Source organism: Leopardus geoffroyi, chromosome D1 (genome assembly GCF_018350155.1).
Source record: "Leopardus geoffroyi isolate Oge1 chromosome D1, O.geoffroyi_Oge1_pat1.0, whole genome shotgun sequence".
In the NCBI taxonomy this organism is placed as follows: Eukaryota; Metazoa; Chordata; class Mammalia; order Carnivora; family Felidae; genus Leopardus; species Leopardus geoffroyi.
Window position 1 is genome coordinate 24,248,188 of NC_059329.1, and position 72,089 is coordinate 24,320,276.

A 72,089-nucleotide genomic window follows, 5' to 3' on the forward strand; every position below is an offset into this window, starting at 1 on the left:
TAATAAAGCAGAACGAGACGCCCGTTCCTGGAATCATCTCTTGAGAATTAAACTCCCCAGTCAAATGCAAGTTCGTTCCCATCAGATGTGACGGCTTAGAGGAAACATCCATTGTCCAGGGGACCAGTGCGCAAATGTGTGTGCAGCATGCTTTCATTTGCGCGGGAGCAAAAAGTCCCCGGCGCCTTGTGTGGTCACATGATCAGCGGGGCGCAGCGGCACACAGATCGGAGACTAAGTCCAGGAATAATCACACGTCTCTGCAGTGTCAAAAGGCGTTTGAAAAGGGCTCGTTTGCGCATAGCACTGAGCTGCACACGGAGCCTCAAGGACTGTACCATATGCTTACCATCTCAGAGTTTACAAAGTTTTCAACATGGCTACACTCCCAGTGAGAAAATGGAGGGGAGCTCCAGAGTAAAACAAAAGCAGCACTCCCCCCACCCCCACTTTGTCTCTGCTCCTATTAGATACTATGAAGTAATGAACGCCAATCCACACTCTTGTCCGCTTACAGCTTTCACTCCATACCCACCATGGATCCCATTCCAGATGCAAAGTCTCACTGGAGGGGCTTCCTGGTTCTTTGTATTCGTCTGCATTTCTTTCCTCGACTTGTAACCTAAACTCTATAGAACCCTTGAGAGAAATCTTTCAGAAACAGTACTTCCCATCAAGCCAGCCTCCTACTTATAAGCTATCAAATACTCGTTCTTCAGTTATTTGCAAAGTCCAGACATGTCAACCTAGCATGCCAGCTTGAAAAATCATCTAAGGGTATACTTTATCACCAATATTTCATTTCATGCTATTGTTACACACAAAGTTTTCCAGCAGGGCTAGATTTTTTATTGTCTCCCAAACATACCAGGTTGTGTTCTCTTAATACACACACACACACACACATATATATATATATATATATATATTACTATTCTATCATATTTTGTATATTAGAGCTCAGTATATTTTCATCAGCCTAGCCTTTCTTCTCCCATCTTTTCTGCCCATCCAAATTCCATGCTGCTTTAGTATCTCAAACCTGAGTAGGAAGCACTATCTCACGGAATAGCCTAGTAAGTATGTAGATCTTTCCAAGCATGACAATGTTGAGTCTTTGGGAAGCAATGTCTTGTGTTTCGCAGGATAGTTTAAATTATACACACATACTAATGCAGATTGGTGTTTTTCATTATCGTCTAAAAGGAAAAGAAGAATTGTAATAATCAAGGCTTTATTCTGCAGGAGAGATAGATGAATGAAAGTAAGGCTGACACAGGAGGTGATCTTAAGATCCTTCAGGTAGATATCCAAGGGCATACGGAAATAGAATGTTTCCCAAAACGCATCAAGCGTGTTGACTTACTTTTCTGCTGGCTGACATGAGACCAAATGATATATGTAATCAGAGCAAAACTGATAGGTGTCCTTAATGATTCTGATGTTCTGGATATGAGATTTTATTTTATTTTATTTTATTTATTTTTTAATGTTTATTTTTGAGACAGAGAGGCACAGAGCATGAATGGGGGAGGGTCAGAGAGAAGGAGACACAGAACCTGAAACAGGCTCCAGGCTCTGAGCTGTCAGCACAGAGCCCGACCCAGGTCTCAAACCCACGGACTGCGAGATCACGACCTGAGCCGAAGTCAGACGCTTAACCGACTGAGCCACCCAGACACCCCTGGATATGAGATTTTAACAAAGAAAATAGTGGGAATATCAAGTGTTGCTTTTTCAGCTCCTTTTCCAATTCAAAGTTCGAAGTTTGGCAGGGAAAGTAAGATGTGAGTAGGAAACAGCTGGCTGTGGAGATGGTGTCAATGCAGGATTTGTTTTCCTGGACCATAGCTTTCCAGAACAAAGAGTTCCTGGCAGGAGATGGTGCTCATCTCACAGGGAACGTGGGAGAAGAGTGGCTGACCCGACCAAAGTGCTTGAAAATGAAATTTGTAGAAGAAAGTGAAAAATGTCCAAATAAAACTGCAGAGCCGGATGCTCTTGAGAATAACAATGACACAGAAAGAACCATCACGATGCAGGTTCTACTCTGTTATGTTTGAGAGAAAATGAGAGGGCAGAAGATCAAGAGGCTCTGGCCCCAGATGTCTATATTCCAGTACAGGTCAGCCCCTGTCTTCTTCCCCCAGGTTTGCTCTTTGCCAGCCCTTTGCAACTGTACTTGTTGGCGTGCTTTGGCTGCAGACCCAGACTGTTTAGACTTCGGATTCGATTCTGATGGGGGTGAAATGCAAGTCATATGCCTAAAACGTCTCAGTCTTGAAGCCAAAGGCATGCTGCGCCTGGTGGCCCACCTCCATTGCCAGGCTTCTAAATGTCTCTGCTCCAGGCTTTCTGTGCTATCAAGGAGACAGATCTGAAGGGCCCAGTGGTGAGCTTGGGACCTGTGGATAGATCTCAGCTCAACCTGTGCTGACCTGCTCTGTTGAACTGAGTTTCTGCCTTGGTTGCCTTCTTTAAAATATCCTTGGTTGAATCACTTAATATTTTACCCTTCCTTTTTAGGGGTCAAACTGGCATGGAATCCCATGCATACCATTGACTAGTCTCTGTGTCGATCTCCTTATTTATAAAATGTGGATTGTTGAATACTGTAAGTCTTAAGAAGTTACCACCTGTAACAGCTTAGTTCAGTGCTTCATTGATCCTTCACTACTCCTATTCATTTTATTATGATTTTCATCATTATTATTATCAACCCAAGGTTCTTCCTGGTTTTTCTTTTTTCCCCAAAATTGGTCAGATGCTGGAAATCCAAACACTTATTTATGTATGGATCTCTCATTGCTTCTCAAAGCCCCACCCATTGGCATATTCATTTGCCACTTGGAATTTGTTCATTAGGTGCTGTTTTGCATCCTGGACATTTAATACCATTGTCCATCAGATCCGTTCCTGCTTTAACATTGTGCAGAAAACTGCGGTCCATGCTTTTCAGCTAGGTAAGAGCCACACAGCATTTCCTTACACCCACATAAATGGGTCTCTACTTACCCCCAGCATTTTACTCTACTCTGCTGGCCTCATCAGGTCAGCTCACAAGCATGGGAAAAAACAAAATCAATGGGGATTTTTTTTTCACAAGACAAAAGATACCATTTCATAGTCAACCCTGAGGTTTTAACTGGGTGACATTAATGACTGGAATGTGGTAAGAAGGAAGAAATGCTTATTTGAGAAGGGTGGGGGGAAAGATCATGCTAAGTGTATCAGAGATCTATATCCAAGTACTTGAGGATTTGTCACAGAGACTTAGCCATGTATTTGTTTTGTGTGATTTTAGCCAGCAGATCTAGGACCAATGAATAGAAATTGTAGGGCGTCTAGTATCAACTAATAAAAGATGAGCTCTCAAAGTTGGTGAAGGGTAGTATGAGACGGCTTGAAATCTTGATCTTTCTTCAGGATACAACAACAACAATAACAACTACCTTAAATAGTTATCATGATCATAATTAATTCATTCCCCTTTGAGTTTAGGGTCAGTTTAACAGTGTGATCTCCATGTTATGTCTTCTATGCCCACACCTGGGCCTTTCAGCCTCCAAAAATAAAGTTATTTCTAAAGGCAAAAGTGTTCCTAATGCACATGAACGCTATAGGCATAGAAATAAAAATATACTCTGAAAGAGAACTTCAACACATGGGGAAAAGTCAGCAGAATATCCTACATCCATAACAGAAACCAGTTCTTCTTTGAAGCCTCCAAAAAGTATGCTTACCCCTCTCACTACTTTGGTTGCTGAATTCTTTTATTCTACCTAACCTCAGGACATGGCTGAGATTGGTCTAGTTAAAGGAATAGTTAGCAGATGTTTGGATACCTAAAGCCAGATCTGCTCACTTGGTGAGACAGCTGCTGGGGGCGGAAGGTCGGTTCGGCACACAGAGCACTGTGTCCTAATATGAGGCTGGAGCAGAGCTTTCTTCCAGCCCAGGTCACAGGTGACAAGCTCAGCACAGATCTAAGTTGCCAGACCAAAGACTGGTTAAGAATGTGCCTGAGAGCAATGATAAGGAAATCCTGGAATGGACGGTATTCAGAAATCAGGGTGGGCAAGAATCTGTTATCAGCCACCACTCTCCGCTACCTCTCCAGCCCTCAGCCTCTGGTTTAGGGGAGGAAATCAGTCACCTGAAAAGGATATTGAAAGAAATCAAGACCTACAAGGACAATGGAATTAGTGAGGCTATGATAACACAAAATCGGGTAAGGTGCCAAAAAAGCAAAAAGGCAATAGCCTTTATTGCCAGACACCAGGTATGGGGTAAGGGGTTGGGGGAAGGTTTAGGTATGAAAAACCAGGTAGAATCCCAGTTACCAGGATCCAGAGCTGACCACAGACATCCATATATTTCCCTGAATCTCCGTGTTTCCCTGTCTCAGTTCCCAGTCCTGATCATGGGACTAGTGAGACAGGCAATACCTCCATTCTACATTAACTTGGGCGGGGGGGGGCGGGGGGGAGGGGGGCGGCAGTTAGGCACTATTTTGTCATAGTTGAGAGCACAGACTCTGCAAGCCAAATTGCCCATTTCAAATTCCAGCTCTGCAAGTGAGTGGTCTCAGAAAGCTACTTAACCTCTCTGTAGTCCATTTTCCTCATTTGTGAAATAGTAATAGTAATAATACCTATGCTATACGCTTGCTTCAGGAGTAGATGAGTTAATGTAGGTAAAGCTATAAGAATAGTGTCCAATATGTAATTGGTTATGATTGCTATCTAACAAATGCAACAAAAAAGGGAAGAAGCTTCTGCTGAGAGTAGTTATGGTACAAACACTTACGTCCCAAATGGGGACATGATAAAGATAGTGGTCATCGTTGGCAAACACTTTGCCATTAACAACTAATTCTCTGAACTTCATCACCTCTCAGGATCTTCTTCATTTCCTCTAGGTGTCTGTCCGCTGCCCCCTGTTTGCAATTTCACTTAATCAAGGAAAGCTTGACTATGGTATCTTAAGAGGTCTCAGTCATGTAACATTCTACTCTGAAGGAGGCCACATACATGAGACCCACTGATGAATGGGTGGAAGAGGGTGGGGCTTGGGGGATAACCCAACCTCTTGATTGTGCAAATGGGATACAATCCCTTCCAATCATCTTTGATGTTCTAATCCTTTAACACAGAATAGAAATAGAAATATATGTGTCCTGTTTAGGGTTTTATGATCCTTGTACTAGGACATACAGAGAAACAAAACCAATAGAAGGTCTGTATCCACATCCATATCCATAGCCATAGCCATAGCCATAGCCATAGCATATCCATAGCCATATCTATATGTATATCTATACTCTATCAAAAAGAGATTTCTAGGTATCTATCTATCTTCCTATAGATATATATCTAGAAAGAGGTTTATTATAAGGTGTTGGCTCACAAAATTTTGGAGGCTAAGAATTCCCTCCATCTGCCATCTGCAAGCTAGAGATCCAGAAAGGCCAGTGGTGTAGCTTAAAGGCCTGGGAGATGGAGAGCTAGTGGTGTAGATTCCAGTTCAAGGCTGAAGATCTGAGAACAAGGAACACCGAGGGCAAAAGAAGATCAATGATCTAGCTCAACAGTCAGGCAGAGGGTGATTCAGTCCTCCTCAATCTTTTTCTTCTATTAAGTCCCTCAGTGGAATGTATGATGCCCACCCACAATGGGAGGGCCAGCTGCTTTACTTAGTCCCTCAATTTCAATGCTGATCTCTTCTAGGAACAGCCTCACAGACACACCCCAAAATAAAGTTTAACCAGCCATGTGGGCATCCTTGGTCCAGTCCAGCTGACCCATAAAAAAACCATCACAATCCTCAATGGTCATGACAGAGCCAATGTCGTTTAGCAGGAAGACCATGGGCCCAGCTTAAACCCTGAACCAATCTTAACTGGGTATCCTTGGGTGAGTTACCTCATCTTTCTGAATCTCCATTTTTTTAAATCTCCTAAGTGAACTGAACATTATCCATTTTCTGGAGTTGTGGCTGTTAGATTATATCAGGTATACGGGGCTAATAGTCAAGTGCAGACAATCTTCCGTCTCTTTCTTCTATTTAACTATTACAGAAATGGATATAGGAGCACAGGCAGTTTTTCCAAGTGCTTCTGTCTTCAAGCATCCCTATTCCAGGTGTTAGCAAAACATCCTGAAGAGAGGCAGATTTGATTAAGTAGAGACAGTTGATGTCTAGGATGCAGTGACTGAATGCTCCATATTTCCTCTGGGTCTTTGGGCATTTTCTGTAACGGAATGGAATATAATCAGAGAAGGGCCACTTCAGTGATCAAGGAGGTAGAAAGATTGACAATGAGAAGACACTTGTTATACACGAAGGGTACAGAAATAGGTTTATGGGAACTGTGGGAACTGTTGGCAAGGCTTTACTGTAGAAGAATGAGGGGCCCCCTCTGGAGCCAGGAAGAGGCAATTTGGTAGTCAAAAATATTTAGTGTGTGGTAGGAGGTGAGCTTGTGCAATTCAGTCCCACAAAAGGTAGTACAGGCTAAAAATGTCAAAAGTTCAACGAGGGTGAGACAGACTCACTGGTTCACTACAGAGGGAAATGAGGCCAAGAGGGTTCATGTTTAGTCACATGTTCCTGCTAGACAGAACACTGTTAATGGGTCTCATGGCTGATTTGGATCCCGTCTTTAAGGGCTTTTGTTATTGGTGTAGAAAGGGGCAAGTGTCTCCATGAATTTCCATGCCACGCCCAACGAAGTAGACAGTATAGAGGCCCTGAGGGAGGCCTAACAACAGGAATTCTGGAATTTGATCACACAAATTCACATCAAGGCTCCAACTCTCACTATAAATGCGATCATGACAAGTTTTTAACGTCTCTACTTCAGTTTGCCCACGCGTAGAACAAGCATGATAGTGGTACTTACCTCTTAGATTTGTTGTAAAGATTAAATAAGCTGTCTCATGGAAAGCCTTTAGCACAGTGTTCACTATGTAGTAAGCATCCCATCAATGTTGACAGTTGTTACAGTGGTCGTTATCACTGAGATTGAATCAAATACTAGAGGTCAAGGCAAAGTCAGGGAAAGAGGGATCCAAGCTCTCCCAAACAGTTTTTAGCAACCCACCCTACCTATTTTGTTGGGATCACTGGAAGTCCTGTGTAGCATGTGGAAAACCCAGACTGAAAGCACCTTGCTAAAGGAGGTTCTATGAGCAATACTGTTTATGTGGTTTGTCCTGTTTGGGCACCAAAATCTGTATTCTAAGGGTCAGGTAAGGTCAACCCATTTTGGGGTGTCACCTTTAAAACTACCTAGAGCTTTATGAACACACACAAAAAGATTTTGTGAGATTGTATGGGCCATCCCTAGGGCCCGAGGACAAGATACATTTTACTGCACATTTGATTTAGGCATGAACTTGTACCATAAAGTGTAAGTTTCACAGAGGGGATTGATAAATTTCCAATTCCTCTCATTGGTTCCACCCTCAGCTCAGACTAAGAGAATAGCCTCTATCTGGTGTATTTGTGTTCTGTTTCTTCCAGGCTATTCTACCTAGTCTTGCACTGGTTACTTTCTAAGGCCGTCATCTTGATAACCATCAAGGAGTAGTTCTTAGTTTATAGCAGAGTTTACGAGCCTCGGCGCTGTCGACATTTTGGGTCTGCGGCATTTTTGTTGTGGGGAACTGTCTTGCGCACTGCAAGATGTTTTGCGGCCTCTCTGATCTCCACTCACTAGATGCTGCCAGCTTGTGTCCCCCACTCCCAAATGTCTCCAGACTTTTCCAAATATCTTCCCCTACTTCACTGTGGGGGCAGGGTGCAAAATCATCTCTGAAGGAGAATCACTGGTCTCAAAGTATTATCCAAGGATCTCTTGAAGAAAAGAAAACGACGGATGAAATTAAGAGAAAAAAAATAATGACAGCACAAGATGAGTGCTGTGTGGGCCAATGTGTAACAAGCAGCCTTTGCAAAGATTCGGTATTATGGCGTCGGCATCGGTATAGTGGTTGCAGAGCATGAGATGTGCTCATGAGAAGAGCCATTACAGCCTGGCATTACAGTCTGTATGCCAGTTTTCTCCTTTGTAAACTAGGGATAAGAATACTCCACAGAGGGGCACCTGGGTGGCTCAGTCTGTGAGCGGTCCCACTTCGGTTCAGGTCACGATCTCATGGTTCACGGGATTGAGCCCTACGTCACACTCTGTGCTGACAGCATGGAGCCCACTCAGTACTCTCTCTCTCTCCCTTTCTCTCTGCCCCTCCCCTGCTCTCTCTCTCTCTGTCTCTCAAAATAAATAAGTAAACATTAAAAAAAGAATACCCCACAGAAAGGATGTGTGTACACGTATATACAGTGTGCACGTGTGTGTCGTACTTAGAACACAGCCCATAAAATGTGTTATGTAAATGTTCACTCTTATTACCTTATTTTGCCACAGAAACCTTATGGCATAGGCATTACTATTATTCCCATCCTATTGATGAGGATACAGAAGTTCAGAGGGCATAAGTAATACGTGGCTTGCTCCTAGAACTACGCGACACAATTGAAATGATAACCCAGGTCTGTCTAACTTCAAGTTCCTAATGGCCCTACCCTAATGGCCCCTGTTCCCCAACACTTAATTATTTATGTCAATATACCCTGCCTTCTTTCTCTGTTTATGTATAAAACAGGGTTTATTTAAAATATTATTTTGGTTTAGCCCTTTGAAGGTATAACTGACACATACGAATTTTATGTATTCATGATGTACAAATTCATGTTTTGATATCCGTATTCATTGTGAAGTGATTACCACAATCAAGCTAATTAACATATCCCTCACCTCCCATACTTACTGTCTTTCCTTCCTTCCTTGCTTCCTTGCTTCCTTCCTTCCTTCCTTCCTTCCTCCCATCCATCCATCCTTTTTCTTCTGCGAGAACACTTAACATTCATCTTCTCAGGAAATCGCCAATATCCAATCCAGTGTTGTTCAGTGTAGACACCGTGCTGTATATTAGCTCCCCAGGGCCCATTCATTTTGTGTAACTGAAAGCCTGGATCCTCTGACGAACATTCCTACAGATCTCTCTAATACATGCTCTGGGTTGTCTCTCATTCTTCTACTCGCCAAGGTTCCATTTTGCATTCCTTTGGGTGGGTACCCATACTCATCTCCTAGTTTTGAGGAATTAAGTAAAACAACATACTTACAGCACTAAGCACAGTGACCTGAATGTAGTCAAAACGCAGTAAGGTTGGCTGTTACTGTTGAAGTCACCCTCCCATGGGAGGAAGTTCCAAAGCAGATGACTCTTCCTGCATAATATTATTAATCTCTACTCTTGGCTGTAGCTGCTCCTTCCACGACCAATAAGCATGTTGACTACAGCCAGATTCCAGGAAGCTGCCCAGTCGCCTGTACTTGTGTCTCTGTATTTAGCTATGCTAAATGCAAATCCCAGAAAGAAATGTGACTGTTACTGCTGTGGGGCATTGTGACAGACCCTGCTCATTGGTTGACACTGCATCCCTACCCTCCTTGCCCCCTACCCCCAGCCCCCCCCCAACCTCCTCCAGTATAGAGACAGGGAAAATTAAATATAAATTTTCCACTGACTCCTTTGCAGTTTGCGGTGCCGTAGTCCTTTACCATAGTTCTGACCTGGAAGTTGCAAGTCAAAGTTTTCTGGGATTTCTGGGAAGACTTTAAGTTCTCCTGCTTAAAGAACGGGCACAGCTACCAGCTGTGGGTTTGTATTGGTTCAATGCCTCTGCCGTATGCGAAGATGCGTCAACTGTCTTGCTCCATGAAGGACAGACTCGAGACAGAGTCTGTTCACGATGACGACGTGGCCATGGACCAGATCAAGGAAATCAGGGACAGCTGCCCTGACCCGTACTGCTACTGAACCAATGCCAACCAAGCCCTCATCCAGATTATTGTGTGATAACATTAAAGCCCTATTTCCTAAGAACTCAGAGCCTCTGTTATTTGTAGCCAAACGCATCCATAATAGATACAGACACGCATTACGCATTCTCATGGGGCGGGAAGGCAGTGGTTTGGAAGGATACATATTGGGGGTGAATTCCTTCCCTATGAATGAAGAGGCAGAGGATGTGCAGAAGGAATTCAACAGTTTTTCTCGTGTTCCTGGCAGACATACAGTGATTTTATCATTGTGACCTTCCTGGTGTTAGGTATTATTTTCTCCCTTTTACAGATGAGAAAAGCAAGGCACAGTGAGGTTGTATAACTTGCTCAGAATCACACAACTAATAAGTGATAGAGTCAGAATCAGCCCCGAGAACTAAATCACGATGGCACTTGTGCACACAGCGTGCTTTTCCTGGCACATCAGAACGAATGCCTTAAATCTACCAGATGTGCAAGAATTAGACCGAGGAATGTCTGCACCTAATGACCCAAAATGACTGCCTTTATCACGAGTGGGGCGTCATCTCATCTCAGGCACACAGTTTTGCTCCCCACTTTCCTCCAATAAATTCTATGAAATCTGAGGATCTGTATCAGTCTGAAGAGAAGGAAATCTTCCCAGGCTCATGTGGCTGTCCTCAGAACCATTTTGCCAGTCTCCCTCCCTGCTAAGTTCTGGCTGGAACCCATGCTTTTCCTGGTCCCTGCAGTAGATATGCTCTTTTCTGATGAACAGAATTTACAAACCTAGAAGCTACGTATCCAGATTCCCGAACAGTCTCAAGGAAATGATTTTGACAGCTGAGTGATGTCAACCAACTGAGAAATGCAAAATAGAACACGAAGGAAAAACCCAAGGGATGCTGTGCCTGAAGGATCACAGCAGTTTTATTACACCCCAGCAAGCGTCTCAGGAGGACAGGCATGGGGCTGGCATGAAGACAAGCCTCGTCGCTTTTCCTGGATGGTCATCACAGTCCTCTTTTGGGCAGCAGGTGCTCAGAAGAAAAGAGGATATCAGCACCCTGGGTTTCTACACTGGGGGAGGGGCGACCATTCTCTTGGAGCTCTACAGAATTGTAATGGGTGCACATTGCCTTCACTTGATAGAGGATGGAATTGGAGGTGGGGGCACAGATGGGGGGTGGGGGGCTTCTCTTGGCAAGCCAAATCCAAGCAGAGACTGCCAGAATCTAATTAGAGGCTGACAGCTTTCTAATGTCATCTCAAGCCCGGGGTCAGCTCCGTAATTATACTTGCCATAATGCCGGAATGTACCCTTTAGAAAGGTAGCTGGTCCCCAGCTCTGCTTCTCATCTTTTTTTTAGTCCTTGGATTCAGCCTGAGCCCTCTCTCAGCCCTCATATCTGTGGGACAGCCGCACTCTTCTCTACCCCCATCTGGTACCGCCATATTTCCAATGGATTGGTCTTGGTGGGATCCCAGCTTGGCTTTGGGGATCACTTCTCGCCGAGTAGCCCCGGGACCAGTCTCCAATGAGTGGGTGGGGGAAACACAAACCACAGAGTGGAGCCGAATGCGAAAGCTGCCATATCATAAAGTATTCTGAAATAATTTTGACTTCTCCAAGCCCAGTAGTCACCTCTATGATATTCTGGGTTTTTGTCCTGGTATGGAGGCAGATAACTTAAAATCGGAAGGGTCATAGAAACCGTCTCTCCTGTAATCTGAGAAACAAAGCTCACAATAAGACATCCAGTTGTAGCTGGAACATCTCCAATGATCAGAGATTTTAAAGAAGGGCTTACGGAATGCCAGCAGTAGTAAGATGGCATTAGGGGTGGGGCCAGAGATGCGTTGAGCTTTATTATTATCTTTTGTGTGTGTGTGTGTGTGTGTGTGTGTAATGACATGGAGAAATGCATTAGACATTAAGGATAAGGACCATGCCTATTTACTTGGTTGTAGAATTTACATGGCTACAAGCATTTATTTATTTATTTATTTATTTATTATTTTTTTAATGTTTATTTATTTTTGAGAGAGAGAGAGAGAGAGAGAGCGGGACAGGGACAAAGAGAGAGAGAGAGGGAGACAGAGAATCCCAAGCAGGCTCTGCACTCTTGGTGCAGAGCCCAACACCGGGCTCAAACCCATGAACTGAGAGATCATGACCTGACCTGAAATCGAGACTCCTGATGCTTAACCATCTGAGCCACCCGGGTGCCCCAACAAGTATTAAAGAAACAAAACAAAACAAAACAAAACAAAACAAAACAAAACACATCACTGTATTTGCCCCGGGCATAAAAGAAACTGAAATTCCTTCCTTTTACATACGTGGTGCTGCATCCCGCCCGCACTTGAGACTTTATGGACCTTGCAGACCTAGGTCCCTCCTTCTCCATTGTCTGGCATGGTCTTCCATGCCAGCAGTTTGGGGATTCTCGCTTTAGAGAGCGGAGGCATTGAAAGGACAAAGTACCCCTGAAGGAAAGAACCCAGAAAATATCATGGGAGGAAGACAAGGGCTGGGGGGGAATCTTCTATCAGGCTGCATCTTGGCCAGACCGTTACCCCACACTTCAAGTCAGTGCTTCTCAGGTATGGTTCCCCCCAGCAGCAGTAGCAGCGTCAACCAAAAATTTGTTAGGAATGCAAATTTTCAAACCCCAGCCCAGACTTACTGAATCTACCACTTGGGGGGTGGGGTGGGAGAGGGCGGCAGCAGAAAGTTTGACAGCTTCTCTAATGCCTTGTGAAAAAAAAAAAAAAAAAAACTGGCCATTTCTAAAATTTTTTTTTTCAACGTTTATTTATTTTTTTTGCGACAGAGAGAGACAGAGCATGAACGGGGGAGGGGCAGAGAGAGAGGGAGACACAGAATCGGAAACAGGCTCCAGGCTCTGAGCCATCAGCCCAGAGCCCGACGCGGGGCTCGAACTCCCGGACCGCGAGATCGTGACCTGGCTGAAGTCGGATGCTTAACCGACTGCGCCACCCAGGCGCCCCACAACTGGCCATTTCTAAAGGCAGCCAATTCTCTGTAGAGTGCCTTTGTAATTATATTCTTTCTCCTTATAAAACAAGCCAAATGGCATTTATTTCTCTGGGACTCCACGTTCTTTCTTTCCTTTATTGAAATAATAAAGTTATCCTTTATTTTTATTTTTTTAGTTTTTAAAAAGTGTTTATTTTTGAGAGAGAGACAGAATGTGAGTGAGTTAGGAGCAGAGAGAGAGAGAGGGAGACACAGAATCCAAAGCAGGTTCCAGGCTCTGAGCTGTCAGCACAGAGCCCGACGCGGGGCTGGAACCCACGAGCTGTGAGATCATGACCTGAGCCAAAGTCGGAGGCTCAACCCACTGAGCCCCCCGGGCACCCCTGGAGTTACACATTAATTCGGCCACTGAAGCGACGTCCTGCATTTGGCTCACCTTCGTTTACAATCGTTTTCTTATCCCCATTTTCAAGAGGCAAAAGACGGAGACCCAGATAGATGGTTCGTCTGGGGAAGCACCCACTAACTCAGAGCTCTTTGCAGTAAATGATCAGAATTTCTTGTAACGCTAGCTGAAGCTGACAGTCCTTACAGGATAAAAATACCTAGCAAATAAAACTCTTAAAGGGAGAAACAAACGCTAATGGAAGAAAACATTCCTCGCAAATATGATGCGAATAGAGTTGACGCTTGGTGAGTGTTACTGAATGAAAATATTAGCTGAATAAAAATGCTAACTACAGACACAAATGTTAACAGCTGAACATTGCTGGTAATGCACAGCGAATAATATTCACTGAAAGGAAATATATTAACTGCGGGAGAAAGGAAAGGAGAGGAGTGATTTATAACCAACCAACACTAGCGTGGAGGATGCTTCCTATGGTAATAGATTGTTGTAGCCAGCCCTCGAAGCTTCGGTGTCAAAATGCCTCCACCTGCCTCGGCAGCTTTATTATTATTATTATTATTATTATTATTTAACTCAGTACTGTCACAAGATGGCTTAACGTTCCAGCCACCAACAGCATGTATTCATTTATAAAAGAATTGTTTCCTACACTGTCCTAGATCGTTTGCCAAATCGCTCTCCTGTAGCTCATACACCTGGCATCACACACGTGACTGACACCGCTTCTCACCTCCAGCACCGTCAGGGCACAGACCTGCGGACACTGAGGTCCCCCATGCTTGGAGCCGCGTGGTGACCTTTTTTCAGAAATAGGCAAATTGAAACAAGGTCCCCCATATTCGGCAAGCAACCTTCTTGATCACTCCGCTCAAAGGAAATTTTACGAAAAGGAAAAAAAAGAAAAAGTGTGTTGCCAGTCGCTGTCTATGTGAGGTAATTGTTTTGACACGTTGGCTTAATTACATGAACGAAACACGGGGTTTGCTGCGATCCACCGTGGCAAATGAAAAGAGCCCTTCTATGCCTGTCTACACAAATTGACTTTGCAGTGCATTGTGGGAAGTGTCAACTGATACGGGCGAGGTGGATTTGTTGTTGTTGTTTGTTCTCATATTTATTTATTTATGTTTTGTGGGTTTTGTTTTGGGTGGGGTTTTTTTTTGTTTTCTTTTGTTTTTTTGTTTTTGTTTTTTGGGTGTTTTTCTTTTCTTTTCTTTTCTTTTCTTTTTTTTTCTTCTTTTTTTGGGCGGCAAGGCAGAGATTTTGCATGTCAGTTACAGATACAGTCTTTGTTCCGAGTATGGCGTTTGCCTTATCAATCTGATTTCCAGACTTTCTCTGGGCCTTACCAGGACTTTAAAGGCTTAAATAGGTGGGTAATAAATTATAAGAGGAAATTGTGGCAGTCTGTCTTACTAGATAGTCAACCCCTGTACCAACCCTCGACAAATATGTGCCTGGCACATAGTAGGCAGACAATAAATATTTAAGGAATAAATGAATGGATGTGTGTCTAGAGCCAGGTGTTTTTCACTCGCTCTCAAGGTTAGTTCCATCCTGTCAAAATACTAAAGGCAGGCAAATTTCACTCTTCGGTGTATCAGATTGTAAACCGTGGGGCATTTCGGGTGACTCATTCAACGGAATGTTGGTTTAATGAATTCTTCCTGTGCTCTCCAACTTGTTTGGCAAGGGGCCTGAAGGGGTTAAGGTCTGCAGAGTGCTTGGAACGTAGCTAATGTTGTGTGAATAGCAGAGTAAATGATTACTGCTCTGCCTTTATGAGACAGCTTCTAGACAGAAAGGAGCAGGAGGACCTCGGTGTACATCTGCCAGGGCTGGGGAATCCAGGCCTTGGGCAGGCGAGAGCAAACTCAAGATATGTAGACGCAGCTTCAGGCACCCACGCTGTCCCAGAGGACGTGAATCCTGGTGGGGAGATGGGTCCCTATGGAGATCTTCTGGATGGGAAGCAGTGAAAGATAAGCTATTACCTGCCCACAAGGTTAACTTCTCACATTTATCTCAAACACAGGTAAGCAGGGGGCAGGACTCTGGTGGTATAATTTTTATCTTTAGAGGTAGGATTTAAAAAATGTTTTTCACTTTATTTATTTACTTATTTCATTTTCTTTCTTTCTTTCTTTTTTTTTATTTTTTTATTTTTTTATTAAAAAAATTTTTTTTTTCAATGTTTATTTATTTTTGGGACAGAGAGAGACAGAGCATGAATGGGGGAGGGGCAGAGAGAGAGGGAGACACAGAATCGGAAACAGGCTCCAGGCTCTGAGCCATCAGCCCAGAGCCTGACGCGGGGCTCGAACTCACGGACCGCGAGATCATGACCTGGCTGAAGTCGGACGCTCAACCGACTGCGCCACCCAGGCGCCGCTCTTTCTTTTTTCTTTTCTTTTTTTTTTTTAAGAAAGAGAGAGAGCACAGGCAGAAGAGAAGAGCAGAAGGAAAGAGAGAGAGAATCTCAACCAGGCTCTATGCTGTAGGCGGAGCCCAATGCGGGGCTCAATCCCACGACACTGGGATCATGACCTGAGCCCAAACTGAGTTGGACGCTTAACCGACTGAATCATCCAGGTGCCCCTAGAGGTAGGATTTTTCAATAAATCTTTAGGATTTGTATTTTATTTGTTCAGGGGTTAGAAAGTTGTCTATGGCAGGAACACATCAGGATGTAAAGAATCTAACTGGCATCCATGCCCTGCTTGGCCAGAATCCCCCCCCAACTTCTGTCTCCACTTCCCTAAACAAAGCCACAGCCCATCCTGTTTGCTCCGATAGTCTGACAAACTGAAGCTGGGGTTGGGTTGGGCTGGATCCAGACTGGTGGAGAGCGTTAACCCCAGGAGTCAAGCAGTTGGGTGCAAGTCCTGATTCTTTCAGCAACTTGCTGTATGCCTCCAGTGGAAGGTTTCAGTCCACTTGACCGGAAAATGGGAAATCATGGCACCTGCCTTCTTGACCCACACAGGGATGTTGTCAATATGAGATAAAATAATAATTGGGAAAGCTTTTCGAAAGATTTGAAGGCTTCGGAGGTAAGGTGCTCTATGAGGGGGGAAGGCGGCTCTAGAACAGAGGCTCAGACTGCAGTGCCAGACTCTGTGGAGACAGAAGAGAGTTGTGAGGGTAAACTGAGGGTCAGTCACATGACTGTACCAGCAACGACCATCCGAACCAAATTAGAACCAATCTCCCCAAACCGGAGGATGTAGGAAGGTCATGTATACAGAAACAACACGGGGCTGGATACTTGAGTCCTGATTCTCTCACTTGTGAGGGCTTTTGTGTGTGTGTGTGTGTGTGTGATTCTTGGACTGCCCCACCTAACTTTCCTGAGCTCCAGTTTCCTCATCTATTGAAAGGAGGCGATTTAGAACCTTCCTGAGAGAGTTATTGAAAAGGACTGATGCAGTAATTTGTGTGAAACCCTGGTATTTTTTAGGATCTCAGTTAAAGTTGGCTCTGTCAGTGATCCACTTACCCATTCATTGATTCCCTCATTGATTCAGAACATCTCACTGCCTTGGGTTGGTGCCTTGTCTCAGGAAGTCATTAGCACTTGAGGACTTTTTCCATGGTAAAAGTTGCTGGCTCAGAAGCACCATCACCAGCAGTAGTGAAGGGAAGTAAGACTACATCCCTGCTCCTTTGTCTGTACATCAAATTATTCTTATTGTTCACAGGACACCAGAAGCTTTGGGTTCCTCTGCCGGCTCAGGATCCTCTCTCTTTCGCTGCCTGGGTGCGGGGAGGGCTCCACTGAGCCAACTCCCCCCACAAAAGAAGGAAGAACAATAGGCTTGTTGCCTTTTCTTCCATAAAAATGCTCCCTGAGGTACCATATAATCAGAGCAGAGTTGTGACAGCATGTCTCTGCTCTCCCCATATCCCAGCCGTAATACAACATTAGAAGCAATTAGAGCTTGTTCTAGGTTGTTTGTAAGATGATTATTATAGCCATTGCAGGGACGTCTCAAAACAGTGGAGTTAAGGATTACAACGTGTTCCACATTTCCGAAGCTGCTAACCGGGGTGGTGCAGAGAAGAGCCTAAGACACAGAGACAGACAAAGCCCAGCTCATCAGCCCTGCCAACAAGGCTCTGGGCCTTGACGTGCATTCTCAGCGTGGGGCACCTGAGGGCTGATGGGAAGCATTATCTCCTTTGCAGAGCGGCTGAGCAGTGGGGGCTCAGCCCTGGGAGGATGGGCTGGACCGGAAGCTCAACTACCGTATCCTTTTCTTTCTTTAGACATGTCAAAAAGCCCCCTCTCCATCAGACGGCCAAACATCTGAACCGCAAAAGGGCTCTGGCCACAGTCCCTTTCTCTCTGTTCTGTTTAGCAACACACACAAATACTTGACCGCATTTGATGTGGAAAATCTGGAATGTCAATCTTCCACAATTGTACTGAAGCCTACTTTTATTTAGAGGAAACAGAAAACAGCTGGTCAGCTTGCTGTCCAAACTCGTTCACCTGCCTTTCCTCTATAATGCTCTGTAAAGCATCCTTCTAGCTACCGAGGCAAAGAATCATGGGGCCATTTTGTACTTTTTCCCTTTCTTTTCATTCCAAGAAGTATTGAATATGCTCCTATTATATGCCAGGCAAACAAAGACCCCTGACCTCATGAAACTTTATGATTTTAATTTTTAAAAAATTTTATTTATTTTGTGTGTATGTCTGTGAGGGGGGGCGGGGCAGAGGTAGAGGAGAGAGAGGATCCCAAGCAGGGTTCATGCTATATTAGCGTAGAGCCCAGCACAGGGCTTGATCTCACAGACCACCAAGACCAACACCTGAGCCAAAATCAAGAATCGGTTGCTTAACAGACTCATAAATTCTGACTTGGACTATAACAGTGGACTTTTTCCAGGGGTTTGCCCTCTCCTCCTCAAGCCTACTTCTTGTGTCATCATTGACCCAAGTATAAGTCTCAGACTCTCCCTCGTTCCTATCCAGCCTTGAACCCTGCATCCCAGGCCCTGTGTGTATTATCCCAAGCCTTTTCCACTTGATCTCCCTCTATGTCACAAGCCCCCGGCTCTAGCCAGAGTGAATTCTCCATTTTTCCCCAACACACCCTGCCTTTTTTCACCCTAGAGTGTAGTGTTTACAGGAAAAAGAAGCTAACATTCGTTGCACTCTGCTAACAGACAGAGCTTTGTACACCTTTTAGATTTGATAGCAATCCTATGATGTATAAGGCGGGGGAACAGAGTTGCCTTGTCTGAAGTCACACGGTAGAATGTGCCGGAGGCAAGATTCAGATCTCCAACTGTCTGAGTCCAAATCCGGTGCTCTTCCTCCCAGATCACACAGTTCCTTATGATTTATTCCCTGATTCCAGACTGGAACCACTGGAAGAGCCATGCGTGTTCACTTTTGTGCTACCTCCAGTGCCTGGCACAAAGTCTCACACGAGCTGGGGGAGAACATACTATCTGAATTAAACTTCTTTGAATATAATTGAATTAAGCCGAACAAGCTTTTAAAAGACTATTCATTAACGTACGTTTTGGCAGCTTCTTGTTGAGATTTAATCTGCTAGTCTGTGTGTCAGCCCTCTCATAATCTGTGGCTTTCTCTCCTGAATTCTATCCTGGTTCTCTGCAACTCTCCACGGTTCTTGAGCTGCACCCAGCTGAGAGCCTTTAGAAGGCCAGTGTGTGTGTTTCAGTCTGTGTGTTTCAGTTGTCTTTTCTTCCCATTCTCCCTACCTGCCTCATTTTTTCCATTTGAGATCCCCTTATGGACGTCCATTCCCCTGTCCAGATTTCATTCTTGCCGGTGTGCACACCAAGGCAGCCTTCAGGGGTCCTTGGTTCTGGCTCTGCGTTTCCTGGGGAGCAAGGGGATCGGCACCCACCGCTTCTCTAGTGTATGGTTTCCTTACGGGGAACTGCACATATGGTTTTAAAATTCCTGCCAGATCTGCTATGTGCAATCCTCATTGTTTAATGTACCATAATTAATAAGTAAATATTTTTAGATCCTATTGATGTCGAGGCACTTTAGATGTTCTCTCCTGACTGTTCTTTCTACGTGATACTTGGTCAGGCAGCTTCTTTTATGACCCCTCAAAGCAGTTCTGCTTTCCCTCCCAGGCCCCTAGTGATCAGCACACATCTCCTGGGAAGACACACAGTCCATGGAAGGAGAAGAAATAGAGATCTTGGTCTTTTAAATGAGATGTTGAGAAAGAGAAGGGGGAAGTACCTGGGGCATTTCTTACATTCCTTTGCCTCTTGATGTGAAGGACCCTGTGGGTTCACTGTGCCACACACCTTTGGTCCTCTTCAAGTCCCAGTTCTGTGACTTTTACACCTTCCAACGCCCACCTACCACATCTGACCACCTCCCATAGTCCCTCCTTCGGTAGTTGTCAAACCACAAAAAGCCACCAGCGGCATGTGGCCCCAGTCTCAACCCCACAGATGGAACTTTTGGTAGAAGGGGATGAGTCGCTAAATAAATAGAATGCATTGTAAGTGTTGATAGATTTTCTGTTCTGTCCTGGCATTGTGCTCAGTGGAGGATTACCGCTGTGTGTGTTTAAATGTGACAGCTGTTTCATTCACTCCCTGGCGTGTTGGAGAAGCCGTGATAAAGCCAGCGATACGCCTTCAGAATCCTTAAAGTGAAATCCTCCAGAAAAAAAAAAAAAAAAAAGTTCCCCTCCCAACCCTCCCTGTCCCCATTTCTCCGCTCATTCTCACATGCATTTCTGGTTATTGCACTTTATTTCTGCTTTTTTTTTTTTTCTTTTCTTCTTTTGCACATTCTGGATGAGAAATACCCTCTGGAAGACCTTACACCTCTGGTTGTTGGGCATCCCCGAAGCAGTCAGCTTCATTTTGGTACCCTGGTTGCGGAGGGAATGCAGAGCATTTAGAAACCTTAATTAAGGAACATTTAGGAAGATAGGCTGATGAGGGGCAAGATTAGCAATGGATTTCACTGTTGCCTGCCTACGACTTTCTGTTTAATTATTACAAGAGGAGCTGCCAGCAAATGAAGAGCTGAAGGTCTGATCCTGAACCACACTGACCTGGATTTCTGTTTCATTAGATTTCATTTAATTCCGGCAAAGGAGGCAATTTCTTAGACCCTAGTATAGTTGAATGTTAACCTCCAGGCCACAGGAATGAAGGGGCAAGAATGCATTTCACCCTGAGCTCTGCCAGTTCCTCTCCTACATACCAGATACACAGTCCCGCCTGGATCCCAACACCTCTTACTCTTTGGGGAAACAGAGGGGATGGGGATCTGGCGTGTCCCGGCGAGGGCTCAAATGAGCTGAATAATTGAGTCAACAGTATCCTCTTTGAACTGAAGAGGGAGAGAGAAAAATCCTCCCCGCTAGATTTACAAGAAAGGATCTTCCTTTCTCTAAGTCTTTCCGGCGTTTTCTGAAATGGCTGAGTTTGCTTCCGATGACCCCGAGGGACCGCTCCACTGACCAGCTTGTGCCTAAGAAGTGCTGTGGTCAGGTGCTGATCGGCTTGGTATGGGGTGAGGGGTGAGAGAAGATGGCGAGGGACGGAAGGGTGCTAAGGGATTCCCCAGGGACTACAGGTTCATCACATATCTATATATTTTTCAGTGTTCGCCTCCTACCTCTTCTCCATCCTAGGTCAATGGTCAAAGTTGATTGAGGGATTCTAAACACTCAAGCAAAGATATTGAATCCAAGAGGACTTGGGTTCTGCCTTCTCTGTACCTTAACTAGCAGTTAGTCTCTCTTGGCGTCCTGTACGAACAAAATGGGAATGTTAATTCCTATTTCACAGAAAGCTTCCAGAACTAAGAAAAATGCCTCACACAGCATTCCACACATAAGAGGGTCTCCATATATGTTAGTTGCCACTTCTACTCCGTGTGCATGGGGGGAGTAGGAAGACCATGCTCTGAAGAAAGCCAAAGATGACCTACCCCACTCCTACTGGTCTTATATTAAGCTGAAACAAAAGAATCAACATAAAAATAAAACATGTTATTAAGGACATAAAAAGTTAGCAAGTTGTGCTATATTCATAGAGTGGAATACTTCTCAGCAGTAAAAAAAGAACAAACTTCTGACTTGTGCAAGAACATGCACAGGATAGCAGTCTCTTCAGTAAGAAATCAGCGACCTATGGTAACTTGATGACAAGCTTCAGGGATGGACCTCAAACTGTCGCTCCCCTGTATCTATGTAGGATGAGCTCATTCACCGGCTCTCACTTTATTTTGGATTTTCCCTTGGACAAGGTCATGAGCACCATACTAATTGACTTAAGTCAAACACAAAGGGCTAGGGACAGGCACACCTCATTTTTTTTTTTTTCTTCATTTCATTGCACTTCACAGATACTGCATTCTTCACAAGTTGAAGGTTGGTGGCAACCTTGTATGGAACAAGTCTATCGGCGCCATTTTTCCCATAGCATTTGCTCACTTTATGTCTCTGTGTCCCATTTTTGTAATACTCGTAATATTTCAAACTCCTTCATTATTATTATATTGGTTATGGTGGTCTCTGATCAGGGATCTTTGATGTTACTATTGTCCTTGTTCTGGAGTGCCACAAACCATGCCCACCTAAGACAACTAACTCAGTTGACGTATGTGTGCTCTGGCCTCTCCACTGAGCATCGATTCCCCATCTCTCTCCCTCTCCTCAGGCCTCCCTATTCCCTGAGACACAACACTATTGAAAGCAGACCAATTAAGGGATGTCTGGGTGGCTCAGTTGGTTAAGTGTCTGGCTCTTGATTTCAGCTCAGGTCACAGTCTCCTGGTTTGTGAGATCGAGCCCTCTGCGTCGGTCTCTGTGCTGACATTGCAGAGCCTGCCTGGGATTCTCTCTCTCTCTCCCTCTTTCTCTGCCCACCCTCCTCTCAAAATAAATAAAGAAACTTAAAAATCTTTTTAAAGGAAAGGAGAATAAAGGAGAGGAGGCCAATTAATAACCCTACACTGACCTCTAAGTGTACAAGTGAAAGGAAGGCTCACTCATCTCTCCCTTTCAAGCCCAAGCTAGAAATGATCAAGCTCGGTGAGGAAGGTGTGTTGAAAGTCAAGGCAGACCAAAAGCTAGGGCTCTTGTGCCAGTCAGCCAAGCTGTGAATGCAAAGGAGAAGTTCCTGAAGGCAATTAAAAGCGCTACATCAGTAAACACAAATGACAAGAAAGCCTTCTTGCTGACGTGGAGAGAGTTTTCGTGGTCTGGAGAGAAGACTTAACCAGCAACGCCTAATCCAGAGTAAGGCCTGACCTCTCTTTCGTTCTATGAAAGGTTGAGAGAGGTGAGGAAGCTGCAGAAAAAAAAAAATGTGAAGCTGGCAGAGGTTGGTTCGTGAGGTTTAAGGAAAGAAGCCATCTGCGTAACTTAACAGTGTAAACTAAGACAGCAAGTGCGAATGTAGGAGCTGCATCAAGTTCTCCAGAAGATTCTGCTAAGGTAATTAATATAGGTGTCATCGCTACACAACAGATTTTCAGTGTAGATTAAATGGCCTTCCCTTGGAAGAAGATGCCACCTAGGACTTTCACAGCTAGAGAGAAGTCAATGCCTGGCTTCAACGCTTCAAAGAACAGGCTATTTTTTTTAGGGACTAATGCAGTTTGTGACTTTAAGCTGAAGCTAGCACTCACTTACCCCTACGAAAATCCTAGGGCCCTTAAGAAATATGCTAAATGGACTCTGCCTGTGCTGTATAAATGGAGCAACAAAGTCTGGATGACAGCACACCTGTTTACAACATGGTTTGCTGAATATTTTAAACCCACTGTTGAGACTTACTGCTCAGGAAAGAAAAAAAAAATTCTTTTTAAAATATCACTGCTTGTCGACAATGTGCCTGGTCACCCAAGAGCTCTGATGGGGATGGTACAGCGAGCTGTAATGTCGTTTCATGCTTCCCAACACAGCATCTGTTCTGTAGCTTATGGACCAAGGAGTAATTTCAACTTGCAGTCCTATTATTTAAGAAATACGTTTTGTAAGGCTATAGTTGCCATGGATAGTGATTCCTCTGATGGATCTGGGCAAAGTAAATTGAAAACCTTATGTAAAGGATTCACCATTCTAGATGCCATTAAGAACATTTGTGATTCATGGGAAGAGGTCGAATATCGACATTAACAGGAATGTGGAAGAAGTTGATTTCAATCCTCATGGGTGACTGTGAGGGGTTCAAGACTTGAGAGGAGTAAGGAGCTGCAGATGTGGTGGAAATAGCAAGAGAACTAGAAGTGGAGCCTGAAGATCGGACTGAATTTTTACCAACTCATCATAAAATGAGGGGATCAGGAGTTGCTTCTTACGGATGAGCAAAGAAGGTAAGGTTTCTTGAGATGGAAACTACTCCTGGTGGAGATGTTACGAAGATTGTTGAAATGACAACACAGGGTTTGGAATATTACATGAACTCGGTTAACAAAACAGAAAACAGCAGCAAGGGTTTGAGAGGGTTGACTCCAATTTTGAAAGAAGTTCTTGTGTGGGTAAAATGCTATCCAACAGCATCGCGTGCAATAGAGAAATCACTCATGGAGAGAAGGGTCAATGTGGTAAATTTCACTGTCGTCTTATTTCACGACATTGCCACAGCCACCCCAACAACCACCCTGATCAGTCAGCAGCCATCAACATCAACATCAACATCAATGCAAGCCCTCCACCAGCAAAAGATTATGACTCGCTGAAAGCTCAGATGGTGGCTACCATTTTTTAACATAAAGTATTTTTAAATTAAGGTATGTACATTTTTAGACATAATGGTATTGCGCACCTAATACAGTATAATGTAAACATAACTTTAAATAAAAAGGGGGGGCACATGGGTGGCTAAGTTGGTTGAGCCGTCTGACTCTTGGTTTCGGCTCAGGTCATGACCCCAGTGTCATCTGGGATCATGCCTCATGTCAGGCTCTGCACTGAGTGTGGAGTCTGCTTAAAATACTCTCTCTCTCTCTGTCTCTCTCTCCCTCTCCCTCCTCCCTCTGCCCCTCAAGCACTCTCTGTCTCTCAAAACAAAAAACAAAACAAAACAAAAAAAATGTAACTTTTATGTGTACTGAGAAACCAAACAATTTATTTGACTTACTTTATTATGATACTCATTTTATTGTGATGTGGTCCTTATTGTGTCTTTGTCGTCATTTCCTGACAGTCCCACCTTGCACTTTATCTTCCAGTGGTGGTGATGTTTTTGCACACCTCGCTCACGTTTCTTCAGGTCTCATATCCTTGTTCACCCTATTCCAGTGGTCTCATCACACCCTCCAAGTTTCCTTTGCCAGCGTCTCACACATCCTTCAGACTCCGCAGAGGGGTCTTCCGATCTCTGGAAACTTTTCCTTCGCTTCTAGGTTGAGCTGCCCACAGTGCTTTCCAAATGCCTCCTACACATCCTCCTCTTAGGACACACGGCACTCTGGATCGGGAGGTCCTCAAGACCAGGAACTGGACCCGTAATATCTCCGAGGTATGCCTGTGCTCTATGGGTCAACTTACACAGCATTCGATAAAAGATAAAACTTTAGAGACAAAACTCAGATCAGTAGTTTTCGGGGCAGGAGGTGAGGGGCGGTGATTTACTACAACAGGGCACAAAGGAACTTTTCAGGGCTTGGGAATATTCTATATACTATTTATGATGGCGGCTCTGCTTACAATGTACACCTAGAAATGGTGATTTTTACTGTATATAAGTTGTACCTCAATAAGCATGATTTTTTACAGAGTTGGTAAAGATGTAATTTTCTTTCTCTATTTTTCCTTTCTGGAGGGATGTGACTTGTCCACGTTGTCAGGTGCTAAGGATCCCGCGGAGGCCTCCCTAGAACCTATGGCCCGTTGAATCCCTAGGGATCCCATAAATGGACATGATGGGGCTTTAAACAACCTCTAATCCCATGCAAATGTTTGCATATGTGTACAAATGAATTTTCCTGGGGAGATGTCTCACAGTTTCAAATAGATTAAAGGTTACTGTGGCTCACTGCCCATTCCTCATATGAGAACAACCAGAGAGAGAGAGAGAGAGAGAGAGAGAGAAACTGATCCATATTTCCAGAGTACAAGATAAAGTGAGACTATTGTATAAGTTTGTCACCAGGGATGGGCACTGGGAGGCCATAGTTTGAGGTCAGTCCCTGCACATTATCATCAAGTGACTATCATTAGCAGGTGTTCTTATTAAAGAGAACCATACTTTATATGCAGGCTCATTTCTGAGGACCTATAGTGTCACTCATTGTGATTCCCAAGCTCATAGCAGGGAAAAGAGAAAGAGACTTGCATAAATCCTCCTTAATTTGGAACACTTAATAGGTTCCTTGTACAGTGCTGCAGAGGTTTGAAAATGGAAGCAGGGAAAGGAGGTCACCAATGATAGGTAGAAAGCAGGATGCCAGGCACAGCTTAATGGAATCTGTGGTATTGATCCAAGTGGCAAATGCATCGCATTGTAACAGTATTGAAAGCTTTATGCTGGGCCCTAGCTCGGAAAAGGCCACAGCTGCTAATTTGCAAAAATATCAGGGTTTCAAAAGTTACCAGGGGCCTTTGAAAGATAAATCACCAGGTGTCCCTTTAATAACTGCAGCACACTCCCATGCCTTCATGAGGTATTTCTATCTAGAAAAGTGGGCCCTGAGAACACACTCTTGCTAGTGACAGTGTTATAGCACAAGCTTCCAGACAAGAATATCTCTCCGGGCCTCACACACTGTGAATAATTAGTCAATCTGCGGTGCGAATGGAGACAGCATCAAGAGTGTTGCAAGGGCAGGCCAGCTGTGCTCCTCACGGGCCTGAAAGCATGCGCCATTTTGGACAAGGCATATTCTGTGCTGGGGTATGCACCTGGCCACATGGGCTCAAGTCATGTTAATGAAATGCTGAAGAATGTTCTCTTCTGACATAGGCAGTGCGACAAAAATGATGGGCGTGCTATTTCCACTGAGCCGTCCCGAGCTCAGTGTTTAAAGATGTGTTTGCAAATAATGATTCACAAAACCCTCATATACTGACCCACCTCCTACTACACAATATCCTCTCAATGTTAATGGCCCCATCCCAACAAGCTGGGTGCTACTTTTATTTCTAAATCGGTAAGTCTGACAAGAGATCTTTCGGGCAGATATGGTCCAAATGGGGCTGAAGAGGCCTTGCTTATAACTTCCAATCCCAACAGTCATTTCCAAATAGAACAGTGAATACATAGGTTATGAAGAAATGAGTGGCAGTGCTGGGGAGCTAGTGACTCACTTGAACAAGAAGGGTTTGAAAACAGTGTTCATGGCCTCAGAGGCCCAGACATGGACGTAGAGAGTTTGGATAAGTAATAGAGAATGGGGGGGGGGGGAGTGTAGCATCTGGCAGTACAGCAGAAACTTCTCAAATGCCCCTAAAGCCTGGTGGTCATAGGTTGCAAGACTAAAGTATCATAACAAAAGCAAAACAAGAATTCAGAAAACACCAGGTCATAGGAGTCACATATGCCAAGAAGATACATTTGTGTGGATATTCGAGAACCCGAGGATGGAAATTTCATGGACATAAGAATACATAAGTAAGAAGTAAAATGGACTAGAATATTGTTGTGGGAATATACTATGAATTGCCCAGCCAGACAGATGTAGTGGTAACTAAACCAGCACAGAAGCACGATACACGGGCAATATTAGAAACTTCAAACAGGTGTACATTTCCAGGGCATCTCACGCTGGTAAAATCAAAGGACACATCAAAAAACCAAAGGACATTTCTGGTCATTTTCTTTAGAATATGGGGGGCAGCAAATGGCATGGATACTACACAGTATAAACCAACAAGAAAACTTTGCTCGGGACATGAAACTGAGAAAAATTGGGAGAGAGTGACTGTTTCGTCTTGGTGTCCCTAATGTCCAGAGAACAAAACACTGAATATTCTAGATTTTTAGAAGGGATATATCAAAACATTGAAAAATAGACACAAATGGAAGGCACAAGATGAAATTACAGGGAATTCTTTCAAAGACGCAAAGAAAGGCAGGTGGTATTCCCCCCACACCTCAGTGTTATTTTGCACTCTGAAAAATGAGGGAAATAAAAGGAAATAACTAATTATGACTATAAAGAGTCAGCATACCTAAATGGCAGGCAGGTTAAACTGCAAAGGGAACTGGGGTCAATGGCGTCTTTTTGGAGGCAAAAAGTATTGAAATGGGACACGCCCACTACTTAGATCACATGAGAAAAATACTGTCATATTTAACATAGAACTTCACATCTCTTAATTCTTAGATTTTTCTCTTTTTGTCAGAAAGCATGATATCTGGGCTGAAAATGGTAGATCCAACAATTTTAAAAGAGTTTATGCCCGCGATATCCTAAGGCAATGAGAAATTTATGTCAAGGAGATTCGCACAACTGTAACCATGATCGGAAATCTTCAAGGAATCCTGGAGAACGAAAGAAATCCCCCCCTCGCCCCACCAACAGGAAATTAGCATATTTGTTTGCCACTTTCAGAAATAAAAATTTTCCTTTGGTGAACCTAGAAAACGCTATAGCCTGTGTATCTGGACTTTTGTTCGCTCTGACTCAGCTCCTATAGGAGAAAGGTTTTAGCAGGGTATTAAGGGGTCTTATCCTGTTAAATATTTTATCAGTGACTTGGATAAACAGCAAATCTGTGGATGCTTCACAGTAGAAAGTTATATGATGTGTTGAAAAGATAGAACTGAGATCCAAAGAGATTTAAATGAGTGATATTGGCATGTCAGTTCTAACAAGATAACATTCAATAGATGATGAGCTTAAGGTCCCTAAATTTAGTGCAAAAATCCAATCTCACTTATTCATGATGGATGAGATAAGGCTTAATAGGAACATGCGAAACAAATAAAGAACAACAAGAAATGTAGCCATATCTGATGTCAAATGTGCAGTATGAATAAAAAGGCTACGTGCCTGCCAAAAAATTCTAATGGACTCCTAGGAAAAAGAAGATGGGGCCCCTATACTGTACTAATCAGACTGTATCTGTGATATCATGTTTCCTTCCGGGGGGGCGGGGAGGGGTTGTACACCAGTGAATGGAGTACCATAAAGACGAATAATGGGTATATTAGAAATGCTGTTTCAACTACAACTATGTATCACTCTATAAATGAGAAACGTTACAGAAGTTGAGGATATTTATATAAAAAAAATGGAAGCTTCTCCTTAACTATCTGAAAGGCTAATATAAGAAAGATTTTTTTTTTTTTTTTAATTCTGTGTGGTCTCAAGAGGACAAACATAACACTGTGAGGAAGACTTAAGGAAACAAATTTTCGGAAATAATTTAGTAACAGACACCTTCAAAGATAGAAGAGGTTCTTTTAAGAGTTCCAAGTCCTTGCCTTACTGGAAGCAACCACAGACATGGTGACCACGTGCTATGGATTCTGTGCAAGGCAAAGATCAGATGGATATTGATGCCGACTGAGTGTTTGTTCCCAGTTCCCGGTCCAAGAACTTCCTACTCAAATTGTAAGCGCCTGCCAATTTTCTTTCTCCTGAGTTTCAATCCTTGATGATAGCTGAAGCTCACTTAATTTTCCCCCTTCTTCACAGCACCTCCTCTCCTTCCTATTCAAGACTTTCAGTAGGGGTGCCTGGGTGGCTCAGCGGGCTAAGCTTCTGACTCTTGATCTTGGCTCAGGTCTTGATCTCACCGCACCTGAGATCGAGCCCCATGTCAGGCTCTGTGCTGACAGTGCAGAGCCTGCTTGGGATTCTCTCTCCCTCTCCCTCTCTTGTCCTCTCACATTCTGCTCTCTCTCTCAAAATAAATAAATATTTTAAAAAAGATTTGCAGTAGGAAACGTAGATCTTTTTCTACTGGTTGTCAAACTTTCTGTTTCAGGAACTGTTTGCCTTTGTAAGAAACACTGCCCCATTGAAGAGCTTTTGCGTATGTGGTTAATGTCTATCTATAGTCACAGTAATAAACATTTAAAAATTGGAATTAAAAATGTATCTATTAATCACTTAGCAACACTAAATCCATTACATATAAAAATAAATTAAATATATTATGAAAAATAGGTATATGTCTTCAACACAAAGAAATAAGAAGAAGAAAAGTGGGATTCTATATTTTTGAAAATCTCTTTAATACCAGGCTCGATAGAACATAACAACCTTCCCATATCTGCTTTGACATTAAATTACAAAATATATAGTTTGAAAAGGAAGGAGTATTTTCATAGCTTTTTGGATAATTGTGGATATTCTTGGATATAACACCCAAATCAAAGAGTGGTGGTTTCTTAAAGGTTAGTTGCAATGTGGAATTTGAAATCGTATTAATGAATACTTCATAATTTGCTATGCTAAAATCCATGAGTCTTGTCTTGCATTCTGAACATTTTTTTAAAGTTTATTTATTTAAAGACAGAGCAAGTTTAAGCGGGGGAGGGTCAGAGAGACAGGGAGAGAGAGAATCAGAAGCAGGCTCTGCACAGCGGAGCCCAATGTAGGGCTTGATCTTACGAACCTCGAGATCACGATTTGAGCTGAAATCAAGAGTCTGCTGCCCTGGGAGCCACTCAGGAGCCCCTCTGCCTTGCATTTTGAATAAACCTTTTATCAATGCCTGGTCATGCCCTGCTCCTTTAGGAAATAATGGTTTGCTGACTTTATGTAAATTTCCAAATGTTGACACCTTCCGTTATAAAACACCAGAAAACTTAACGTTCCTTAGTACAAGGTATCTGTCAAGCTCCTGGTAAAAGTTTTCCAAAATTCTGTTTTCTTTTGAATGCTCTGGTTTTATCATTGGCAATAAGTACCATCAATTCTTACCCTTGAAATGAGACACACAATCATTCATTTAAAAAAAAGAAAAAAGTCTACTAGTTCAATCATAGTTTGAACAATCATAGTTAGTCAGTCACCCAAGAAAAAATGCAATTTCATGCAAAAAGCAGCTTGCAACTAAAACAATTGCACAGTTGCATTTGTTCAGGAAAACCACCACTCTTGTTAGGCGGAGGAAGTGCTTTCTTTGTACTTCCTATTTTGTCAAATATTAAAAAGGCATGTAATAAGGATCAAGATTTAACAAAATTAATTTTTACTAGTTCTTTAAAATTATTGTTATGTGAAACGGGCAATGTTTTTTTGTTTTTTGTTTTTTCTTGATGTAAGTACATGAGGAATACAATGACTACAGAGACAGTTTAGTGCCAGCGCCTTAACTCTTCTTATGGTTCCAGCGCTGCTTTGACCTATTAGAGCAAGTATCAATGCAGTGATAAAGGCAAATAATGTCTTGGCAGTTTTAGAAAAAAAAAAAAAAAAATTTAGTCTTGATCTCATGAACTCCTGAGAAGGTCTTGTGCACTCCCAGGGGTCTCCAGACCACGCTTTGAGAACTATTAATATGGTAAAATGTGGCTTGGAAATCTTGTGTCAGATCATTTTTGAGAGAGTCTCCAGCCTTGTTTCTCTGTGATTCTAGAACTGTATTCCTTCCCCTTCTCATACAGCCCTTCCCCTGGTCATGTGGTTGACACCTTCCATTTAAGAACACAGTTTTCCAATTCTCAATTCTGGTCATGTCCTGAGAATGAAATCTGTCTGTTACTTTGGTTTTGGAGGGAAAAAACAGAAAGATTGGGGGAAAAAATGATATGCAAAAGGAAGGCTTAAGTATATAGTTTGCATCTGCTCAGAACTAGAGATGCAACAATGAGCACAGACATGGTAAGTGAGCTGAGCAAGTCCTGTTGGCTGCTTCTGGGCCTTTGGGAGCAATGCTCTCCCCCTTGGGTCACATGGGATATCACTGTCCTGCTGGTGTGTGTGTGGGGGGGGGGGGCTGTGCATGAGAAACTCCTAGAGATTCTTTTTTTTTTTAAACGTTTATTTTTATTTTATTACTATTATTATTATTATTTTTTTTTTTTGAGAGAGAGAGACAGAGAGAGACAACACAAGGAGGGGCAGAGAGAGAAGGAGACACAGAATCCGAAGCAGGCTCCAAGCTCTGAGCTGTCAGCACAGAACCTGACGCGGGGCTCGAACCCATGAACTGTGAGATCATGACCCGAACTAAAGTCAGATGCTTAACCAACTGAGCCACCCAGGCGCCCCAAGAGATTCTGCATAAAATGCACATTCCAGAGTGCCTGGGTGGCTCAGTCTGTTAAGCGTCCGACTCTGATTTCAGCTCAGGTCACGATCTCATGCTTTGTGACTTTGAGCCCCGCACTGGGCTCTGCACTGAAAGCACGGAGCCTGCTTGGGATTCTCCCTCTACCTCTCTCTCTGTTCCTACCCGGCTGTGCTCTCTCTCTCTCTCCTCTCAAAATATATAAACTAAAAAAAACCCCTGCACATTCCTGGGCTATGCACTTGGAGCTTCTGAGTTCGTATGTCTCTGAGGGTGGAGATAGGAGCTTTGGCATCTCTAGCTTGCAAAAACTCACATGACTTTTATCGGCATCTCAGTTAGAAACCATTGATCTGGGGGATAGTAAAGTAGAAGCATAACCAGGTAAGCACAGCTGAGCCTAAAGATGCTGGGTTTATCTGTTTTGGTATTAAGTAAAGGACCGGTCAGGAGAGTGGACAGGGCAGGCTTGGAAACAGTCACGAGTAGTCAGGGGAGTACCTTCAGGAATAGTTTGATCTGAATTGGTGGATAGAGGAAGAGATCTCCCAAATCCCAGGAGCTCTTTCTTTGGTTGTCAACATCTTTATTCAGTGTCGCTTCACTCTCCAGCAGGATAGAAGTAAATGACGACTAAGAATCTTAAAAGAAAAAAAAAAAATTAAAAAGTGGCTGGGAGACCAATAGCTGTCCACAAGAACATGTCTGAGTAGTAATTGCGACTTCCCTTTCATCAATGTAACTTGCAGTCGCTCAAGTAAGAACACTTGGAGTGGAAAATCTATTAATACTGAAGCCTGGGACTGGCTGGAAGCACAAAATGTGCAGAGTGAGCTATCACAGCTCCCTGTTTTCTCGGTGTCGTAACTCTTAATCTGCTAAAGACATTGCAGAGAAACTAGAAAAGCTTTTCTTTTGATTTTTTCCAAGTGACACCAAATACGCTGTTCCTGACCCTACACGCGCCTGGTTTATTTTGGAAGAGACTTAGGATGATGTGCTTTCTTGGGCTCAGCCTGAGAGATCAGAACCCAAAGAGAAGCTCCACCACTCACAATATTGGATAAACACAGTTCATCACCCGTCTCTTCAGGTTGTTAAGACACCCAGAAAAGGGGCCATCTAGGTTTTCTCTCTTTTACCGAATTCTGCAGTTTGGACGATGGCCACTTGGATTTACATAGAGGTATCATGCCATCATTGTCTTGTTGTTGTTGCTGTTTCGAGCTTTTATTTACATTCTAGTTAGTTAAAAAAAATAAGTTCTAGTTAGTTAACACATATGGTAAAATTGGTTTCAGATGTAGAATTTAGTGATTCATCACTTACAACACCCAGTGCTCATCACAAGTACCCTCCTTAAGACCCATCATCCAATTAGCCCATCCCCCACCCACCTTCCTCCAGAAACCCTCGGTTTGTTCTCTGTAGGTAAGAGCCTCTTATGGTTTGCTTCCTTCTCTCCCCCTCTCTTTTTTTCCCTTCCCCTATGTTCATCTGTCTTGTATCTTAAATTCCATATATCATGAAATCATATGCTATTTGTCTTTTCCTGACTGACTTATTTCGCTTAGCATGATGCACTCTAGCTCCACCCACGTTGTTGCAAGTGGCAAGAGTTCATTCTTTGTGATGGCTGAGTAACATTCCATTGCATATATATACCACATCTTCTTTATCCACACATCAGTCATGGAAATTTGGACCCTTTCCATAGTTTGACTGTTGTTGATACCGCCATTGTTTTTTACATTTTCAACCTCAAGGGAGATGACAGCTCTTCTCTTCTAGAAAGCTGCAATTTAGCCATGCTGCCACAAGGAGGTGATAGCGTGCAAACCTAATGTGGTCCAAACTATACGGTGTACATTTTTCCTGAAATATACGATGGTTGCTCTAATACAACACTTATTTGCATTAAGACATCAATTTTCCATAAGCTTTGCAAATATCTTGTTAAAACAGTTAAAACAAAACAAATGTCAAAATAGATCATCTTTGTGAGTGACGTGACCTAAACTCTAAGCTAATGACAAATAACGTCTGTTTAAAGCGTGCTACTTGCTTCAACAGTCAAAGCACTTTGCAAGTGGTAGCTCATTTAAAAATGTCAAAAACCGTATGAGATGGGTACCATTAATGTTAGGATTTTTAGATTAAGAAACCAAGGCATAGATACAAGAAATAATAGGAGTGAATTACAATGCTAGTAAGTGATAGAATTATGTGTCATATCTCAGGTATTCTGCTATAGAAGTTCCTATGGTAACAAAGCTACCTTGCCTCTATTTGACTTCTATTACTCTATAGCTATTATTGCTTTTACTGAATATTGTACCTTCATCTTAATATACTAATTAGAACACTTTTTTCCAGGTTTATTTATCTCCTGACTTCCCCAAGATAGTAAGTTTCATGGATGTTACAAGTAGCATACTATTTCTTAACGAGAATCCTTGGATCATGTGCAATGTGAGAATAGTGCTTCTATTATAAAGTTGGATTAAGGAGTTTAGTTAATAGAAAATACCATACAATATATGTGTTGAACATTATATTGGTGTTATGTGACACTGGCTGTCAGTTGATAAGAGAACTTGCTGGATGAGCTTGTTCACGTCCCACAGACACTGGGACACTATTTCCTTTCCATAGTGGGCCTGTGATACTGAGGATGCTTACTTTGAATTTAGTTTCTCACCTTTCGTGGGTGTCCGCAAAATATATTATCTTACAAGAAACAACTGTTCTCTCCTTGCTTTTTTCAACAGATTCAAGATCTCTCTGCCAGCACTGGCCTCTCCCTCCTGATGTCTCAGGCTGTAATCCTCTTAGCTTTTGTCTGCTTTACAGCCCTTTCTCTGTCAGAACCACATACATCACCCAAACCATCTTGGAAATTTCTAGAAGGGAAAACCAACAACAACATCAATTTGTTTAGTCTTTTTCCGGTGGTTCCCAATTACTTTCTTTCTTTTCCTTTTTTTCTATTTGTAACCTTTTCCCCTTACTTAGCCCATCCTTTTTGAGGGCTCTGGAGAACTTTATGACTACTCGGTCCTTCAGTTCTCTGAAACTCCACCCTGTATTCCAGAATTGACATACATGTACTCTCTGAGTACAGAGTCTTACTCTGATTCCATCCCTGACATCCAAACTCTTCCAGCTTTGAACTAGCCTGGTGTCAAAGTCTCATATAACAGCGTGCCCTCAAGTGCAGGTGTGGGTACGGCAACCTAGGGAATTTGTTCTGCGACTGATCTTTTTTTTCAGATTTAAAATAACTGTGTCATCGTGTGGCCACAATAATCCTTGCACCCCCCCCCCACCCCCGGGATTCATGCCCTTGGGTATTCCCCTCCTTCACTGAACAGGGCTTGCCTCCTCACCCACTAGAACAGTGATGGAAACGGTGTGATTTCCAAGGCTGGGTCATAAAAGCTATCCTGGTTTCTGCGTTGCTCTCTTTTAGATCACTCACTCTGGAGCAAGTCAGCTGCCGTGTAATGAGGACACCGGAGCAGCCCTATGGGGAGACCCATATGGCAAAGCACTGAGGCCTCCTGTCCAAACCCTACCCCGACTTGCCGGTGGTGGGAATGAGCCACCTTGAAAGCATATGGGAGACTGCAGCCTCATGAGAGATGCTGATCCAGAACCACATCTAAGCTGCTTCCAAATTCCTGATGCACAGAAACTATGATGCACAAATTTTGAGGCAACTGTTTATGCAGCAATAGATGAGTAATGGATGTAGCATTCTCCGTCATCAACTAGTTTCTTCTTGCTAAAAGCTGTTTGGCAGTCCCTAAGATTAGTTTGCTGTAATCACAGAATTTTCTATGACTTCTCCCTCTAGGAGAGGAATTGAATAACCTTTTTCCCTACCTCCAAATCCACCTTTCATGCCTGTAGCTATGGGACTGATTTGCATAGGATACTGAGATTACTTATCTAACAAGCTTTACCAAGTTGCCCTTAGCAACAACTTTGGATACTGGCTTACTTTAAGTAGTTTAGAGTGGCCACATCCCTTATAAAAATAAAGGCAGGAAGTGTCTCTGCTGCACTGTGGAAAGAACTTTCACAGTTTTAGAGCCACGCATATTTGGTCTGGAATCTCTGATTGGCCACTTAGTGACACTGAATATTAAAAAATGCTTCCAAAGAATCAAAGGTTACTTTGAACAAATGATATAACATCTCTGAGCTTCAGTTCTCCGTCTGTAAAATGGGGATAGGGTTTGCCCTGGAGGGCGGTGTCAAGATCAAATGATATATCTTTTGAAATCAATCTCACAAAATACGATGCCACACGGATAATGGGAATTTAATAAATGATAGCCACCATTAATATTAAAAGAGGATCCTTGAACAACAGAAAACCCGGAGAACTAACTTATTTGAGGTCAAAGATCCAAACTGTATTTCAGTATCTTTGATTCTGAGGCAGTGTGAACCTGATTCAGAAGTAAGACAGGAAGGAAAGTCCTCTCCCATTGGGATGAGGAATGGCCAGTGTCTCAGCAGCAGGAGGAGGGTGCCAAGTAGGGCTAGGGAACAGCATGAGGAAAGTTAGAGAGGTGGAAGCGGGGCTCGTGCTTTGGGAAGAAGTGTGGGCACAAAGTAGCATAGACTGACCTGATTATGGGAAACAGGCAGAAAACGGTAGGGCGTACGAGTAGGAAAGGACTCGGAAAAACCATTTGCATTAACTCTGGATTAAATTTCTCAACCGCTAGGGACGCTTTGTGCTGGATACATTATTGCTGTGTTGTCCTGTCTGTGCATTGCAGGATGTTTGACAGGATCCCTGGCCTCTACGTACTAGATACCAATAGCACCCAGCCCCCACCAGTTGACGGTCAAAAATATCTTCAGATGTTGCTAAATGCCCCCCCCCAACCCCCGCCATAGGGGGCAAAATGGTTCCTAGTTGAGAGCTACGCTAGATCCTTCCAGGGCTTTATCCTTATCTAGGCACTTGAAAAGCAGCCAGATGGTCTTTGCCACATTAAGTGGAAGGAGTAAGAAAAAATATCATTAAAGATACTTAGGTGTAAAGGAGCAAAACATATCATTAGGCAGGGTCTCTGATAGGGACAGTCACAGATGCCGTCTTATTTAAAAAGCATTAATTTGGGTATTAAACGAGTTAACACTGGAAAGTGTCCAGCACAGCGTGTGATGCCTGGAAAGTAACCAGAAATGATGAGTTTTCTCCTTTCTTTCCTGATAATAGTTTGGGCTTAATTCAGGAGGCCATGGGGAACGGTAGGCTACTCTTTATAGGTCAGTGGCATTATCATAGTGGGAAAGTGACATTCTACCTAAAGCTCAAGTCTATTGCTTTATCCTGGGAAGGTGCCCTATCTCTTGGGGATAAATGCCCCCAGGGACTGGCAGGGTGCCTGCTCCCTAAGTGTCCTCAATTACCATTTCTACCCACCAAGGAGGCTGCTCTGTCCAGAGATGATCAGGACATAATGAGCCCAACGCCAGGAGTGATTAAAACAAATGACACCGCAGTGTCACAAGGTGGCAGGGCAGGGGGGAGGTGGCTGAAGTGATTGGCTCCTCTTAAACGCAGCCCAATTTTGAATAATACAGCTGCTTACCCGATAGCTGCCTGAACGCAAACCTGTGGCAGCTGGTCACCCTCCAGTGCCTCCGGGATGGGGTCACCAAGGGCTGGAACACACTTTCTGAATTGAAGCGGTGGACTGTGAAATAGGAATTACTGACAGCTCTTAAGTATATCAAGAGAACAGCCCTATTCCTTAATACAGAGCCTCTAATAGACATCTAGAAACCTATAAAACAGACAATTCCTCTATATCATCCTAGTTAAATCAATGTAGTTATATTACCCTCATCATTTTCCCTTTAACGTTTATTACATTTTGCCACAGTAATTTATTTTTTCATATCCATCAGCCGATTAAAGACTTTATTCTGAAGATACACACATCCTTGTGACCTAGTTGAAACTGACCTAAACTGTTAAGTAAAAGCAATTTGGTGGCGGAAGTTATTCTCTCTTTCTCCCTCTTTCTCTCTATGTGCCTGCTTCTCGGTCTTACACTTCCCTCTGTCAGGGGGGATTGTGTTCTAGCATTCACAAACAATAGTGTAAGCTTACACTTTTTGTCTTCTTCCTTTCGAGGTAGCAAGGCAACTCCTGAACCTCTGCGAGTGTATCTTTTCATCAGCTTTTCTCCTGGTGTGTTCCTTTCTTGCCTCCTCTCCCGGTCAGCCCCTTCCTCTTCTTCCCGTCCTGAGCGTCATGGAGTTTCTGATTGGGCCGATATCTCAAGGCCTCCTGTCAAGTGCAGGACTCAGGGGCCACTCATCTTGAGGACTTCCTGCACCCGCTGCAGCAAGAAACCTCAGCCAGGGCTCACCGTGGTAGACAGAGGAGGTGGCTGCTTTAAATACACCATCTACGTAGTCAGTAATATCGTAATAATGTTGTACGGTGACAGATGGGGACTACGCCTCTCGCGGTGAGCTGAGTAATGCATGGCATTGGCGAATTAATATGCTGTATACCTGAAGCTAATATAACACTGTATGTTAATCATGCTTCAATAAAATATACATATTTTTATTTCAATATATTTTTATATACATTATATAATATATATTTATATGCAATGTATATAAATATTGTATTTACAACATATTTGATTGAGAAATATAATCCGGGGTTATCACAATACAATGTAAACATTTACTATAAATATGAATATAAATATAAATATAAATTTAAATATAAATATAAATATAAATTTAAATATAAATTTAAATATATATATATATATATAAGAGCATAATTAACATACACTGTTATATCTATCTCTATCAATCTATCTATCTTACTCCATTTAAACCACCTTCCCTACAAAACTGAACAGGGCTACCAATGCCATGTATCTACTTCTTTAAGAGGAAACTTTGACAAATTCAGCCAAATGGAGAAGGGGCGCTCTCCTGGAAGGGTAAAATGAGAAGTTGTAGTCATTTGCGAACCATAGTTTATCGCGAAGTTTGAACAAAGAGCAGAGTTGTGTTATCTTCGGGAGAAAACACTTGGGGACATCTGTCGTGATGTATGTCTGTGTGGTTAGTTTAAGTAGGGCAGATGGGAGAGGTGCTGGGGAGTCAGGGAGAATCATGAGCGCTCTGACCTAGACAGGAAAAGAACACGTAGAGACAAGGAGATGGCTGACCTCTTAACTAAGGCAAGGTTTTCCCGAACACTGTTCTCGGACTTTCTTTGGCTACAGAATCCTTCTTGAATTGGACTCATGCAGGGATGGTCCAAAGGGTCGGCCTTTGCAAAACTCGTAAGCTAAATACCTCCCAACATTCTGAAGCCCTGGTTACTTGCCTCCATGTCTCATATGGAAAAGTGTCTGTTACAATTTTAACCTCCCTTACTAGAGAGAAAACTCACATAAACATATAAGCCATAGGGGTGGAACTCAGTTAGTTACTGCACTTGGATGGCTGAGATTTTTTCATACCTTGAATTCTCTTCATGAGGCAAACCCTGATTTATCCTTCAAATTCAACTCAAGCATCATCTCCAGAAATCGTGCTCCCACCCCCAAGTCTGATTTAAAGAGCAGTGTCTCTTCTTTGCTCTTATAACACCTTTGTGTTTGATTCTACCATAACACTTAGGATAACCTACTGCGATTATTATTTTCCAGGTATGTCTCCACCCCTGCACTATGGGCTTCTTGAAATGAAGGACAACAAATGTCTCATTTGATTTGGTCTTTCTGGTATACGGTGCACCACTTGAAGTTTTGCTGAGAAAATAAGCGAATGAAGAAATCCCCGCCATCTCTATTTACTTCCACCACTTTAGATTGACAGGCCCCATTAACTAGCCCCCCTCCTCCGGCTCCCGGACCCAACATGCCATCGCTTTTAAATCACACGTTCATACTGCCTATGTGCTAAACTTTCCCTCATCTTCCTGCAGGGTACCACCTTTCTGTCACTCACAGAGCAAACACTTTGCCTTGCAATATTTGTCATCAATTTTCTCTGGCATTTACTTCTGTTCCAACTGGCATGGGTGTATGTAAACATCCCTTTGTCGTACACGTTTCTTGGTGATAGTCCTTTGCAACTATTTCTAAACCATAATTAGTTTGTGCCAGAGCTTTGCGGAGGTGAGATGGGCATCTTTAATCCTTCCTTTGCACGCAGGGAACTGGAGAGATGAAATGATTTAAAAGTAACCATGTCTTAGATCAGTGCTCAGGATTGGTAAAGGGATTTAGTGCTTCCTAGACTTATGCTTTAGCCTCTAGGCCCTGCTGCCTCAAATAAATTATATATTTGTTCAGGGAAACCACATTCATAACATTTTGCTTACACAGAAATCCTGTCCGTAGTCAAACTTCTCGTAGTCAACCTAGATTCTGCCTCTGCCCCTTCACTCCCCAAATGTAGTATTTTTCAGACTCAAACGTTTTCGATCTTTTTGGCCAGGATTTAACCCCATAGGAATTGGCTGTAATTTGTTGTAATTAAGTATGTAACTGTCTTGCTGACATTATTCATATGATCTTAACAGTAGTAAGAAAATTAAGTGTCTAGGGGGCCTGGGTGGCTCAGTCAGTTAAGCGCCTCACTCTTGATTTCAGCTTAGGTCATGATCTCGCAGTTTATGGGTTTGAGCCCCGTGTCCCGGCTCTGTGCTGACGGTGCAGAGCCTACTTGGGATTCACTCTCTCCTCTCTGTCTCTGCCCCTACCCTGCTTGCTTTCTCTCTCTTAAAATAAATAAATAAACTTAAAAAAAAAAAAAGAAAATTAAGTGTCTGTAACAGAAAACACACACATACACGCACACGTAGTTGGTTCCTCAGTTTATCCTGAAACCAGATGCAGGCTCAAATTCTAACCCTAACTGAAATGCAAAGAACGCAAAATTTCAGAAAAGAAGCTAAACATGGTAAGTTAATACTTTAATCAATACCATCAATTAAATGACTTTACAATTAGCCAATTACTGCTATTAATAGTATAATCTTTAGTTGGGGGTATACCCATCTTTTGAGGTATACACATTCCTAGTTATGTTCTTATCTATATTTATATATTGATATTCATGCCACCTGTTATGGATATGGATACTTGAGAAAAGCAATTAACAACCAGCTGCCTTAAATCATTTCCTGAATAAAGAAACATGAATAAATATGTATTCCTCAATCCTGGTTTCCAGATCCCTAATAATATCTCCTACTGCTTCAATGGAGGTTTTAAAAGTCTATGCTTGGAGTAGTAACAACGGACATTTACTGAGCCCTTCTTATGTGTCAGGCGGCGCTCTATGCATTGTATGTATATAAATTCAAATGCTCCTTATAACAACATAAGGAAACTTAGTTTTCTTCAGGTCACGTTAATGGTAAGTGAATGGTCTTGGATTTGAATCCAGGCAGTCTCGTTATATAGCCCACATATCAAAATAACTTACAATAATGGTAATTAATTTTATGCCCTCTGAAACGCAGAACTGATAGACTATTAGGACCTTGCTAATCAAAGGTGGTTTTATACAACATTAGTATCACCTGAAAACTTGCTAGAAGGGCAGCATGTTGGTCCCTCCCCAGGTCTACTGAATCATAATCTCTGTGTCATCAAGGTCCCCCAAATGATCCATATGCATATTAGTGTTTGAGAAGCATTGTTTTTGATTTCCCATCGTTGTGCAATTTCATCGACCCATTAAGAGGTCCTAAGTGTACAGGCATATTTGGAGGGAGTTGTTTTGTTTTGTTTTTATTACACATACATGAGCACGGTGTGTTTTATGTATAAAATTTCCAATTTAACCGTGAGGAATTTTATCAATGATCATAAAGCACAGCACGTGAGCAGATGGCCTTGGGGTAAAATATCCTTTCGTTACACATTTTCCAGGCCTCTACGTTTGTTTCTTTGACCCTGTCATTCATTAGCAAGAACAAGAATTGCCTGAGGATTAGGTTTGTTGGGAACACCGGTGTCTAGTGTTTAATAATATTTGGCAAAAAAAGGTGTATCTACTTAATAGAGTAGAACAGCATATGGGAATTGAGTTGAGTCAATCCAAGGCTATGGTACTGGTGTGAATTCTGCCTGGGTCTTGAACATGCTGGATGGTCCAGGATCATCTGCCATTGACTGTAGCAAGTGACAATGAAAGCTGGAATAGCTAAGGTTTTCCTGTTGATGTGTGAATGAGGTAATGCTCCTGAATCTCTTGAAGATGGATCTTATATTACTAAATTATCTTAATCTTCAGATGTATACACTTTAGGGAGAGTCCTTAGAGGTCATCTGCCTATTCCAAGGTTTTCTAAGTGGCAGGTAGATGTGTGAGGCCAAGTTTATCTGACTCCAACCTCTGTGCTCTTTCCTTTTTTTTTTTTCCTTGCTACCAAGTGCAATAGAATTACCTTCTTTATTTCCTGTGAAACTGCTGTTTATATCTTTTGAACCTCAGGCAAGGGCAACCAGAATAGAACGCACAATGTAATGGGACAGAGCTGAGAGCTGGGCTCAGAACGGGGGAAAAAGAAATATACATATTGTTTTTTCCCCCTCCTTAGGCTTGGAAATGGCATTGAATTCCTAATCATATGTTTTCACATAGCTTAGGGTAAACACTGAATTCGTTGCGGGTGGAAGAGATCTTTCTGATCACGTATTCCCAATGAACAATTCTGGAGTTTTAAAAAGGGACACGCAGGCAGGCAAAATCATATACCTAGCTAGCTTGTGGCAGAACCAAGCCCCAAACTCAAATCTTCTTCTCACGCCCAAATGGGACGCTTTGCATTAATCTGCACTGCCCTTCTGTCTCCAAGTGAATCACAAGACACTTCTCTATGACCAAGTGCACGAGAAAATGGACCAGTAACGGCTACATTTTATGATGATCACTAGATATATGTACGAGAGCCCCTCTGGATTTCCTTCTAGTGTTTCTCATGCCTGACCACTCACCTGCTTTGCACTCAGCACACTTCGTAGGGTCCCACTGCATCCATTTGAATGACAAAGGGATTTAGAGGTCACCAGCCCAAGGATTTTCAAACTGCATGTGTCAGAGGCTGAGATTCCAAAGGAAAAGTTTTAGAGGAAACCTTTCCCAGGTGTGCGGGCGGTGAGTCACTCCCTTCAACCAGAGCATCTCTGCTGTCATGAGTATTACGTATCATGGTTCTGTTCAAGATACTATTTTAAAATGTGTCCCAGTGCTTTAATTAAAAATAAAAACAAACAGGGGCACTTGGGTGGCTCAGTCGGTTGAGCGTCCGACTTCAGCTCGGGTCATGATCTCATGGTTCGTGAGTTCAAGCCCCATGTCGGGCTCTGTGCTGACAGCTCAGAGCCTGGAGCCTGTGTTGGCTTCAGTGTCTCCCTCTCTCTCTGCCCCCCTCCCCCCAGCTTGTGCTCTGACTCTCTCTCTTTCTCCCTCTCAAAACTAAATAAATGTTGAAAACAAAATTGAAAACAAATAAACAAAACATGGAAGGGTGCCTGGGTGGTTCAGTCAGTTAAGCCTCTGACTTCAGCTCAGGTCATGATCTCGAGATTGGTGGGCTGGAGCCCAGCATCTGGCTCTGTGCTGATAGCTCAGAGCCTGCAGCCTGCTTCAGATTATTCTGTGTCTCCTTCTCTCTCTGCCCCTCCCTCGCTCATGCTGTGTCTCTCTCTCTCTCTCAAAAATAAATAAACATTAAAAAAAAGTTTTTAATTGGCTAAAGAAAAAAACAAAACAAAACAAAACAAAAAAACATGGACATGATGGACCCTGGTCAGTCCCTTCACTTCTCCAATATTTTTCAGATTAAGAAATTTTGAGGCCTAGCTAGGTTTTAGAAACTCGTGCAACGTTACCCAGCTCAATTTCACTATGGATATGGTGAGAAACACGCACAGAGAACATATTTTCTCAACCAAAAAATCAGGACACAAAACCTGACAAGTCTAAGTACACTTATGGGGACAACAGGACAGAATATTTGAAATTGAGACTGTCCCAGAAAACCCATAATATATGGTCACTGCAGGAATAAGGCAAGAACATTTCCTGACTTCAAGCCTAGCTTGAGTGGCAGGTGAATGAACTATGGTATAAAGTCACAGAGGGTGACTGTTACTTCTTTCCTGCTTTCTGCATTCTTTGATATATGATAGGACCTGCCAAATCCTATTGATTTCAGTGATACTTTCTGTATTAAGATTTATGTCCTAATGGCTCCTTTGGACTTCTTGGGCCGGCTAGACTCTCAACTTCTGGAATGCTTTGGGAAGGCAGAGGCCAGGAAGAAATGATTCAGTAACTAACCTGACTTCCGATAAATCCAATAGGAAAAAGTCCTACGGTGTGGCAGTAACTAGAATTTTAATGCCAATAGTTATGAGTAGCTATAGGTAATATACGTGTCCCTTAAATTTTGTAAGAGCTTCTAGCTGCCACAGCACAGGATAGTCAAGGAATGTGTTCTATAAAACAAATGAATAAATACAACAGAGAGAATGTGTGGCCTTGGCACCATATTCTATCAGCTTTGGTGGCTCTTTCAAAATACTGCGACATATTAAAGATTTTACTTATGTAATGATACAAAGCATCCTTAAAGCCGAAATCTCAGCAAATGTGATGACCGTCAAATGGCAGTGATTGAGCCATGAAATCACTACGCTAGTCTGCTGCACAGGCCAGCTCAGGCATTCATGAGTACCATTTTAATCCTGGAGTACAGAGTGACAGATCTTTCTTACCAGAAAGGGATTGTATTTTTGTGTTCTGTCAGTGGCGGTTTTGTTTTGTTTTGTTTTGTGTTTGCTCTTTTAGTATTATCCCCCTGCTGCCCCACCCCTGCCAAAAAAAAAAAAACAACAAAAAACCAAAACCCAAAAAACAACAAGGTTGTTTAAGGGACCATCACATTGAAACTCAAGTCAATGTCATTACTTCAGAAGCATGGCTTTCTCTGGCTAGTAGGAGCCATGGAGCAGGTCTAGTTTTTCTCAGCTTGCCATTTGAGCGAGCCCTTCTTCCTCCCACTTAAGCATACAAATAAGGCCACTAAAAAACATTAAGGAGACCAAATAAAAAACAACAACAACAAAACTTCATTATTAGGAAACCTGTCCTTGGGGAAGGTAAGCCCACTGGATAAACTTTGGATGTTAGAGTCAGAAAACCAGAAGTGACTTCACTGGGCATGGACCTAGGTAGGTTTGCAGGACTCTGCACTTAGAAGGTCCCTGTGCTTGGCTTAACGCTCTGTTGTTTCCATAACCAAAGTCTAAATAATTTATGAATAAGGCACCCTGCAAATTAAGTATCCAATCCTGCAAAGAGCCCCATACACATTCTTCAGGGCATTTCTGGTTATACTCGATTACCATTTCAACACTGTGATCTGGAACCCACGATGTGGAATCAAACATTCTAGCACTAACTAGCTGTTTGTTTAGAACAAGCTACTACTTCTTTAGGGTCCTCAGCTTCTTGATCTTTATAACGGGGATGGAAATATGACCTATCACATTCCTTTGGAGGATTCAGTGGAACAAGGTACCTAAAGCACCCACCTTAGCTACTGTCCAGAGTACGATCTCAGTAAATATTTATTGAATAAATGAACAGGTAAAATCATCTCCCAGAGACCTGGGATTTCTATAGAACTTTGACTGTCCCAAATTAAAAACCTTTAAAAATCAAGGAGATTAAAACAGGCTTTCGCCATCCTGCTTGGTCTGTCTGTTCCCACTTTACTGTTTTGATCCCCAGAGATCTCACTGAATGGTCCAATAGTCAGTAGGCTCGGCTGTGAAAGATTAAAAATGAGGGAGCCGAAAAAGTTTTCGGTAGACCAAAACTGAGCAATGAACTCTTGCAACCTACTGGGAGCTTGAGGACATTTCTATCATTGTTTCCCACATGCCAGGCTTCAAGACCACAGATCAGTTCCCGGGATGATGGGTGGGGCTGGCATACTTTGGTGGGTGGGCATGTCCTTGAGGAAGCATTTAATTCCAAAAATAAACATTGCCTTCGTTGGCTTCTCTGGATCTGTATGCTCTTGATCACAAGATGGAAACTGTGGTCTCTAGTAGAATTTAATACTTAGTCATATATATTAGTGTTTCAAGATTTGTGACCTACAGATACCCATCTCAGACCAGCCAAAGAAGAGGCTTTGAAATAATTCAAGAAGAATTAGAATTAGAAGGGAACATACAGGCAATGGCCATGACTATAAATTCTAGGTGATACACAGACCACAACGATGTCTCCCAAGTCCCCATCTCTTCCTCATCTGTTTTCATCATTCTCTGCTGCCACATGTACACTGTTCCTCCCCAGCCTTAGTCTAAGTGGTATTTGTTCTTCCATTTCTTCTGCTCTCCAAATCCAGCACCAGAAAAAGCCCAAACGTTATGGCGACAACGCACAGTGCTTTTTCAAAAACTGGGAAATGAAAGACTTTGTTGCAGAGGACAGTGGAGGGAAAAGACAACGATATGGTAAAAAAATTCTGTCCTGTTACATATAATTACAATGACATGTATTATAATAGTTCACCTGCCCTGTGGAAGTCACTAAAACTACATTTTATAAACCTCATCCTAATTATCTTCACAATTCTATAAAATGGGTATTATTGGGTGTGATTGCAGGATCATTTTCCAGCAGAGATAATAGTCAAACCAAACCCAAGAGAGACAGACTCCAAAGTCCATGGTATGGTCTTTCAACTTGTAGCGGGCATTCCGAACACACTTGCCCGTGTGACTAACACACGTAGGAGTGTTTAATGGGCTCTGTGATGTTACACAGAGGTTCAGTGTGAGCCCTGACTTTCAGGAGCTTAAAATCAAGTAGGTATGGGCAAAAATGTCTGAAAAATAAGACTGTAAGTGCCATATGAGTAGTCCAGACAACAAATGCTACACACAATGATATTCTTTTATGGGGGGGAGATCTAAATACGCCCATTTGGAATGTCCCTCCCAGAGTTACGCAGAACAAAATCGCATACTGGAAACTGGACATAAGCAGTGTCAGTTGCCAATACAATGAAGCATGTTATGTACCAAGGTCATGTCATATTGAAAATAATTAGTCCAGGGAGCCTGGGCGGCTCAGTCCCTTAAGCGTCCAACTTAGGCTCAGGTCACGATCTCCCAGCTCGTGAGTTCGAGCCCCGCGTTGGGCTCTGTGCTGACAGCTCGGAGCCTGGCGCCTGCTTCAGATTCTGTGTCTCCCTCTCTCTCTGCCCCTCCCCTGCTCACGCCCTGTCTCTCTCTTCCTCCAAATAAATAAACATTAAATTGTTTTTTAATTAAAAAAAAAGAAAAGAATGAGTCCAACGGTTTTCTTTTGGCCAGACTTACAGCTTCCCCTATTACAAAATGAAATACATTTTATCAAATGTTACTCTCAAGTTAGGTGTGCGCCTTCCAGCTTTTGAGCGTAATGTCAGAGTAAGGTAGCTCATTTCAGTTTACGGCTCCAGAAGGAATTGGGAAGACAACAGATTGAGGATTTGCTAGTTTGCAATACTCTTTAGCCCAAGGTAACTATGGCATCATGTTAGTATCAATGATTGTGCTGTTCTGGGGCCAGACCTAGATTCTATACTAGACATGTTGTATCCTTTCCACATTGTCTTAATTCTAGCCTGGTAGGGAGGACAAGCTGAGCTTCGGACAAATTTAAATGTAAGTTGAGCCATAAAGGATGGTGAAGTAAACTTAGTAGATATGGGGAAGAGGTGAGCAAAGGCATTTAGACAAAGGCACAGCTTCAGAAAAGGGCCGGATGGAGAGGTTCCCAACATGTTGACAAAATAGTTAATAACAGGGATAGAGAATGAATGGGGTAATGCGATCAAAATTAGAACGTTAGATTGGCAATGGTTTTTGAAAATTTAAATGACAGCAATGGAATTTGACACAGATTTTGTGTGTGCGTGTGCGTGGGGGGAGGGGGGGGATGTGAGTTTTTAAAGCAGGTGCCTGATACGATATGATCTGTTTCAAGGCAATAACAGCAACAGGTTGTTCTGAATGGAGTGGGGAAAATACTTGAGACAAAGGGGAGGGGCTTAGTACTTAAGAGTGTTTCTATGAAGACTAGGTAAGGGATCTGAATGTCTGGTTTGGGCCAGATGCGATGTGGAAAGGACGCCAAGCCTGGTGGTGGCCGCCACTGGACCTTAGCAAGACGTGCTGGGGCCTCAGCAGCACAAGCTGGCCCAGGAGACCTTAATATAAAAGAGATCTAATTTGTTAGGTAAACTACGGCTCAGGGAGTAGGAGCGGCAATAATAATAACAAAAGCAGTGGCCTTGTTAATAGCTAAAATACACTTTGTGTGCTCCTGTCACTGGGTTGATTCCCCTGGGGTAGCTCTTATCCTCCATCGATCAGGTCAGGTGTGTGAATCAGGTATTATTTTCTCTGCTCTACAGAGAGGAGAGCCAAGACTTGACGTGGTTAAGTAAGTCCTGCGACCTTGGCAAGTGGTAGCACAGAATCTCGACCCGGAGAATTTCTAAACCCAGACACTGAGATGAACCAGTTCTCCGGACTGTGTTGCATGGTCTTTGGTCGCTAAAGCCGGGGCATCATGGTTTCATCCTGCCTATATGGTGAGAACACTACTTCTCGCCACGTCACCACCTGTGATACTTTGGGAGAACTGTTAAAAGTCCGTTGCGCCTCAATGTCTCCATCTATAAATTGGGAATGATGAATAGTTGCTCTGGAGGGATATTTTGAAAGGTAAAATTGATAATGTGTGTCAAAGGCCTGGCAAGATAAATCCTTCCATCAGTCCGATGAAGAATGGCTTTGGGATTCCAGGAGGGAAGCCATACCCAAATCCCGGCAACGTGATCCCGGTCAATTGGCTCCTTCATCACTGTCCTCCAACAAGGCGCTGAGGAATAAGGGACAGGAGGCGGGGCTGTGCACAGTGGCCAGAGGGAGGAGGCTGTCCAGGGAAGTCCAAGTGTCATTCCATTGGTTGATTTGGCTGCAGGGACAAGGAGGGCTGTAGTCACAGAACTCTCTATACGGAAGTTCAGTCCTATAGATTAATGAAAGCAACGGACGAGAGTCAGGAGGCAAATGAGGGTGGCATCTGTAAATATGCAGACACATGAATACTCAGCGTTAGCCCAAGTCATGATAGATTGGTGTTTACGTTGACACCATTAATCCTAGACCTCACCAGAGGGCACCCGCTCTCCTTACAGGCTGGAATCCCTGGGAGTTTTTAACACCACCCAAAGGGCATTGCTGAAGCCTGGGAAAAGTGATCAAAACAGTTGAATGAAGGGCGGGTTGAAGAAACTGTGGCCTGAGGCAGAGACTTCAGCGCACTTGAAGAGAAGGGAGAAGTGACTTATCTAGCTCAGGAAGTCGTGAATGAGGCAAAGCCATAAGGATACTGCTCTGGGGTGGCAGGCAGTGCCGATTTAGCCGCCTTTCCCATTTTCAGGAAGGATTTCCACCAAGGCACACGCACGCACGAGCACATGCACGTGCACACACACTCTTAACGAGGCGCAGCTGTGCTTCAGAGACCTGCCCCTGACTCAGGCACCGAAGAACTGAGTCTACGGGAGAAGAAGAATACAACTCATGGCGCCTGGGTGGCTCGGTTGGTTGAGCGTCTGACTTCAGCGCAGGACGTGATCTCGTGGTTCCTGAGTTCGAGCCCCGCATCGGACTCTGTGCTGGCAGCTCGGACCCTAGAGCCTGTTTCGGATTCCGTGTCTTGCTCTCTCCTCTCTCTGCCCCTCCCCCATGCTGTCTCTCAAAAAATAAATAAACATTAAAAAATTAAAAAAAAAAAACAGAATACAACTCATGGTGAAATAGGATAAATACACTTCATCCCTGTGTCCACTCAGATCAATGCCAGGACACATGGGTTGTGCCTGAATCCCTATCTTCAGAAGGAAGGTGAGCCCTCCGCTTGGATTTTGTCATCTTTTACTATCATTCTCTATTTATTTGTCAGTTTCTGTCTCTATTCCCGAGTAGAATGTAAGTCCCCTGAAAGCAGGACATTTTTTTTTTTTTTTGTCTTTCTCACTGCTCTATCTAGTATATGGTACATAGTTGTGTGCTCAATAAATCACCATGGAATGAACGAGTGAAAATACTCATGGGCATATTTAGGTCATTGTCTTCTTTATTACAGAGTATTAATTATAAAAAAAAAGTTTCAAAGTTATAAAAGTGAAAACCTAAATTTAGCTCTGCCCCTCTCTAGTCCTTCTCCTCCCTCTCCAAGCCTGTTTTCTCAAGAGTCCCCCACTGAGGTTAGAATCTATTCTGCAGGCATAAGGGAGTTTGGGGAGGTTTTCGAGACGTGGATTGACATGGCAAGTAGATTTCTATTTCAGAAGGATAACTTTGGAAACAGCGTGCAGCATAGATGAGAAGGAAAACAGACTGCAAGCATGGAATCCAGTTAGGGTACGATTAACGTGAGAAACCATGCAAATTAGTAAATACTGGGACAGGTTGGTGTTGGCAGAATGCTTTGGGGAGCTACATAGCTGTGCGCAGTGAGCAATTCTTTTCTACTCCATAATGAAAGCAATAACGGTAATAGGAATAATACTAAACAATACAAATAAGTACCATTTATGGAGTGTTTAATTCTCTGCCAGGGACTTTTCTAAGGAGTTGAGAAGATCGAGTGAATTGTCCAAGTTTGCGCAGCTATTGGTAGGTGGGAAAGCTGGGATGCAGACCTAAGTTTTGATTCTAAACTCAGATCCCTTCTCTCCGTGTTGCAAACGAGATCTGAAAGTTCAAAATACTTTGTACTTTATAAATGTAGATATGTATTCCTTATGTAAGTGCACTTTGCTTTTAGATTGTAAGCTTCCGGAAGGCAGGAGAATGTTGTGCTCTTTGTGTTTCTCTTAGATCACACACACACACACACACACACACACACACTCACACAGATATACCTGTACATATATGTTACATGTGGAGTATGTATGCATGTATGTACATGTGTATATGTATGTGGCTCTCCTGGGTGAATGTGCCGGTTCCACAGTACCCCACGGAGACCTGTATTTTTAACAGGGAGCCATGGAGACAGACGTCACATCCGGAGGCAGTGCCCTTTCAATGGTCAGGTTTTCAGGTAGGTAATAGGAGGATTTTTTGAGTTAGGGCAGCCTTCATTTATTTCCTCAAATAACAAGTTGCAGTTCACAGCCTTCATTCTGGAGCCTCTTTACTGGACACACCTCCCTATATCTGTGTGGGGTGGAGGACAGAGGCGTTGACAAGGACCAAAGGCAGCGATGCTGGGTCTTGACTGTGCTCCGTGAAATCTTTCACATGTCCTCCAGAGCTCGCTAATCTGTGCTCTCTTCCCTCTGACTCGCTGTGTTCTTTACACCGCAGCTGCTTTTTCTCCCGACACTGCGTGAGGCTCCAGGGATAAAGGAGCTTAGAAGAGAAGGTAGGATTTGTACAAGGCCCTCCACATCGGGAGGGAGCCAGTCAGGAAGCGGAAGCAATTGCCCGCACCCCCTCCCACCCACCCCCAGCTGTGCCTGCGGAGGCCCTTTGCTTAGGACTGGGCTCAGCACTGCCTTCCCCATCTGTCCCACCCCTTCCCACCTCCCTCATCCTGCTGGTTTTGAGCAAGCCTTCTTTTTGGACATTCAGTGACAAACTCGATCAAAAGCTTGTCTGGAGATTTGCCGATGTGAATTCCGGAGGCCTTAGGCCCTGTTTTGTTTGCCTGGTGAGTGCGGTGCTTGGTCCTGTCTGACAAAGTATTGACAGTTCCCGGACCGCTCTGGGGGTTTGTGAGTTCCTGGAATGTTACTCACAGAACTTTCACTTTCAGCAGATATGCAGGTTTGGATTTGCCTCAGGCAAGGGTGTGACAGGGCAGATAGCAGGGATCATCCATGAATCTCTGAATTTCGGTGTTTTCAAATGCCCAAACCTTGAAGCAGATTATACTAGTGTCTGGGAAGGATGAGCATTACCTTTGAGTGAGAACGTTGCCTTCTTCTGAGGAAATATCTAGAATCCTACTGGGATTCTAGAATCAGACTGGGATTCCCAATCAAATTGGGAAGGAAAGGATTCCTCAATATTCCCAACAGTGAAAACAGAGCATAGGTTCGCTATTCTCCCGATAGCACAAACAGAGGGTCCCCCGGGTGAGAGTAGGCAGAGAGATATAGGAGAAAAGGTGAGACATGGGTTCAGGATTGTCGAGGAGGAGAGGGCTCGGCTGGAAGCAGCATTAGCTGAACGCCCAGATGCTGTGTGGAGTTGAGCCACTGTCTGAAGGCCACCCTAGAGGCAGCCCCCCCCCCCACCACTGCTGGCCACCATGTCTCAGTGCCTGCCAGAGACACGGGAGGATTTCCCACCAACAGGAAACACCACCTCTCAGAGTGACTACCCAGCAGCCGTCTGCATTCGGAGACTCGGCTCGATCCCTGGCCATTCACCCCATTTGGAAAACTGCCACCTTGCGGAATTCCAAGGTGCTGGGAATCCCCAAGAGAGGGAGAATGGCTGTGGTCTCCTTGCAGGACCGTGGAAGAAAGCACTTGCTCTTGAAGAAGCAGTGTCCTGCCACAGAAATCTGTCCAATCGTAACTCTGATCACTTGTCTAGCAACGGGGCAATGGCTACTGTCACTGTATTTCCCAACTCTCAAATCAGGACACACACTTTGGTACTGAACTGCCTTAAAATAAGGTAGTTTTCGATTGGGACCTTCCCAGAAATGCGGCGTCCTGAGGCAGAGTTACAGAATACAGAAGAAATTTTTGGGCAGAATGCAGAAGAAATTCTATGACTTCCTAAACTGCTCAAGTAAAACTACATCTATTCTGCCCCCCTTGCCATCCACCAACTCCCGAAAGTCTCTTGGAGATGGGATTTTCTTCTCCAGGCTCCCGTACCAAATTCCTCGAGGTGTATGTAGAATTTGAGACCAGAGTCAGACATCTGTAGCTCACAGCACAAGTTTGGCCTGCAGACATGTTTTATTCTGGGTTGTCTCATACAGAGAAATAGGTGTCGACTCTTAAAAAAATCATCCTCTCTCTCTGACCCTCCCCTGTTCATGCTCTGTCTCTCTTTGTCTCAAAAATAATAAATAAACTTTAAAAAATGTTTTTTTATAAAAGGGGTCGCCTGGGTGGCTCAGTCGGTTAAGCGTCCGACTTCAGCTCAGGTCGCGATCTCGCGGTCCGTGAGTTCGAGCCCCGCGTCGGGCTCTGGGCTGACAGCTCAGAGCCTGGAGCCCGTTTCGGATTCTGTGTCTCCCTCTCTCTCTGACCCTCCCCCGTTCATGCTCTGTCTCTCTCTGTCTCAAAAATAATAAATAAACGTTAAAAAATTTTTTTTTAAATCAAAAGAGAACACACAAATATCTGGGTTTCTTACTTCTTTGGGATGACAGGAAGATCTGGCCACATTACACCACATAATCACATGCTGCTTCCTTGACATCTCAGACTCAGTAGAGAGTCCCCAGCCCCTTCTAGTCTCCGGTACATCTTTGACATTGAGGTAAGGCAAGGTGGCATCTATGCCTGGAATAATGTTTCCGACTTCTTTCTTTTCCTCTCTCTCCAGTCAGCTTTTCTTTCTCACGGTAGGGTCAGTGTCTTTGAAAACATTGGGATTCTGTCTTACAGCAGGCGACTCCGCTCTTGGCTCCTAGCAAATGTTTGGATTCGGACTTGAGAGCGTAGCCATGAGCCCAATGGACTCGTCCATTTCCTGCTTGTGGAAATAATACGTCAGTGTGGAGTAGGTTTTTGTTTTTTCATCTAAATCTCCAAACTATTCTCCTGGAGTCTCAAAGTGGGGAGTGCAGAGACAAGATTCGTTAGCCTTACAGCTTAGAGCTTTGAACCTATCTAAGAGAGTCCCCTGGCTACAGTCACTCTTAAGTTGAACTGCACCTCCCAGACAGACTACTATGGGGGCTCTACCGGGCTCTGTTGGGCTCAGTAGGGTTCTGCATACTGCCCACCCGTAGGTGACTGAAGTAGTCTGCATTCGTTCCCCTTTCCTGACCCCACACTCGTAAGTCTGTGGCTCCTTGCAGATTACACAGGTTTAAACAATAGACGTTTGTCTGACGCTGTCTACCTTTAGAAATGAGCACTTTGTGGCTTGGAATTACGCAAAATATATTTGATTAATTAATTGTGTGACTTGAGACAAGCAACTTGCCCTACTGATGCTTCAGTTTCCTTTTATAAAATAAGACTAGACCTGCACTGACCTCTACTCATTCACTCAAGTGATTCATTCAAGCAATATGTAACAAACACGTACTATATCACAATACTGTCCTGGGGGCTGAGTATATTAAAAAAAAAAGAAAAGGAAAAAAAAAAAAAAAAGGTAAGGACACCACTCTCAGACATCCTTAAAGCCTGGAGGTAGAGACCTATTACCTGTATATCGATTCACCTATTTTTTTATCTATCATAATTTATTATCTGAATCTACACATGTATGGTAAAGAAGATGTATTCCTAATATTTAGAAAGCAGTGGGACACAAGCAAGGACAAATATGTACCCACATGTGTGCCATGTCTGAATAGGAGTTCTTGCAGAGGACAGAGAAGACTCCAAAGTTAAAGGGTGAGTTTTGTGTTGGGTCTTTTTTATTTTTCAATTTTTTTTAACGTTTATTTATTTTTGAAACAGAGAGAGACAGAGCATGAATGGGGGAGGGTCAGAAAGAGGGAGACACAGAATCCGAAACAGGCTCCAGGCTCTGAGCTGTCAGCACAGAGCCCGACGCAGGGCTCGAACTCACGGACCGGGAGATCATGGCCTGAGCCGAAGTCGGCCGCTTAACCGACTGAGCCACCCAGGCGCCCCTGTGTTGGGTCTTAAAGCGTGAACAGAATCTGGACGGGATTCAAGGCTAAGGGGGTACCATGTGCAGAGCCCCACATAAAAGTCAAGGTGTTTGGGGTTGCAGGGACTTTGGAATGGCAGAGTGGGGCAGGGAGTATGAGAAAACGGGCCTGAAGATTCCATCGCAGGTGGGGTAACAGCAGAGCTAAGCATTTTGGAAAGTGATTCCTCTGGAGGCCTCATACATAAATACTTAGCTTTGCATAGATCTTACACTTTTCTGGAATATTTTGGGGTTGTTCTGTTCATAACCGAAGATCATTTACCCTCGTAAGGTTCACTCCAAAACCACAATTTTTGAACAACGGCACTAACACACGAAGCACTGGTAGGAAGCAATGTGGAAATTATGGGCGGGTGGTGCTGCGACAAATGTTTGGGGTTGTCAAAAATTCTCCTCGGAGACGGATGTGTCCACCTTGCTGAAGATTAGGGAGGAAAGCAACCCAAGAAAGCAAAGCATGAAAGGCAAAGTAGTCTCAGCCTAGTGAGCCACTGAGCGTAATTTCAGATACCCCGTTCCCTTATTCCTTTGGGATCACCCTGCTTGAATAGTGTCCTCTCTCTTGCTGGGCGAAAAAATACGCTCAGAGTTCTTCCCATTTAGTAGCTCAAAGGTGAGAAAAAGAGAGAGAAGCTGTTTCTTTCCGGTTTCACCAAACTGGATTCCACTGGGTGCCCCTCGTGCGGGTCGATTTTGTCATTGCCCGAAGCTGCCTGGTGGTCTCCGTTTGGTTTTCTTTCTCCATCTTTAAATCATTAACTCTGTTTAGCTCTGAAAACATGGGGCTTCTGGCTCAGTTCTACTCCCTCTGCTGGCCAGATGTCACCTCGCAGCAGCAAAATGCTATTACGGGGTAGTGCCTTCACCAAGACTATCATACTATTTCTTTTAATTTCTTGGCAATGCAGTATTGGAATTAGAAAAAAAAAAAAAAAAAAAAAAAAGCTTATTTAAAATCCAACAGCTCTTCCTCTAGCAGATTATAATAATTTTAAAACACTGCAGATTGAATTTGGGGCCTCCACTGGGTCCCTGGCCTTGGTATTAATTAACAAAGCTTGAAATGAGCCATGATTAATTGCAAGTCCAGGAGTGCAACACAGTTTGATGAATACGTTCAGATTTCAGGGAGAAAAACATTCAGACCGTTGCTTGAGGCAGGAGCCTCCACAATAATAACCAGTTTGGTTTCATAAAGTGTCTTTGCCATATAAATTGCATAGTGGATCATCCCTGGAGTGAAATCTGCTGATAATAGAGTAGAAGTGGAGATCTGGAGCCATCTGCCCAGCATGAGCCTTCTAGGGATTCTTTTCTTTCTTTCCTCCTTTCTTTCCCTTTCTTTCTTTCTTTCTTTCTTTCTTTCTTTCTTTCTTTCTTTCCTTCTTCCTTTCCTTTCCTTTCCTTCCTTTCTTTTTTTTTCTTTCCATCTCTCTCTCTCCTTCCCTTCATCCCTCCCTCTCTCCTCTCCCTCTCTTTCTTTTTTTTCTTTTATCTTCCCTTTCCAAATGATAAGACTTAAAATAACACATTAAATCAAGGTAGGAGGGGGAGGGGCATATGAGATATGGGATTTTAAAATACAAAGAAATGTATCCCCGAGACATTGTTTTTCTGCATCCTCGGAATCGTTGTAGAGATAGTTGCCCACGAGAGCTCAAGGCTCTAGAGGCAAAAGATGATAGAACTGTGGAAAGACAAGTGACCCTTGTGGTTATTTCCTCTAAGCCCTATGTTTATGGCAGGAAAGGAAGTAGGAAGCAGCGTATGTGCAACACCATGCGGATGGCTAGAGCTGGCCACGGAGCACGGCCTCTGACATGGCAGAGTTTAATGACTAGATGGGCAGATGGGTGTGGGCTTCAAAGATCTAAGTTTGAGTCGTGGTGCAACCTCCATCCAACAGCCAGGATGGCTTCCTGAGTGTGTGACCTGTGCAGTCACACAGGCCCCACACCTAGTTTGATGCTCCACTGTCTCCATCTTGAAATGCTTGGATTTTTTTTTTTTTTTTTAATTTTTTAAAGAGACCTTGCATTTTCATTTCGCTTGGGGCCCTGCAAACGATATAGCTGGTCTCCTCTAGCACTACAGGACCTTAAGCACGTCATTCAACCTCTCTGAGTCCCACTTTTCTTGTCTATGAAGGGATTATAATCATGCTTGCATTGGATGGAATAATTTGGTGGGGGTAATTAGGGGGAAACACTTTGTAAATGATGAAATGCTATGTAAATATAGTGCGAAATCATTAGCTTTTCTGAGCGTCAGCAGGTCTTTCCACAGCAATATTTTTCATGTGTTTTTCCCGGAAATTTATGAGCTGTTTTTCTGTTTTTGCTCAGGGTGCTGTCGCACCTGATTTAACTTCACGCTACCTTATACAGAACCTCTGCACCCTCACACATAGAGGTTTTCTCTCTTCCAGGGGGTACAGCTTTCAAGGGGGGAGTAAGAGGAGACAGTGATGGTCAGAGAAACCTTTAAGATACAAGAAATAATTACAGCTTGGGGTAAGGGCTTCTGAAGAAGGCCACACTGAGAATGATTTAAGGGTGGTAGTTCATAGCAGTTTTTCTGCTAGTTACTCAGGCATGAAGGTCAAAAAAGCACAAAGTCTGACTATAGCTTTTATTTATCCAAGCATATTTGGACAGTTAGAGGGTAGCCTTTGATAAAATAGGGTGAAAGTGAATAAGCTGGTCTTGAACGCCTCTGCTGTCTTTTTTCTTTTCCCTTTTCCCACCTCAGTGGGGTCCCATTGCTCAGAGGCAAAAGCCAGCAAATAAAGGTGCTCCAGGTGGGAAGCCTCAGAGAGCAGTAATTCTAGCAGAAGCTATAGGCCAGCCTCTTGGCCGGATTCCCGAGATTCTCACATGGAGTTGCGGTGTGAGTTTATGGCTGGTATGAGGGTATGATATGGGGATATGGCTGATATGGGGAGGCGATATGGTAGAGAAGGGGCATGAATGACAGAGAGAACTTTTAGAAAAATAGGGCATGCCTTCTATTTGTTTCTACATTTCAGTGTTAGCAGGTCAGCAAGCATGAAGTAAAGACTTTAGTGGACATGCTCTCAGGGAAATCTGTTACCATCAGTGCTGGCTATAGACATTTGACCCATAACAAGGAAAAGAGAAATATTCTAAGATTTGTTAGAGAAGAATGTGTGCCATTGAGGTCATTGTGAGATCTGTCAAATTATTTATGATTAGTTACCTCTCCACCCACCCCCCCCACCCCAAACACACACACACACACATACAGTAACTATTATGCATACCCTTATTACATAGAAAATTCCACCTGTTTCAGATTTTATTTGACTGTGACTGGTGCATTTCTAATCTCTGTAAGTGTAGCCAAACTATCTGTATAGGACTCATTTAAACCCAGGAAGGGGTGGAGTGAGAATAGGGGAGAGCCCTTGTGAATATGATAGCAAAATCAAAGGTGTGATGGAAAAAGAAACAATGGAATAAGGAGGATTGAAGTAGGGTGGGCAGGTAGGGCCACTGAGAAGATGTTTGAGAAAAAAGCCTGAATGCTGTAAGGTACAGGAAAGGAAATGCAAATGATGACAGACTTTGTTGTTGGTGGTGTTGGTGTTGGTTTTTGTCTTATTTTTTTTTGTTGTTTTTTTCTTATTTTTTTTTAAGTATGGCTATATTCAGCCCTGTTAATGTTGCCCAAGTGAAAAGGCATCAGAGAGAAAGAAACACATCACCTAGACCTTGCATTTGCTTTACACACTTGCATATGAGGGGCACCAGCGATGTGTGTCTGTCATTTCCCCAGCACGTTTAGCATACCCAGCCTTGCACAGGGAGGGATGAAAGGGATCTGAGTCCGAGGGGAGCCTGCTCTTCAAAAACACCTAGCGACAAACAGTCCTAGGAGGATGGCCACAGGGAAATGGTAGAACAGACTGAATTATTCTGATTTACCTTCTCCTGCTAATCAGGTCCCTTTGCTCCACAGGAGACTTAAAGGGGAAAAAAAATTTCAGCTTATTTCTCTTCTTTCATATGGAGTGTAGTTTTTTGAGCTCTCATTCTCTATTCCTTATGTATCCTTAAAGAAATACTCTTGAGATACGACCAGTCTCTGGAAGAGGTGGGGCTCAGAGCCCTCCGAGCACTGGGTGAGAGGAGGAAATTCTTCCTGGCCCCAAGACACAAGATGCCTCCCAGCTTATGCTCTTATGAAAAGGTTTCAAGTCCAGGAAGCCCACCAGCTTTAGTTCTCCTCTTGATCCAACCCTGTCTGGGTCTATCTGTACTAATAGCATTGCAGCTGACGTGGACTTCCACAGACTCTCCACACAAAACCTACCTGTGGGGGCAGTTGACAATTTCAACAAGCTTCCCCCTCCATTTGGGTGGTAACTCCGTGACCGGAGTATTTTCCAAGTTGGGGATTTTATCATTCCAGAGGTGACTGAGTTAGATTCTTCTGGAAAATAAATATCCTTGACAGTAAATAAATGTCCTGGAGTTCTTGGATGCGTGTACTCGATTGGCCCCGTGTCGTGATACAGTCGTCTTCCCACTTGAAGGTGGATAAGATCTTACTCACCTTTCACTCTTGATCAAGGGAAGAGAGGACCAATTGTGAGTGAAAAAAAAGAGGGGGGCTTGCCTCAGGCATGCATTTGCATCCCACCCACTCTGGAATTTTCACTTCTCTCTTTGTTTGCTCTCCTTATCGTATCTCCATCTCTGATTCTCTTACAACGGAGCTTTGGTGACTAATTAAGAGAGTGGAAAAAAAAAAAGAGAAAACAGGAAAATGATTTTCAACCTAGAGGTTCATAGAGATAATTAGAAAGTCCATGAGTCATTTTCACTTTTTCAAACATGAGGAATAAATATTTATTTGGGGAAGCGTATAATAGGTTAACTAAAGTGTCGTGAATCTTTCCTTTCTCTTGGGATTCAATCAGCCCAATGTGGCAATTCTGGTTATCAAACCTGACCAGGAAGTTGTGATTGGCTCAGATGCCACCGTTTGTTTCTTTTTCTATAGTATGTCTTCTAACATAGTCTATTATTTGCTTTTTGATAGTGTTTATTTTGTTTTGTTAGTCTCCTCCCACTAGAATATGAGCTCCATGGGGGCAGAGAGATTTTAATATTTTGTTCACTGTTAGAACCTAAGCGTCTCGGATAGTGCATGGAGTGTGTTATTTATAGTACAAAAAGTGAAGATTTACAGAAAGTTTCCATTGAAGTCGATGATTTGTTACTTCCTGTGCTGTTCCATATCCCGTTCTAGACACAGAAATAATGGGTTCTTCAAATCCACCTACCCACCTACCTGGATTAACTATACTGGGTGACTGTGCAAAGAAGTTATTAATGAAGGCAGCAGACTTTAGGGAAGGGGTATGAGCTGGGTGATTCTAGGTCTTTCACTGACTACGTGCGTGGTGATCTGAGGTATATCCCAGGGCATATACGTCCATATGCTTAGTTTCTGCATCTCTAATGAGTGATACTAATCCCAGTCTCCCTGGGTCCATGAGAGACTAAAATGAGATATCGCATGCAACAGGCACCTAGCTTATTGTTTGTCATATAACAAGCATTCAACAAACGTTAATCCCTCTCTTTTTATTTTGATAGGCAATAAAACCAAAGGGAGAACAAGCTAGAAAGTAATGCGTTTTCTCAGCAACAGCTCCTAGGGGGTAAGCATTATTTCTTTTATGAATTGACAGCTTCTTACTTCAGAGTATTTAAAGAAAATACATCATCACTAACAATTGCTTCTCAGGCCATTAACCCACCTTATTGGGGCAACCGGAAAATATCATTATTTGATTATTGAATTACTATAGCTATTTTTCATCTGTGTGTGGGTACCCTCTCCTTCTTAACTAGATTACAAAAATGACCTATGTCCCCCATGGCCTTTACAAGACTTTTGCAGAATTTGTGACATACTTTGTTCATAGGTTGCTTAAATGAGGACTTTCCACCCTTTTGTTCAATTTTCCACACTGTGATTTAAGAAGAGAAGCTCCCCTTCATCCCTGCCCATTCAGCCTACTGGTCTTAGACATGGCGCTCCTCATGGGAATTCCCAGTGTAGTTTATATAATGAAGATGGGGTGCTTTGCTCCTCTGTGCTTCTGGAATACCTGGGTCTCTGGACTCACTGGTGCCATGTTTCTAAGGAAGGCGGTTTCATTGGGAGCTCGTGCCAAAGGACTGTCAGTGTATCTGGGCATCGTCCCAAATCTTAAACACAACTGGAAAAACATTAGGCTCTTTGGGGGATACAATTGACTAGATGACATTAAGCAAACTGCCTGAGAGAGGATGACTAAACAAACCTCAAGGTTCCAGCCTAGGCATAAAAAAGAAAATACAGAAAGGTAACAGCCTAGACACTAGCCCAGTTTTTCTCAAGTGTTGTCTGAGCCCCATTTTCAAAAGAATCACACAGAGAGCTTTTAAAAGATTCACAGTTCCGGACCAAGACACTGAATCAGAATTTCTATATTTAAACAGAACCACCACAACACAACAACAACAATGACAATACCTCTCGGAGCTTTTGGTGCAGCCAATCCCATCCATTAACAATGGCGTCCCCAACTGTTTTCCACTTATTATTGTCCAAAGGTGTACTTGCCTCAGAGTGTTCAGTACAGCTTTCTCCAGGTATAGCTACTATAGCTTGTATCCTGACTTAAATGGAGTCCTGCGTGCCTCTGCACATCCTTGTCGCCCTTTCTAGACTGCCTTTCCACCGTCCCTCTGGTGACCCCTTATTTATTATTCTCAGGGCTCTGCTCATCCCCAATGTCCTATGTGAAGCCATTCCCAGCTCCCCTGAAGAGACCAAGTGGCTCCCCGCACCACATTTTGCATTGGCATTTCTCTCCATGTCTGCGCTTATCACAATATTGGAAATTATTTGTTTGCCCGTGTTTTTCCTCACTGAACAAGCAGCTCTTCAAAGGGAGGGACAGCGCCATGTTCATTCTGATGCCTCCTCCAGCGTCTGGCACGGTCGTTAATGCCAATACTTATTATTTAAATGGATGGATTGACGAGTGAATGAATTCTTGGGTGCATGTTTAATTAATTAGGAAAATAATTATTTTTCCCAGGAGGGAAGGGCTCCCAGAAAAGCACTGGACTGTTTTTCATACCCAGGCTTTCTCTCTGCGCTTCCTGCCTTTTCCTCCCACGCACACAGAACACCACACTGGAGGAAAGAAGAATAGTGGGGTCAAGAGAAGTTATGCCAATCCCAAATCAGAAAATTTGCCTTCTGTCTGTGAGCTACAGCTAGTTACCTGGGGAACCAGATTTATCTCCGTGTCCTCAATACAGTACATCTCAATGAGGGCACTTTTAATAACCAATTGATGTGTAATTGCCTGTATAAATTATGTATCTCTTGTGCAGCTTCTATGCATGGAGTGAGTTATGAAGAAAACCTCCTCCCGGGATTATTCTGTGGCTGGTGTGACGTGATTGCAGGACCCCTCAGAGGGGACCCGATTCACTTCTTCGGGGCTTCTCAGACAGACATTCTTTGGAGAGAAGATGGGAAAGGGAAAATAACTGGAGTTGGTAAACCCATGTTACAGAGAAGCAGAAATGCAGGATTATTGACCTTTCAGCCCTAGAAAGACCTCAGAGTTCATGGAGTCCAAATTCTTAATGGTTCATTTACCTGGGTGAATGACACGTTAAGGGGGTGTTTGGCTTCTGTTTGAGTATCTTCAATGGCATGAGGTGGGCTGTGCACGGGCAAAGAAAAGTCTTTGTAGACAAACAGAGATCAGTTATGGGGTGACCCAGTCAAGAGAATTAGGTCCTGCTGGACCTCAGTTTCTTTGCGACGTGGGGATCATCTCACTTATCTCCCTGGGTTGCCGTAACTACTAAATGAAGCAGTGTATAATGAGAATCATTTTGGAAATATTAAAGTATAAATAATTTCAACCTCCTCGCCCTCCCAATCACAAGCCATGTTGCCTGACGGCCATTCCACCATTAGGATCCTTGAGAATGGGGAGGTGAGGGCTGCCCCTTAAGGAGGAAGGTATGATGTAGGGCAAGTCAGCTCCATCAGAAAGCGGGGAAAAGAAAGCCCTTCCAGTTCCCAGAGGGCATGTGATAGGCAGGAGAGTCAGATGTGCTGCGACATGGATGTTGATATTTGTACCTCTACTCTAGGGAGAATCCTGGAATGAGCAGGGAGCTGAAGACATGAGAGCAAATGTCCTTTCCTTCTGTTGAGTCTAAGGAGGAGACCACGGCACAGAGCATCTCTCTCCAACAGTGGACATCAGCAGAATACAGATGGAAATGCAGCGCATTCAGATAGAAAGAAGACATGAGTTCGCCTTTCTGGGCCTCTGTTGGGTCCTGTGGAAGGGATCCATGGGTCTCTGGATGGTCTTCCAGATCAACAGATGTGGCCAAATCCAGAGCCTTGGGGCCTGCCATGGAGATGTCAAGTCTAGCAGAGAGCTGTCTCCATCGCCTTTTCACCGCAGGGTGTTTAGCCTAAATTCCAGGCAAAATGAGAAGTGTGGCCAAGGACCAAAGTTCAGTTCCGGGAGGAGAGGAAGTGGGCCCGGTCAGGAAGAGTGGTCCAGGAGGCCCTGACCAAGCCAAGACAACAAACCATAAAATCGCCAACCTGACTTTGTTTCCAGATGAGACGGCCGAGGCCTGGGTGGGTGTTAAGTGATGCATGCACTCATGCTCAGGGGTGGAGCCAGAACTCAATTTTATGTCTAGACTGCTCTGGAGCCTCGGCGAGATCTTTTGGGACAGCTACTCAGTGAGTTAAAAGCCATCTATTTATTGCGTAGTCGATTCTCTGACTTGCTCAGAGAAACATCACAGCGATGGAATAGGCGCCCTGTGTCACTGGTGTCAACGGGCAGACTCTTTTTTGCTTCTTTTCTTCTCCCTGCAAAGTGGGGTTGAGCGGCAAACAGTGCAGACACACCCTTCCGGCCAGAAAATATATCTCTTGGTGCGTGATGATGTGCCGAGTGGTATACAGGGCGTGTTCCTTAAACACAGTCTGTGCTCTCTGAAAACTGAGAAATAAATAGCCGGTGCCACAGACGCTTACAGGTACAGAGCATACAGAGAGCTAGAACACATCATGCATCGAAGGCATCTGAGTTCCAGGAAGATGCATTTATCAAAAGAAAAATATGGCGCTTGGTAAGCGTTGAGGTAAATGAGTATCAGGGAGGCAGATGAGGAGAACCTGACAGAAAGTGGGAGCGTGGCCAGTGTGGAGGCAAAGAGCATCGATTTTGGAGACAAAGTTTGAAAATGAAAGTCACTTACTGGTTGTGTGACCTTGGGGAACTTCACCTTACTTAGCCTCGGTTTCCTCGTGTATAAACAGACACAAGCGTAGGACCTCGTAAGGCTGCTTTGAAGATTAAGTGAGATGGGTGGGTTTTGAAGATTAAACATAAACTGTAAAATATCCAGCACGTGTCCTCGCGTGGTGTGATCACCTGGGAACGGTTAACCGTGAGGACTGCTCTTACTGTTCTGACCATCATTTCTCAGCGCAGCCTTGGGAGGGTTCTGGAAAGGCCGTCAGCCATTCCTTGATCCATGAGGAGTAGAGATTCAAAGGGAGTCTATGTTTTTCCAGGTTCCTCAGAGAAAGAACAGTTGTTAGAACCATCCTACAGACTTTACTCCTGACTCAGTTCTTGGGCATTTAGTTAGGAGAGTCAGCCTTCCATTCCCGGTGGCCTCAAGTGGGCTCATCCTAGCCACAGGCCAACCATTGATCTATGGGGAGACTCTTAATCATGTTCACGGGGCGGGGCTCTTCCGTGTATGCAAATTTGCCTCTTTCCCAGCTCTTCTGCATAGGCAAATCTGCCTCATTTCCTACCACCTCCTACCGAGAAATGAGGACCTTCCCTTTTCCTCCTCAGTGTCTTCCTTTGAAATCATTTTGACGTAATTTTCTCACTTACTTCTAATCCTTTTAAACAAGCTTCTAAGGTAGGACTCAAAGCATTAGCAACAAGAGATAATTTATTATGTCATGTTTTGATACATTAATAATATAATTTTATACCTACTTAAATTGAAAGCAAACTGAATTGAGTCTTAATTACAGTCATTCTTGCTCTCAGATGTCCATATTTCATCCTCATTATCAAGTATTCTAGTGTGAATAAATAGATAATTCCATGGGCATGCCTCAGATTGAATGCCTTTCTTCCTGAATGGCCAAAAGGTGAACTGCCTTCTGAGGAATTCACTTTCAGCAGAAACGTCTTTTCTGAGACCTTTTTATTTTCTTGGTAACTTGCTGAGACCTTGGCTCTTAACCTTAGTGCCCTAGGTACAATGAGGGTCACGTGGAATTGTAAAGTGAGTTGAGATATGCGAGGAAGAGGTGCCCAAGTGCCTTGGGAGGGTCCCTATAAAACTGAGTTCAGACCAGAGTGGATACGGGGCTGGTAAATCACTTAGGATGATAAAGAGCTGAGTGGAGACTTCTCGGCCCTGTCTTCTTGAATTAATTAATTACACTCTTGTGCCATTTCCTGGCACCTGAGGTCTTCAAGGACTTGAAGTTAAAATCCGCCAATACTACAGAGGCTAGTTTGGATTTTTCTCTTTCCTCAGCCCTGAAACCATCTGAATTGACAATTATGAATACTAATAGCTTCTATTAATTGAATGTCTACTATTTGCAGAATAGTTGCATACATTATCCCTAATTCTCATACAATTCTTCAAAGTGGGTGTTTTTGGTCCCGTCTTGTAGGAGAAACCCCAAATCGTACACATGAATATGCATTTCCTATGGTTTCGTATCTGATAAACCACCGAGTTGGAATTCAAACCTAGAAGCCCTGCCTTTCCTTTCCTTCTCACTTTGGTCCCAGTCTCCACAAAGCAGCACAGCCAGGAGAAAGCAGAGTTTCGTGAGCTTTCAGAAAGGGCCCCCTGGCTCGCCATTTGCAGAACTCGGGTGGGATCTTCCTCAGGCAGCTGAGCCAAGGGGGAGCCACTCGCCACATCAGGCTTCCAAATGCAGAGGGCATCTTGGCCTTGAGAAAGGAAAGGTAAACGCATTTCGGAGCACAGCCGACAAACTGTCTGTAAAAGGTTAGGTTGTAAATATTTTCGGCTTTGTGGGCCATATGGTCTCTGTCACTACCGCACAAGACTGCCATTTTAGAGAAAGCAGACAGAGACAATACGTAATTAACTGTGTGTGCCTCTGTTACAATAAAACTTTACATATAGTCTTTGAGAGGGGAATTTCAGATAATTTTCACATGTCACAACGTATTATTCTTTTGGTTTCCCTTCCCCCAGCCACTTTAAATTGTAAAATCATTCTTAGTTTATGGCCATTCTCAGCAGGTGGGGGGCCATTTTGGGCCTGCAAGGCCCCATAGTTCACTGACCCCTTATTTAGAGATGCATGGCATTTTTAACTTAAAATTTATAACAACAGCTAATAATTTTTGAGTAGCTATCCTATGCCAGAGACTCTGCTATGCACTTTATATTTCTAGGCTAGAATCTTTAATGCTTTTTCAATTATAACGTAATTCCTAGATATAAAAGTGCATGATAGAATATTAATAATATAAAAATGAACGAACGTATAACCAACATTACCTTAAAAAGTATAAACTGCTAATACCTTTGAAGCCACTGGTCTTCCCTCCCCACCCCATACTATACCCTCTTTATCCTAACAAGAAGTAAATTTTGTGTCTCTGAGTATGTTTTTCCTTTTATGGTATCATATAACACAAGTTCAGCAAAAAAAAAGAAAAAAAAGCATATTTATATATTTATGTTTTCACACATAATTATAAAAGTAATATCTACCTTTATTTCTTGAACAGAGAAATAAATAAAAATAGAACATCACTAACACCTTTCCACTATACGCTCTTCTATGAACACAATCCTATTTCTCTACTCTCCTGGATTTACTGATAATTTATTTTCTGCTGTTTTTTAAAAATGTTGTTGGAGGAGGTCATCTGGAAGCTGTTACTGTTGGTTGACCCATAAGCTGGAGCAAGGGCATTTGGAGGTTTCTTACTCCCCAACACCTTGGAATGTATGCTCTGCCTACTGTTTGCACGGCCAGAGCTATTTGCGAGGATGCAGCCTTGAGAGAGCAAGGTGTTGAGACACTCTGGACTGAATGAATGCATGACTGAACCCAGTTAAGGCCTCTATATAAACGTTTAAGATTTGTCAGGTGGGGGCGCCCGGGTGGCTCAGTCGGTTAAGCGTCTGACTTCTGCTCAGGTCACGATCTCTTGGTCCATGGGTTCGAGCCCCATGTCGGGCTCTGTGCTGCCAGCTCAGAGGCCGGAGCCTGCCTAGATTCTATGCCTCCCTCTCTTTCTGCCCCTCCCCTGCTCTGTCACTCTTTCTTTCTCAAAAATAAAGTAAAAAAAAAAAAATTAGAAATTAAAAAAATAATAATAAAAATAAGGTTTTTCAGGTGGGTGCGGAGATCTGTTTCTCTTGCTACCGCCCAAGGCAAGCCTCAGATGTAAGTTCTCTTGCTTATTAAACCTGTCGCCTACCAATCTGGGGTGACCTGCCTCATCCTTTGGTCTCCTGTTGCCATCAGTGTATGGGGGCCAGTTTCAGATTTCACCCTGGAAAGTTCCCTAGGTTGTCAACCAGCAGTTGGTGAGCCCGCTATGAGATCAGAGAAATGGGTCTTGGGAAAGAGGCATCCACAGGGGCAACCCTGGGTTGGCCAGCAGCCTCTAGGTGGGGAGGGGTGGGACCGTACGTTAGATGTTGGTGGACCACCATGGGAGAACAACAGCTACTTTATTTGAGGAACTGCACAGAGCACACTTCGGTGGAGGAGGGGAACACCTGGTTACTCAGTGGGGAATCTGGCTGGCCGCCGATACCCAACTGGAGGCTGAAACTTGAGCTTGAAAGGTGGAAGAAGGGCTAGAGGTAGAGAAGGATGTGCAGGTGTCCACTTGCCTGGTGTGGTGACTGACTGTGAAGTGGATGAAATACCCCAGGCTGTGTAACCCCTCATACAAAGGAAAGCAAAAGTACAATGGCGATGCCAGCCAGAGGGGCAGTCCCTGGTTCAGTAAATGTTCATGATGAGGGAATATACCCCCAACTGACCTTGTTGATACGGCTTCCCAAGTTCTAGCAAAAGTCCAGGAAAATTACCCAGGCATGGTTAGTATGGCTAAGGGAAACATGGGGAGATAGCATTTCTCGGGGCAGAAGGCACAGAAAATGAAGACCATCACCACACAGCCCGCCCTCTGGCAGCCCCTGCATGGCATTCGGGAGGTTCAAGGTAGCCCCTTATAGATTGGATTATCCTAATCTGCAGGGAGGCTTGACCCAATGAGCACGGGTACCCTTTAAATCTACAGAGGAGACACAACAAACTCTTGAGATCCTCTCATTCTACGCCCCTCACTGGGTCAAGATGAGATGATCTATGCCCCTGCCCTGAAGGTCTTGATCAGGCCACCTTCAATACTGCAGGAATGAAAGCTGAGATTCCCCAGCCACCCCCAGCACCTGGTATGGGGCACTGATATCTATGCTGAACCCAGTCATGGGGCAAGACGTTCATGATGCTGATCCGTTGCTGATCTGGGGGAAACTGATAAATGTGGGGAAGAGGTGCAAGCTGTGGGAGAGACCTGAGACAGAGAGGAAGCTCTGAAAGCCAGAAGCCTCTCCCAGTTGGCTGTAAAGGTAATCCAAAAGCAAACGTGGTTTGACCGTTTTGCTGCCAGAACCTCACCTGAACAAAATAGACTAGTGACTCAACACTGGATTGGTCAGCCTGTGGACAGCCTTAGAATCTTAACAATAGTTCAGACCTGCCCCATCTCCCCCTACCATTCCTAATGCCTCATCTTCTCCAGCAGAAGCCTCAGGGATAGTCTTATCCAGAGTGGGTGCTCCCTGCCCTGCAGGTTTGGATGCAGGTGAAGACTATCGGAGATGATCCAGTCCCCATGTTGAGCTCACTATTCACCGGTCCTCCAGAAATAAACAAAAGGTGATAGCTTTGATTGATGCTGGAACCCAATGTACTCTACTACATGGTAACCCTCAGAAGTCGTCTGGTCCCCTCAGTTCCATCAATGGTGATGGAGAGCAAGCAGTTATGGTCACGAAGTTCCCTTTGACACTGAAACTTGGGGACCCATCCAGAGAAGATGAGGTTCTTATGTCTCAGATACCAGAGAACATATTGGGCATTAATATTCTACAATGTCAAACTTGGCAAACTTCTTTTTTTTTTAATGTTTATTTATTTATTTTGAGAGAAAGAGAGACAGAAGCCCAGAGAGAGAGGGAGAGAAAGAATCCCAAGCAGGTCCCACGCTGTCAACGCAGAGCCCAAAGTGGGGCTTGATCTCCCAGACCATGAGATTGTGATCTGAGCCAAAATCAAGAGTCTGATGCTTAACCTACTGAACCACCCAGTCACCCCAAACTTGGCAAACTTCTATCAGTGAATTCTGCTTCTAGGCTAAGGTAATCAAACCAGTGCCTATGGGAACCAGTAATTCTACCATCCCTGTGACTCCAAGGAATCCCTGTACGCGTCCTAGGATTGTTCCATGCTATGTGGAACTTAACAAATGCCTTTTCTAGCATACCTCCTGGCTGCTGAGTCACAAGATCACTTTGCCTTCCTATGGGGGAAGCCACAACGGAACTTTCAAATGCTTCCCCAAAGCGACCAGCACACTCCTACAATATGTCATGGGATGGTAGCCTGATCTCCTTCTCCATCCATATCAGTAAAACAGGCCCATTACACTCATGATACAATTTTAACATGTGAAGACTTGTCTCCACTGCAAGACACTCTTCAGACTTGCTGGGGTCTTCTGTAATGGAGAGGTTGGCCAGTGAACCCACAGGAATTTAAGGCCGAGGCACAGTAGCAAAGGTTTTATCAGCCAAATGGTTGGGTTAGCTGCTCATTGTCACAGAAACTATGATAGAAAAGGTGCAAGCCTAGTCAACCACGAAGAGCACGAAAGAGGGTACAAGCCTTTCAGGGATGTGGGGGGTCTGGAGGACTTTTATTCCCCACCTGACCTAGCACCTTTGTTCCTTATGCCACCTGGTAAAGAAAGGGTGCATGTGGGACTGGGGATCGGAGCAGCCAGCTGCCTTGAGAAGGCTAAACTAGTAATGAGGAAGATTGAAGTTCTAGGCATTTCCCAAATAGGACTATCATTTGAGTTAGATGCATCTATGACTCTGGAAGGTATGAGTTGGGTGCTGTGGCAGAGACAACGTGAGCAGTGTACCCCTAGGATTTGGGTCTCAGCTCCAGAAAGAGGGCAGAAACCCAATATATCCCCACAGAGCAACAGCTCCTGGCAGTATACACAGTGCTCCTCCGTGTAGAGATCCCCACATCGTGGTAAGAACTTCCCTTCCTATCAAAGGGTAAGCTGAGAACATGGTGCAGCAACCAGCCTTTGCCATCATTCAAACTCCCACTTTGACCAAACAGCAGGTCTCTTTGCCTCAGAGGACAACTCTGTCTGCCAACTCACTGTCTCTAGAAATGTGGGTGCTACTAGGCCCTGTAGGGTATGTAGATCCTCCAAATACCCCTCACCCCTTTTTCTGTGGTGGCCCCTGTACCCTGTAGAGAGGGAGTGAGGGAAATCCCAGCCGATGCCTGGGATCCAGATGGGTCTAATCAGGGTCAACTTGCCCTCACTGATCACAGTCTCTATTCAGATCAACGCTGATACCATCTGGAGGGAAATAGGAATAAACCACGATGACCAGTGGACAAAGCTTAGGGCAGTTTGTCTGGTGATCACTCATGAGCCCTGGCTGTTATCCCTTTGCACTGACAGTTGGGCTGTTCTAAAGGGATTAAACCTACGTCTTGGACAGTGGAAAGCTGAGGGGTGGATGATCCTGAATAAGCCCTTGTGGAGTCAGGATATGTAGCAAGACATTTGGGTTTAGCTGTAAGAACCTGAGGCAGTCCTCACTGTCTTCCATATCCCGGCTCACAGGAGACCGACACCCCCTAGCAATTAAGACACTGATGACCTAGCTCAGGTAGAACTGATGGCAACTGACTGTTCAGGAGATACAGCAGATTGGCTGCATAGAAAGAGTAGCCACCATCATGCCTGGATGGGATGGCTTATTGCCAAGGATGCTGGGTTGACCTTAAAATACAGTGACTCAGTTAATGAAGTAACAGCGTGTCCTATGCATTCCAAACAACACCCAAGGCAACTGCCGAAGGAGTCTGAGACCATCCACTGGAGTTCCTAAGCAATGAGAAATTGGCAAGTTGATTATATTTGTCCCCTCTCTCCCAGTGAGTGTTCTAACTATGGTTTGTGTGGACAAGAAGTCTGACTTAATCCAAGCTTTCCTTTGTCCTTTTCCTGCACAAACTGAGCTGCCACAATTAGGGGATTGGGAAGGTGAATACCATGTACAGATACCTTTGTTGAATAGACAGTAATTGTAGACCTCATTTCAAAGGTCATGATGTGCAAGACTAGGCAAAAGAATGTGGCATTGAATGGAGATCTCCTCTCCTTTATAACCTATCAGCAGCTGGGTTCATAGAGAGGAAAAATGGAATATTAAACCAGCAGATTAAATTATTAACACGTAAAATCACCTTTGCCAACCAGACTAAGGTACGATCCTGGACTTTAATACATTTGAATGATCAATGAGCAGGACCTGTTCCCCACATGCCAGATTGGGGACCCCTGTTGAGACCCCCAGCACCATAAATGTATGTAAGTGTAGGGACACAGCCATTGCTCTGACTCTCTCTGTGGATCATGGGGCTATGCTGCTGAGAACACCAACACACATCTACCAGAATTTGCAATGGAAGGGCCCAGCAGGATGGCAAGATAGCCACCAAATGAGCCACTTACATGCCAATGGACCCCTTTGCTGTCCACTCAGAGCACACTGAGGAAGAGGGGTGTGCGTACGATTATAAGAGCCATTGGTGAGGAGTGGCCTGTTGGACAAGGTTTTCATGAGGACACAACTGCCAGCTGACCCATGAGCTAGACCCAGGCAATCAGAGGTTCCTCACCCTGTCCCCTGTCCTTGAAAACTGCACTCTGCCCACGGTTCCCACAGCTGGAGCCGTTTTCAAGCAATATGTTGTCGAGATCACGTAGACTGAAAAACTACTGAACCCAGTTAAAGCTTCTGCATAGATTTGCCAGATTTGGCAGGTGGTGCAGAAATTCCCTGGTCTTGCCAACACCCAAGACAAGCCTCGTAAGTTCCTTTGTTTATTAAATCTGCCACATACTAATCTGGAGTGGCCTGCCTCTCTTTTTTGGCTTCTCCTTGCCCTCTATGGAAGGGGACACATTTCAGATTTCATCCCAGAAGCTCCTGAGTTTGCCAACCAACACGCCTGTGTTTGCCTCACTTAAGAAGCGTACATAGATATCTCCATCTATATATCTGTGACTTGCTTTTACACGCCGTATGATTGGAATCATATGATATGCATTCTTTTGAGTCTAGCTTCTCTCACGGAGTCCATGCATCATAACATGTTGCAGTTTTTGGCAATTTCTTGGTAT

General features: G+C 43.7%; 1 long non-coding RNA gene and 1 other non-coding gene across 3 annotated transcripts; both read left to right on the forward strand.

Moving 5' to 3' along the window:
- The first annotated feature begins 15,069 nt into the window (after positions 1-15,069).
- Positions 15,070-27,858, forward strand: LOC123600915. 2 transcript variants are annotated; one of them, XR_006713875.1, is made up of 3 exons: positions 15,070-15,328; positions 24,671-24,786; positions 27,612-27,858. It is a non-coding gene; the product is annotated as an uncharacterized LOC123600915 (long non-coding RNA). The 2 variants fall into 2 exon arrangements; XR_006713876.1 differs by lacking the exon at positions 15,070-15,328 and adding an exon at positions 15,850-15,897.
- A 38,865-nt stretch (positions 27,859-66,723) lies between these two features.
- Positions 66,724-66,808, forward strand: TRNAR-UCU. Its single transcript has one exon. It is a non-coding gene; the product is annotated as a tRNA-Arg (tRNA).
- Positions 66,809-72,089: the final 5,281 nt, after the last annotated feature.